This window comes from Macaca fascicularis, chromosome 3 (assembly GCF_037993035.2).
Source record: "Macaca fascicularis isolate 582-1 chromosome 3, T2T-MFA8v1.1".
Lineage (NCBI taxonomy): Eukaryota > Metazoa > Chordata > Mammalia > Primates > Cercopithecidae > Macaca > Macaca fascicularis.
Genome location: NC_088377.1, coordinates 33,608 through 105,696, shown reverse-complemented (window position 1 = coordinate 105,696; position 72,089 = coordinate 33,608). Strand labels below are relative to the sequence as shown.

At 49.2% G+C, this 72,089-nt stretch overlaps 1 long non-coding RNA gene across 2 annotated transcripts; it reads right to left on the bottom strand.

Moving 5' to 3' along the window:
• Nucleotides 1–16,313: 16,313 nt before the first annotated feature.
• On the bottom strand, nt 16,314–57,585 carry LOC135969980 (uncharacterized). Of its 2 annotated transcripts, XR_010585289.2 has the most exons (3): nt 57,204–57,585; nt 56,427–56,593; nt 16,314–16,710 (listed from the first exon to the last, which is right to left on the bottom strand). It is a non-coding gene; the product is annotated as an uncharacterized lncRNA (long non-coding RNA). The 2 variants fall into 2 exon arrangements; XR_010585288.2 differs by lacking the exon at nt 57,204–57,585 and having other exon boundaries at nt 56,427–56,656.
• Nucleotides 57,586–72,089: the final 14,504 nt, after the last annotated feature.

The window sequence follows — 72,089 nt, the reverse complement described above, 5'->3', positions numbered from 1 at the left end:
ATAACACGTGAATTTTTAAAATTCATATTTCTAATTTCATCCCATTAGAACTTTTGAACCTCCACCTCCCACCTAGAGAACGTCAGCTCAAGCCGATCACAGCGCAGTGCGATTTTCTATAAATAATGTGCACGCCTGCATCTGAGCTGAGATGTGAATGTCTGGAATGTGCCTGCCAGGCCCAGGAGGAACTGCAGCAAGTGTGGGGACACAAGCCGCTAAGGAATCTGATTTGGAGGGAACTGGAGGCAACTAAAACTAGGTCCACTGGTTTTTCTTGGTAAGGTTTGACCAGGCAAACTGTTATCACTGTTGCTAATTTATGGTAATTGGCATGGGGACTTAACAGTAAGTAATTAGAGCAATTACAGAATTTGCTACTCAATTACAATGGCACAGATTCCTGAGAATGGAAGATCTGTTGTCCAGGAATAGAGTTCAAGAGGTCCTCCCCATGCTCCGAGGAACATGGCATTTCCACGCACCCCTGCTTTGGTCCCTGGCCACCACCATCCTGATCTCGGCCATCTGATGGCATCAGTCCCCAAAGCTGGAAACACCTGACACCTCTTGTCACCCTCCCATCTGCCCTGCCTTCCTCCAGTCCGGGATATTCAGGGATGCCCACATACAGGACCAGGAAACCAGGGTTATCCCAAACCAGTGCCTGCATTCAAAGTCCTCCACGGCAGCACAATCACCAATGGCTAATACTCCCAGAACCTTCCACCTCAAAACGGGAGCACATCTGGATTCAAGCTGACAATGCTGCATTCTCTTTGCCATGTACACATGGAGGCATGTCAGGTTCCACCTAAAGGTATCAGGTTCCACGCTGCTCAGGAGCCCAAACCTAGTCACTCTGCATGATCTCAATTCACCATCCACAGAGAAGCCTGCAGTTTTCCTCTGGTGCACGGTGTGGATGGTGGATGGTGGATGCATTTCCCCTGAAGACTCGGAAACAGAAGCCTGGCCAAGGAGGCCAGTCACCCCAGCCCCTGCAAGGCCCGGACGTGACCCTCTGCTGTCTGCACACAGTACCCAAGTCTAGCAGTGCTGGCTCTGTGGTGGGATCCATCTGGGCCTGCAGAGGACCCGGGGCACAGGAACCGTGCAGCCTGGCTGCAGCCGGAGGCCTAAGGGATCCCCACGAGGCTCTCCAGCCTAGGTGCCCTCACCACAGGCAGAGCCATGCAAGAGAGTTGCCTGCTGAACTGGAAACGCCCCAATCTGCTCAGCCAACACAGAAAGACAACAGCCACCTACAGCTGCTGAGCCCCAAAACGTGGCCACTGGGCCTGAAGGGTTGAATCTGGAATTTAATCTGTGAAGTTCTTTTCAAATGTGTTTAGCTATGTAATCAAATCTTTATTCTAATTCAATTTAAAGGAGCCTCTGGCTATGGGCTCCCTTCTCGGGCTTCACAGCTCCAGGGAGTAAGAATGGGAGAGAGAGAGGCCCAGAGCCTCTCTGCATTCTCCACGTTAATTCAACAAGTCATCATAAGGAAAGGCACTCCAGCAGGAGAGGTGTACACGGGAAGAACTGGGTTGGCCCTGACAAGCATGACCCCCATGGCATCACAGCTGCCTCAGGCAACAGGCAAAAGACAATGATGCCCACCTGGACAGGCCACCGGATGTGATGATGCACCCCCAAGCCCTAGTCCCACAGCAGCCAGAGACCACCCGCTGCTCATCCCGGGTGAAACAGGCAGAGCTACCCGAGCTATCAAAAGCAGGAAGAATTAAGGAAGCGATTCCCACGACACACGTGACACTCCTTGGAGACAGACACAGGCTTCGCTGTGAAAGTGCAGAGGACGGTGGAGTCCCTAGGCAGGCTGCTTCTTCCAACGATCAGGAAGAAACCAGATCCATTTCCTTGTAGGAGAATCATTTGTACCGTGATTAGACAGAAGACAGAAGGTGGCTGATGTTATCAAATCATCAAGCACCTCACGGCTGCTTCTCCAAGGAAGGCCTGGAAACTTGCAGCCACCCGCGTAGGGGCCGCAGTGTTTACAATGGAGATACGGGTGACCGAGGTCTGGCTTCCTCAGGGAAGCTACATTTGAACTTTCACCACTGAGGAATCGGTCATTTACAGTCACTCACCCTCAATGCAGAAGAGGGCTCAAGACACTGCACCAGACTTCAACACTCAGGGTTGGGGTTAGGGTCAGGGTCAAATTCACAAGTTTTACAAGATGTATTTCCTTGGGATGCCAGAAGAGATGCAGCTTCACACCCCCGACCTCCATGGTTTGCTTAGCCCCTTCACCAGTGGATCTCACCAACAGATGACACATCCACGCCTCATCCATGGCAGCACAGAAAACCACTTGGAAGACAGCCACTCCCACCAAGCTTCCTGACTTTGGTGTTTAAAATCTGCATCTCATACGTGAGATTACACTCCTCCGAACAACGACATTGCCACTGTCATTTCACCCAAAAGGGCTTTAGGAAGTGACACGCGGTCCAGACGCCAGAGGTCGCCGGCCGCCTTACTCTAGCCTAATTCCTTTGTGCCTGTATGGAGGCTTCACAGATACAGCCCATTAATGACTGTATGAGAAGCTCAGGGCATAGACGAACTCAGTGCTGAATTTTTTCCATTTATCACCCTTTGTTTTGTCCAGAAGACAGCTGAGAAAGGCGGGGGCAGATCATCTCCTCCAGTGTAATGACTCTAGCCACTTCTCTTCACCCCAGGTCACCACTCAGTCAACACCCTTTTGAGAAACCAAAGCAATTCTGTTCCCTTCACTCTGGGTTCCAAGCACTAAATTCCTCCGTTTTATCAATTAGATTATCAAGCAGCCGTTTGTAATCTGGACTGCAATCTGATACGAAATTTAAAGCTAATTTAAGTTGCGGTAATAGCTCCTATTCACATTATAGATAAGGCATGAATGAAAACTTTAATCTGTTCATAGGACCAACTTTGTAAACAAACCAATTATTCAAGCAATGATTGTCTTCAGTTAGATGCAAATTACTTTGCTCATAAAAGATTTTCCAGTAGGAATTTTTAAATCCATGGTCTGTCTTTTCTGAGCCTGTCTCTGCACCTTCCCCTGAGTGCACAGCAGGACTTCTCAGGGCATCCCATCAGCAGACCCACTGAAGAGAATAAGCCCGCAGCCCCCAGCCCAGGAATCAAATCCGAGCCCCAGCAGCCCCTCGTCCAGCCGGGGCTTCCTCACCAGCACAGCACCCAGAGGTCTTCCAGGTTTAATGCCACGTGTGCGTGGAAAGTAGAGTGCTGGAAGGAACACAATAGACATTCAACAATGCAAATTCCCCCCTGGAACAGCCCAGCAATCCTCTACCTTCCCCAAAGTACCCATGCTAGGCAGGCGTAGAGTCCAATGGGGGTGCCTAGGAATCGGCATTTAACACTATTCTGATGAATAAAAGTTTGAGAGGTCGGTCAGCGAGAGGCTGTCGTGGCCTCCACTCATTTGCAGGCTCTGAAGAGACACAGATTCAGGTAACAGGCCAGACAGGACAGGACAAGGATGAGGAGGTGGAGGGCAAATTCCATGGACCACCATCCGCCCCGCCATCCCCACTGAGACTCCGTGATTTAAAGAGAGGCAAAGCCAGGGAGAAAAGATGCCCGCACCACACGAGCGACTGAGATTTCACCTAAAGCACGCAGCATGTGGCTGAGGGCCAAGGTTGGGCAAGCCAGGAGCACAGAACGGGGTTCACTGGCCCAGAGGTGTCTCCCACACCCACACCCCGTGCAGACCTCCCAAGCACTGCCTGTGTCTCCTGCCTGGTTTAGTTCCTCCCCGCCTTCTACTGTGTTGGTTTCTCAGCCGCCACCCACCACCACACAACCCTCTCTACAAGCTTGGTGGACTGAAAAGAGCGGGGGCGGGTAAGATCTGGGCTCTGGGGCCAACGTCCTGCCGGCGACATTAGTTCCAACCCACCTAGCTGTGATGTGAGCCCCCGAGATTTCTCAAATGTGAGATGGGAAGGTAACTGAACCCACTCACCAGGACGGCTGTGCAGACTGAGATTACATATAGCCACACCTCGGCATCCACCACACGTGGGACCCCAGTCGTGTTGCCCCTGATGGGAATCCCTCTATCTATGCCCCTTCTGCTACCAGAGCCAACTCCCAGCAGTAGCTGTGGAGGGTGCATCCTCTATTCCCACTCCACTCCCCTCCCATCGCTCCACGCCGTGACCTGCCACGCAGCGGCCACCAGCAAATCCGGCCCCACTGGATAACCGACCACCAGCCCCCCCCTCACTTTGGGGCGTCTTCCACTTGCAGTTCTGAAGCAGGCCGAGAAACCGCCCTCAAGGGCAGTCACCTGTTCCTTAGTGCATGTAATGACCTGCCACGCAGGACCACCAGCAAACCCAGCTCCACCATCCAGGCTCCTGTGGATTAACCGAACCCCCACCCCCCACCTTGGAGCGTCTTCCACTTGTGGTTCTGAAGGGGGCCGAGAAACCGCTCTCAAGGGCACTCACCTGTTTCTTATTGCATGTAATGACCTGCCAAGCAGGGCCACCGGCAAACCCAGCTTCACCGTCCAGGTTCTGGTGGGTAACTGCCCCCGTCCCCCGCTTCCTCCTGGGGTGTCTGGGAGGCTCAGAAACTGCCCTCCACGGGCACTCACCTGTTCCTTATTGCACTAATACCTCATTTACAGAAATCCACTTTGACTTTCCAGCACTGCAGTTGTGACAATTTAGCAATCCTGCTTGCAAGCTACAAGAGCTTGAGGTCACGTCCACCTCACCAGTATCCCAGAGACCCAGCACTATCCCACTGTGTTTAAAATTCCAAAATACTCCTTCAAAATGCTACTGGCATTTGCTTTGCACATAAAATGCTAACAACCTTCAAGTGAAACAAATATCTTCAACAGTTTGGTACAATGACATGTGAGTTACACATCTGCCAAGTTGTAAAGCCTCATGCATTTATAACATTTTATGTACGGTCAAATGGTTCATTAATATAAATTATGAAAATCTCTAAGAAACAGGTTTCTTCTGGCATTAGATGACCAAAGGAAAACTGGGTTCTGGCTGGCTTGCGGGCCTGTAGAGGCAGACATATCTGCTGACACAACCAAGCTCCTTCCCACTGATGTGGCCTCATCCCAGGCCCCTCACCCGGATGCCTGCAGGCCCCTGGAGGAGCAAGCCTGACCTGTCCACATTTCTCAAATGCACAGCTGTTGCTCACACTGCAGATAGAGTTCAAGGCAAGAGCAGGCCACCATGCTAAAAATACCACGCAGCGTCCACGCCAGGTGACGGTGGTTTTCACTCCATCCCAAAGCCCCAGGTATGAGTTTACAGCCATGATTACCACATGGATTTTTAGACCCTCAAGACATACTTTGTTTCCTTTTATGCAACAAAGTTAAAAGACTATCACTCAGATATAGGCTCTGAAACTGTGGAATAATTATTTGGGAACAGAGCCTCTGCCAGGTCAGGATTAGCACTTGGGACAACACCCCGTGACCTCGGTCCACACAAACCCATCCAGACCAGAAGCCTCCCGCACTGTAATTTCTGTGGATTTCTGTAAACGAGGTATTACTGCAATAAGGAATAGATGAGTGCCCTTGGAGGGCAGTTTCTGAGCCTCCCAACCACACGGCCATTTTCAGGCTGAAGCCGCACCACCTCCAGAAACACTGTCCCTCGCCGAGGTGTGCCTGGCTTCTCCCTTTTTCCAAAACTTAACAAAACCTGAAAAGGACAGGTCTGTGTAGAAAAACACAAACTACTTGCGATTCCTCTTCCCAGTTCACGCTGTAGGAAGCTCGTCTCGGCCCTCACCGTGTTCTGACTGTGGCTTGGTTCCCATAAGAAATAAAGTCAGAATTCTAGTCCCTGTCTCCTGGGCAGTGTGGCAGGCATACATACCTTCAGTTATATGAGGAAAGGCGTGGCGAGCCCCCTTCCTTCAGTAAAACTGCACAGTTCCCAGAACCCTGATGCCATCTCCCTCACACCACTGTGAACACCTGGACAGAGCACATTTCAATGCGTGCACATTTGTGGGCTAGTTTTCTATTTCTCCACTAAATCACCCCAAATTTAGCGCCCTAAACTCTGACTTATTTTCTCACATTTCTGGAAGCTGGAGTTCAAAACAGGTCCCACCATCTAACGTCGAAGTGGCGGCAGGGCTGGCTCTGGGGAAGCGACCGTCTCCTTGCCTCCCGCAGCCTCTAGAGGCTTCTGCATCCCCTGGTCCATATGGCACCCACTGTCTTCAGGACCCACAGCGGCTCTGACGGCCCCTCAACTGGAAGACGCAGAAACGTCAGGAGCCCGGGAACCTAGTGCTAAGGCCAAGCCTCCCCACCCTCCCAGCTCCTCACACACTCCCGTGTGAGCTAATATAGATTCCACTTTAACTAGTGTCACCTGTGTAAGGGGTAAGTGCCCAGCTGTGAACTGGTTAACCTCGCCCACACAAACCCCGAGAATAAACTCACAGGCCATGGACCACTCCACAAGCAATAAGCGACCACCTGCTCAGGGACCTCCATGCCCCAGCAGAGCCCTCCGGTACCTCCTTGTGAGCTCAGACTGGCAGCAGGGTTCTGCAGCGCCAGAGGGCCCTGGATAAAAAAGACAGCTCCCATATCGGGAGGCACCGCCCGCGGTTGGGTTCCCAGTACTTTAATAGCCCAGGTGGACAAGCCGGGGCGCATGCAACCCCATCACCAGAATAACGGCTGCACGTGGCGAGTGCACGGGTGGCCACCACTCAGCCCAGCTGGCCGCGCTAAGCACATCACCACCGTGACGCCCAATCAGATTGAACTGCTGGAACAGTCCCAGCATCGGCCCCCAAGAACATTCTGGATCACAATTCAGAGTAGTGATTGCGATCAGGGCCACATGTGGCTGAATGTTTTTACAGGAGGACACCACAGCTGGACTGACGCCACAGCTGGATCTGGCTGGACTGAGAGCATTTCCCACTGTACATTCTTACAACACCATTTTATTTGCGCTTTATTAAACTTCTATGGCTTTTTTCTGCTTATCTACTTTATGGGAGTGTTTCTTGTTCTTATGACTGCGGTGATACTTCAAGCTACAACTATCAATGTGTAAATTAGTTTGGAAGTCGCCTTATCATTAAACATTTCACAAGCAAGCAGTCAGAGGCACCTAACCCTGAGGCCTCTTTTCTTCTCTGAGCCAAAGCTACCTTGGACTCAAAGAAAATGGCACATGGAGGGGGGCTGGATCTCCAGCGCCCATTCCTAGGGAGCCTCCTGGGGAGCAGATATGGAGGGAGAAGCCCTGGGTTATGGCACTGTCGTACTAAAGAAAAGTCTATTTGGGTAATGTAAGCACCAGACTTAAGAGATTAAGCAAACCATGAAAAGAAACTACTAACCACAGCTTCTCCAAAACAGAGCTAAACTCCCTTTAGTTTGAATTGGAAAAGCAGAAGTGATGATCAGGATACAAAAAAAAAAAAAAAAAAAAGAAAGAAAAAAACAAAAAGAAATGACACAGTATCTGAACACAGGAGAATAATCAAGGGCCACTGTCTCTTCCTGTGTCAGTGGGAGCCTCGCATCTAAGCTGGATTTAGAAGGTTGCTACTTTGGACTGAAAGGTATCCCCAACTCTAGTTTGTAAGCAAGTGGAGCAGAATGCTTCAATTATTTCAAGGTTTAGCGGTAAAGCTCTGCAACTCTTACAACCATTTTAATTGGTGTGAATTTTAAAGTGACTCAATCTGTTGGCTGGAGTATCTAACGGCTTAACCACGGGGTCACGTTGGAAAATTTTTCCAATTGCTTTTGTTTTTCCTACTGAAGATGCATTTGAACGTTCTTGTAGTTTGCAGTTGGCTGGTTCTGATGTTTGGTCCTGAGGAAGCCCAAGTATCCGTAGAGGAAGAATCTGAAACCTCAAGCCACTCGAGTGCTGTCTGGGCAGATGGAGACCCCAACCCGAGGGCCACTGACGGGCTCAGCATGGGCGCAGGGCCGCCCGATGCAACAGGCCACGTATTTGCCGGTTACAAAACATCATAAGCACACACCCCCAGGTGTGCACACACGCTCTGTACACATCTGTCCCTATCAACACCAGCACACACCCCCAGGTGTGCACACACGCTCTGTACACGCTCACGTCTGTCCATGCCAACGACAGCATACACCCCGAGGTGTGCACACACGCTCTGTACACATCTGTCCCTGCCAATGCCAGCACACATCCCCAAGGTGTGCACACACATTCCATACGCGCTCACATCTGTCCCTGCCAACGCCGGCATACACCGCCAAGGTGTGCACACACGCTCTGTACACACTCACATCCCTCCCTGCCAATATGAGCACACATTCCCAGGGGTGCACACAGGCTCTGCACATACTCATGTCTGTCCCTGCAGCCTGAGTCAAACAGTCACAGAGAGGCAGAGGAGGAGGAAGAAGGATGCGATGGGTACTAAGGTCCTGGGCCAGTTCCCCTCCCTACCTCGGGAGAGACCCCTCATGTGATCCTGCCATCACTCACCCTTCCGCCTCCATCCTCCATCCTCCCACAGGGATCAGGAGGATGCCCACTGCACAGAGCTGTGATGAGCATGAACAGAAGATGGCAGGAGCTCACGCCAAGGTGCTGAGCACGGGGCCTACGGAGTGCTTCTTTCTGCTGTGGCTGACATCATCAAACAGAGACTGACACAGCTTCTGCAGAGAATGCCACTTGCTAAGAAACTGAAACGTGTGACCTAGGAGCCTGTGAAGGTCTAAGAACAAACCAACAAACCAAACGGTTTTGTTTGTTTTTCAAACACCATAGCCTGTTTTTTCTTTTTTTTCATGCTCTACCTTGGGTATCATTTAGTTAAATTTCAAAGTAAGTCCAATAATTACACAAAATCACAGGACTGAGCATGGAGCATTGTTTCACTTCATGTCCTCCAGCCTTTAGGACACATTAAGGAAAGACATGATTCCAGGATTCCCATTAGAAAGGCTGCCCTGAGGCACCTGCTGGGGCAGCCAAATTGCAGCTGTTGATGCTGCCCCCAAGCTGCTTGGATGAAGCAGAAGATTCCGGAGATCTCCTCTCTTCTGCCCCTTGTCCAGGAGAGAAGGTGGGGGGAGAAAGGTGAGAGAAGATAGGAAGAAGGAGAGGGGAAGGAGGGAGAGAGGAGGCGAGAGGGAGGGAGAGAGGAGGGGGGAGGGAGGGATAGGGAGAGGGAGGGAGGAGGGGCATGTTCCATCCACCAAGGCAGCTACACTGCAGAGAGAATGGAGGGTGTGTTGCCTCTCAGGACAGCAAGTTCAAGCTGTTTATAATTGTTAGCATAAACAGTGACCAGCTGAGGACAGGGCTGTCATTGGAGTTGACGTTTTATTTTCATAGTTGATATTGGGGACCTGGACCTAAAGCAGCGTGCCTTGCCCTTTTGCCAGATGGGCCTATGCTTCTCTATACTTGAGTCTATTTGACTAAATACCCGATATTGACTAGGAATTATGACGTGTAGGATACCCCTTACCACAGTAACATCAAACTCATATTCTAAATGCAATTTATTCAGGGACTGGCTTCTAACTCTGGGTGGGAATGTTAAGCTCAGTCCAGTTCAATTCAGTAAGCATTTATCAAGAAACTCCTAGACCAAGAGCTCTGTTAGACACTGGGTATGGGGGGTGATGGGGATACGAAGATGTGGAATTAGAACTCGAGAAGCTCAAATGCTTCCATTTAATTCCCTAATGCAATTACTAAGCTTCAACCTGATGGCTGTAATGTCTAAATTCACTTTTTCTTTATTCCAGTTCTACATAACAAAGCATAAATAATCACAGAGGAATGATTCTGTGTTGGACTATTCAGTGGACAGAGAAGAGCATTCTGACCAGTGTGAGACACTGTCTTCCTTCTCAGGGAGCCCGTGAGGTGGCTGCACAGAGCACACGCGTGAAGATTCAGGAACACGAGCATCAGGTGATGGGAGGGGCACGGAGGCAGCACCAGAAAGATGCCTGCCGAGAGGCCGCTGCAGCCAGGCCGGCCGGGAAGGTCACGGGAGTGGGCGCAGGCATCTCCCTCCAGCCGCACTTGGTTTTCATGAGGACGCGTGCACGGAAGGGGATGACACCGAAATGCTGTGGCGCTGAGGGGAGGAAGGGAGGGACACAGGGCCGACGGCTGGCCCCCACCCCTTCCGTCCCTGCCCCTATGAACGCTGCCAAAATCAGCCCCAACGGGGAGAAATGAGGTGGGTGAAAGAGGTGGACAGACTTGGCTTCCATGGAATTCACAGATTCCAGTCATTAAAAATCCCTTCTGAGTTTTCACCTGGAAAACTTTGCCAATGTACTTAGGGACAAGAGGCGGAAGATGAAGCCAACACAATTGGGCTCAAACTGCCACCCTTCTCCTTCTCTCTTCATCCACCACCCTCCCTGGGCCCCTGAGTGTGAGAACCAGGAGCTGCACAGCCCAAGGGTGCAGCCCCTGACCAGAGGAGGGAGCCGCACGGCGGGGCCCCCAGCACGTGGATGGCAGGATCTGTGCTATGTCAGTCCCAGGGCCCCAAGCAGAGAAGGCCTGGGGCTCCCAGCTGAAGTTTTGCTGTCTACTCTCTCACCAAAGTCGAGAAGGACTGAGTGGGACCAACGCTGCACCTGGCGGCTCCTCAGTGGCTGCCGATGTGGTCCTCACGCTGCAGGTGAGACCCTCTAGGGAAGCCCAGACAGTGGCGAGAATCACAGCCAGGAGTGCTCCAGTTGCCCCAAAACTCCAGCATAGCCTGAGGAAGGCAGCGCCCGCTCAGATCCCCGTGCAGGCTTGTATGGCACACTGGTGAGGCACACAGCACCAGAACATGGCACTTTAAGTGGCTTTGTGGGGTGTAGGAACACAAAGTGTGGTCTGGAGTGGCTCAGAAGTCACTCCCACCAGCCTGTGGGACCCGGACGGCCCCTTTGGACGTGGCTGGAGTCTCTCCAGGGCGGGCTCCAAAGTCCCAAGGATGAGGTGAGCGTCGGTCTTGCTCTGAGGAAGGCCCCTGACAAGTATCCTGAACATGCAGGTACACAGCTGGCTGACTCATCTGAAGGGACCTGCTGAGCTACGAGCTAGGGACAGCTAGAGAAAACTGCGTGAACCTTTGTGACTACTCACAGGTAGGTAGCTACTGCCTGAGACACAAAGGTAAAGAATTAACCTGAAACTGCATATTATAAAACTTATTTTTAAATGATGGCGCTTAATTGAAAAGACTCCCAAAGAATACTGCATTAGAAAGTGACAGAGTGAAACCGTGAGGCTGACCACAGGAGTCCCTGGAAATTTCACCAAATGTTGTGTCAAAACTGGGAAACAGAAGAACTGCACCTGATGAAACATTCCATTAATCACTCGAGTCCTCCCCACATACGAAGCTATGTAAAAAGTGTTCCCAGAAGGTAACGTGAGCAGGAGGGCTGTGAACACACAAAGAGAGAGCCACTTCGTCCACGGACCACAACAAAAGAAACGCTAATGAGTGCCGACGACACGCTGGAGTCCAGGGCTCTGGGCGCAGCTGGGACGGGGACACTCAGGGTCCCACTGTCCAGATGGGAAACCAGGGTGGAAACACCAGGGAGCCTGTCCCAGGGTGCAGAGCTAGTGAACAGTGGTTCATACTGCGACAATCCCAGCTGCCAGGCTCTGGGGCTCCTCGGGACAGAATCCTGTTGACTTCACTCTGGGGTGCGAGAGGCGGCAGCATCCCCCAAAGGCACCTGGAGAAGTGGTGTTACCCTCCATCCCCTGTCCCCGGCGTTACCCTCCGTCCCTCTGTCCCTGGTGTTACCCTACTTCCTCTGTCCCCAGTGTTGCTCACCATCCTCCTCACCTCCAGGCCCCTCTCCCTGTCCTCCCTCGTTTTCCTGTTCAGCCAGAGCACATCACATGTCTCTTCCCTTTTCAAGAGACTCAGCTGCACCCAGAGGCATTCCAGCCTATTCAGGATGGGGCACACACCCTGGGGAAATGCCAGCACAGGGCCGGAAGGGCCTGAGACCCTCTCACTGTCGCCCAGGAAGGATGGAACAGCCCACGGTCATGCTCATTGTCAGGCAGGATGAAAACTTCTGGGTCCGAAATGTTCTTTTCACTGGAACTGCTCGGACCATTCGTGAACGAATCAGTTAAATACCAGCAAGTGCCACTCCCACTTATTCTCTGGCTAGTTTTCCACCCACCAGCAACCACACTCCTAGGAATTATCCCTAACGCAGAATCAGCGCCTTGTGCCTTTAGGAAAACCTCTTTCTCTCCAGCTTTGTCCTCCTTCCACAAAAGGTGCCTCTGACTGCCTCACTGGCTGTACCAGGATTTCACTCGGCTATGGAGGAAAATCTGCGTGGGGCTCAGAGGTGGGTGGTCCCTGCATGGGCAGCAGGTCTGTGACATCCTCCGAGGAGCCTGGCCCAGGCCTGCCTCACACGCCAGGACTCTGCCTTCTGGCCCTCAGGCCCCCGAAGCTGCTTTCCCTCCAGGTGTCATGCCCCGGGCAAGAAGGCCGGACAAGGGCCCAGGGCTGCTGTGGGTCAGGAAAGCCTCCTGACACCTCCCACTCCAGGACCCCCCATCAGCATCCCAGCATCTGGACCTGTGTCACCAGCCGCTCCGCCGTACAAGAGAATTGGATTTTCAGCTGGGTGTGCTGCTTCCCTAAACAAAGTAGGGTGTTGTTACTCAGGAAAAAGGAGAAAATTGGCATCTTCTTGGCAACCCCGCGACATCCAGCCACCGGTTCTCACCATCCCAGAGATGTCCATCCAGGGCAGATAGTGTCTTCAACCGAGCGCCACTGACCCAGAAGTACAGTAATTAGTACACTTTCACCAGAATCACCCACTCCTTCACCTTTACACTCAAGAAAAACATGTTTGCCAGGCAAATTAGATGTCCAGGAGGTGTAAGGAAACCCCAAGCCTGCTTTAAGCCTCAGACTTTTGAGACCGTTGAGGGCTGTGCGCACAAGAGCAAGGCTGCACCCGAAAGCTCTGCTTCTGCCGGACGTCATGGACAGACCACACGGCTCAGCCACATGGACCCTTCCAGGACTTCACGAGAGGGACTTCCGTGGTACATGCAATGATGTGCACTTCGTTCAGCCTCGAACAGACCACGCCCTCGTTACAGGGTCGGTGGTCCACCTCCTGCCATCAGCCCCCCACCTCACCGAGGGTCTGTGTCTGCATCTGAAAGAACTTTGCTGTTTTACCTGGGTACCAAAATGCAGCATCGCGATGTTTAAAGGTCTTTAAATATCAACACTCCGGGTGCAGTCCTTGTCACTTTAATGCGGTCACTCGATGCAGGCCTCACTCACAACTCTGAGGTAGCTCATACCTTCCCTACCTAACCAAGGAAGAAACGAAGGCATGGAAGGTGCAGCTCCTAAGGAGCAGATTAGGATTCAAACCAGTGAACTTCGTCACATGCTGACCTACCTCTCAGGCTGAGATAACGTTGAAAATTAACCAGGTAGAACAGCGTTCCATAAATCGGCTGGAAATGGTCCTTGTGCATGGGCCTGTGGTTACTCCCTGAAGAACAAGACCATTAGCCCAAAAATCCACCTGTGTCACACTCAAATGTTTACATATACAACTATTTTTAAAATAACCCAATCAAGCATGTTCACAGCCATTTAGAGCCATATAGATTGTCTGCTTCGCTGACAATCAACCCAAGACCTCTGTCGGCAAAGGCCACGGTGCCGGGTCCAGAGAAGGCGGGACAGAGACACAAGCAGACACAAGCAGGAACCTTTCCATCCCTGGGAGCCTCGCTCTGATCGGTCCGTGAGGACACGGTACAGACCGTGGGGCACAGGCAGACGGCAGGCCAGGAGAAGGGGCTGCATTGCCGGGAGGCAGTGCTTTGAGCTCTAATGGATGGAACACTGCTAACCAGTGAAGGTGGAGAGAGGGCACACGTCTGAGAGCATGTAGAGGCAGCAAAGCACAGCCAGCCTCGGGGAACCAGAAGCCACAGGGACATCAGGTTGGGTGCTGCTGTCTGCCGGCCACTGGCTGGGGGACTGTACTGGGCCTGGAGGGACATCCCTGACACTCCCCACCAGATGCCAGGGGCACCCCCAGCCCCAGGTGAGAACCACGGATCCCATGGTGAATGAGGCCAGCCTGTGGGAAGTGGGGCTGGGACAGCTCTGTACAGCTTAATAGGAAAGTTGGGTTCTATTTTGTGGGGTTTTGGTCACGCCGATGGCTAGTCATGGCTGTCCGTCAGGAAGTGATTTGAGGATAGACTAGAGAAGGGGCTGCCAAGACCAGCGGAGCATTCGCTGTCTGGGTCCAAGGTAAAGGAAATAAAGGCTGGCGATGTGACAGTGGGGGGGAGCACAGAGCAAAGGAACTGGTGGAGACACAGGGCTGGCCCCGCACAGGGCTTTGAGCAGCTACCCGGGGGTCGTCCTATTAAGTCTCCTCATGGCCCCAAGAGGCGGCTGTGAGGATCCATCTCCTGAGGACAGAACTGCTCCAGAGCCACACAGCAAGGATCCACAGAACCAAGATCCGGGCCAGCTCCAAAGCGGGTGAACTTGACCCCTCAGCCATGGTCCTAAGACAGGGATCGGAGGCCCCTGGACACACAGACACAGGAACTGCAGGAAGGGGAAACGGATGCCCCGGACCAGTGGCGGGACCCAGGGTTTCAGCCCTCCAGGGCCACTGGGACCAGCCACTGCACAGGTGGACACATGATGCTTTAACTCGCGCTGGGGGAAGGAGCCCTCACTCTCAGGGTGGAGACCGCAGCTCGATCGGGCCGGCCTCCCTGCTGGGCACAGCCTGAGCCACACAGGATGCTGAGGTGCCCCAACGTTGGGGTGCTCAGAGCCACTCAGCTGAGATCGTGGTGCTTTCTGTAACCACCCTCGTTTCTTCACGGTATAGATCTGGACTCCATCCTTTGCAATGTGTGAGGTTCTAGGAAGAGGCTGGCCAGCTGGGGAAGTGTCCTGGGCTCTGTCCCAGTGATGACGAACTTGGCTCCCCACAAGGGCGGCCTGTTCACCACAGTGACCCCCGGGGACCACGCCTGCACCCACCTTGCTGAAGATAATTCACTTCTCATCCGTGAAAGAATAAAGCTAGACTAACTCAATTTCACACTCACTTCCAACTTTAACAACTTGTGTTAGGAAATCAAAGACAAGGACTCTGACCACGTCACAAACCCAGGAAGCAAAACCCGAGACTAACGGAATGATGCCACCTTCGCAGTTCCGAGCTTTACTAGTTGTTTTTCTTTTCTGGTCTGTTTTTCTCTTTTGGTTTAAATAATTAAAGACCCTTGTTGACAAGAAAAAAAATTCTCTATGAAACTTAAAAAAGTGGTTCTAATTAAACATTTAAACATTCTTCCATATGCTTTATAAACAGTTGAAATTACAGCTCTACTTAGTGTTAAGTACTTTAACCAAATGAAAGGTTAATTATACAGACTGGCAATTATAAAAAATAAGGCTACATATTCGTGGCATCATGAATAATTAATAAGAACCGTTTGATTTCATTCAGACCAGGGATTCTGTGCTAATAGGCTCTTAGCTGTCTTGAAATAATGGTGAAATTTTAAAATTACTTTTGTACTTAAACACGTCCCCGAAGTGAAGCACAGCGGTTAATATCCATCATGGTGCCCAGCAGAGCGACCCGCCCTACTATGGCCGACACCCTGATTCCCGAGGGCTGCATCCCGGGGCTGTACTCGTGCAGAGAACGTTCATGAAACAGACCAGGTGGCAGGAGGGGGTCTTGTCCTCAAGGAACCTCATGAGTCTTGCTAGGGGGACAAACAGCGAGAGAATGAAACCGGCAGCCACGGAATCTGGACAGCGATGCCCAGGCCCCGCCATGCATAACCCCTGGCTGGCACCTCCCTGAGACCCGTCTGGCACAGGCAGCGGCAGGGTCCGGCCCTTGGAGCGCAGGGATGGCAGAGCAGGGCCATCAAAGCGGGTGGCATGCCGACAGCGGCTTCTCCGCAAGAGCTCCTGGCTCTCAGGGAGCTGAGGGCTCCTCAATGGGAAATTCTGGCTGAGCTCCAGGGGAAAGCGGGTGGGAGGCCTGTCTCCTCTGCCCCCATCTCCTCTGCCCCAACCCTGGAAGAGGGTCAGATATCAATGCTAACTCTTGTGCTGACTCAATTAAATCAAACAATTCAGAAAACAAACTTGCTTTAAGTATTAATTTCCTAAAAAGAACTAACATGAATTCAAATAATTCACATAATTAAAATGATTTTAATTGTTAATTTAATTAAAACATCTCCGTTTTCACAGCATCATGTACCTTGGTACTTTCTCCTTATTGCATTTCCCATCTTCCAGGGCAGGTTTCCTTCCACCCAGGGCAGCAGCGACTCTGGTGTCTCGGGTATTCCCAGGCTTCCGTCAGCCCCTGGGGGGCTTACAGTTCTGCAGCGGTCTCCATCCTCATTAATCTGCATAAGAACATCCGTCCGCAGGGATGTCCTGTGGCCCCGTGGCCACATCTGACGTGCAGCTAAACGCTGGGCGTGTCGCCTGGTGACAGCAGATGACACAACTGTGGGCAAGGTAGCACCTCTGGGCGCCGACACTCTCGATGAGTTTTTTACAAGACCATTCTTTAATGGGTGAACCCTGACAGGAAACACTAAAGATTGTTTTTAACTATTTTTATATCGAGACAAATCTTTGTCAAACGTTCACTCAATGCTAAATGTCACTTCTCCAGCCAACCCCTTTAAGAATACCTAAAACTTAAGACTGGAATGACGCTTTCAAACACATACTCTACTCATGCATTCCCGGGAGCAGAGAGCAGCTTAATGTTTTCACGCTACACAGGCATGAAGTTTGGCGAAGGCATTTTAATATTTTTACCTGAATATTTTAATAAAATCAAAAGATCATTTTCACTCTAATACTCTACTTAGAATCTAATTTTCCATTAAATAAACAGGCAATGTTCAGTAACCCACATGCTGATAAACTTTTGAAAACTTTAGAAAGTATTAAGTATAATCAAAGATTACTTTTAATTTTCGAGCTGGTAAGAGCCTGTGTCAGGGAACAGAGTTGACATTGAACAGATAAAAGCACGATGATTTTCTTAAAGAAAAGCGAAATTCGTAAAAGAGACCAGGTGATTATATAAAGAAACACAGAATCCGTTTTCAGAAATGGCAAACATTGACCACAGAACACCAGTGTTGCCCGTGATGAGAGAAACAGTTAAAAGGAAGAATTCACGGTGGCCCAGCATAGATCAGGTGTGGGAGGACAGAGACGTGATGAAATGATCCTCCTTCTAACTTCCCAGAAAGGCACAAATGGCCAGCACTGTAACTGAAGACCACGCAGGCACCAGTGTGAACTCAGACTCCATGGCCAGCACTGTAACTGGAGACCACATGGGCAATGGTGTGAACTCAGACCCCACGGCCCGCACCATAACTGGAGACCACACGGACACCAGTGTGAACTTAGACCCGACGGCACGTGCCTGGGCTGCTCCAGCCACCACCAGAACCTGTTCTGCAGCTGAACTGGAAGCTGATTCTGGAAGGAACTGAGGAGCATGAGGACGAGATCCTTCTACCTCAACAGGGATCAATTTTTTAATGATTTCTTTCTTTTAGAAAACTGTTAATAAAATACTTTGTTCTAAAATGACCAGGATTTCAGCAGCCTCTACATTCCTTCATGTCAATCAAAGCTTAGGCACGTGGGTTACTTCACTGTTCGTGACACCCTTTTGAAATAAAACCCGGGGCCGCCTGTGTACCCAAGAGCCTGGGCACTGAACATTCAGACAAAACGTCCAGGGCGAGAATGTTCACGTCCCAGCGGTGCGGTAGAGTGGATGGGGGGAGTTCGAGCCACAGGTGGCCACGCCTCCCCTGCCTCCGGCCAGTGCCCACTGCTCACGCACTCCTTCCTCGGCCCATCCTGAGCCACGGGGCCCTCGCGTAACCAAGGCCGCTGCGGTACCTCCAAGAACAAACTGGTTACAGGTGGACTGCTCTCTACTCAACGTACAAAGATTGTTTTTAAAACTGCTCGTCTCTGGAACTTATCCCAGTAACAGGCTAGATTAAGAAAACTGACTAAAAACAGTAGGAAGAAAAACTCACTCTACCCGTTGAGGCAAGAGAAATGCACACAGCCTCTGAAATAACTACAGAGGAGTTTTCCTGGGTTAGGTACGAGGTGGGGTGACCCTACCCCATAGCGGGGTGATGGCACATGGTGGAAACCAAGGAACATCTCCGAGTAAATGTAGGAAAATGCACTCAACTCCCAAACAGAGAGAGAAACTGCTTTTTTCCTTAAAAGCTTCTCTCTTTTATTCTCAGAAAGACTCTCTTTGGTGTCTTGACTGCTGAAGGGACAAGCCTGTCATCCCCAGAAAGCAGCCCTGGACAGTCTCCAGATCCTATGGCCCTCAGGCCCACCTTGCCTACTGATGATCCCACATTACGAAACCTAATCATCAGAAAGAGCCTCCCAGTCCGCAGCTCACGAGTGACATTTTATTCAGGGAAATGCTAATAAAAACCTGGGGCTCTGTGTAAACGCTGTCCCCTAGGTACTGAGGCTCCACACAGATGGCACACAGGGAGACAGGCCTCACCCCTTCCTGGTGCCCCATGTCTCTCCTCACATTTTATTAGCTGAGTTTTGTGGCGGTTTGTTACTTTTAACCTGACTGTCCAAGGCAGCTGCACTAAACTAATTGTCCAGGGCAGATCCACTCATAATGACCATCAGCTCAGAGTTGGAAGTAGCACTGGAGAATGAGGTGGTATCAGGGCACTATGCTTCCCTGCCCTCTTTTCCAGGGATGCCAAGTAAGTTTCTGCCATGGCTGATGATGTCAGCACTACACTAACATTAGTTCAACGGCAGGCCACCAATTAATACTTAACGAACAATGCCCTTAAGAGCAAAACCCCATCTCTGCCAAAAATACAAAAAATTAGCTGGACGTGGTGGTGAGCGCCTATAATCTCAGCTACTGGGGGACTGAGGCAGGAGAATTGTTTGAACCCAGGAGGCAGAGTTTGCAGTGAGCCGAGATTGCACCATTGCACTCCAGCCTGGGCAACAAGAGTGAGACTCCATCTCAAAAAAAAAAAAAAAAAAAAAGAAAAGAAAAGAAAAGAAAGAAAGAAAGAAAGAAAGAAAGAAAGAAAGAAAGAAAGAAAGAAAGAAAGAAAGAAAGAAACGATTCTCATGACCCTGTCAACATCTTCAGTTTTTCCCAAGGATAGTGTAAAATTATCACACACAACGTAAACCCAATTAGATCAACGTTCTCTCCTCACCAATCCATACCTAAATCCATATTTCAAAATGGTCCCCAATTTTTCACAATTTAAGAAGACTGAGAGGAATAACCATGAACAAGCAAGGTTTACACAGACGTTAGTCTTCCCAACTCTCGCTCAGGAGCTCACCCCAAACTCCTCCTGTGGAATCAGCCCGGATAACAGTTCCTGGTGGCCGCACAAGAACAGAGGGTCCCACGAACCCACGACAGACCCCACCATTCAGCCCCAGGCAGAGGAGGGAGGTGGACGGTCACGAAAGACAGAAAAGCAGGGAACTGTGACTCTTCTGAGTTAATGCAGGTGATTGGGCCAAAAAACAAGGCACATCCACCTGTGAATGGGGTGAGCTCCCAGCTGGCTGTGCAGAGGCTGTAGATATGAAGGAACTCACTTCCCTGCACACTGAAGTGCATGAGCATCTCCACATCGACCGCACCTGGGCTCTGCTCGCCCCTCACAAACTAAGATGACAGTGGCTGCTTCTGGACAGAATGTCAAGGACAGATGGACAGACATCCTGGACAGACACTGTACAGAGACCAGGGGCTGGGAAGGGGGAAGCGGCACAGCCTTGGGGCCAGCAGGGGCGAGGCCAGGAAGCCTCGGTGAAGGCCTGCATCTCCTCATCCAACAGAAGCAGGAGGGGCCACCCAGTGAGGGCTGCAGCTGCGGTGAAGTGGCCAGTGGGACATAGCAGGAGGCCGTGGCCAGCCTTACCCCCAGCCCAGGAGGAGGGGCCCAGCTGCGGGCACTGCCCCGGGAGCCAGAATCCTGAGCCCCCAGGGAAGGTGGGAAATTGCCCCTGGGCACTGGGTGCTCAGGCTGGAGGTGGTGAGACCTCGAGGCCCTGCAGTCGGGGAGGTGAGGGCAGAGATGGCCAAACTGCAGCTCAGTGAAGGGCTTTGTCAGGAAAGGCCCTCAGAGGCTGCCTCACCAGCCAGGGGGAGGTTACTTCCAGCCCAGAGGCTCAACAGGGCCCTCGGTGGTGATGCTTAACCTTGTCCTCTGACAGAGGACCATCGAGACAGAGTCACTCAAACCTCTGCCAAGCTCTGCACCCAAATGAAGCTGTTACCACAGACGCTGAGGCAGGTAGTGCTCATCTCAACTCTGTACAAGTGGTTTATTTAGCCAGTTCTCCAAATTCTTAATGACAAACCACACTAAACGTGTGTTTTCAGTATCACCTATGCTCATAGCTATGTATAAAATAACTATCACAAGGAAAACTAGGTGGTGAACCCAGGAGGAGGAAATCCCCACGACGAGTCGAGAGAACACCAACGGACCGTTGGCTCTTCCCGGCTGAACCCAAGAGCACTTGGCTGGGCTCACTTCCGTTCTAATTTCCAGATTTATTTTTACTTTCCCACATTTTCATTATGAAAATGTTCAAACATATTTAAAAAGTGGAAGAACAGTACAACGAGTGGTCAAGTTTTCTCCACGTGGAGCTCCAACAACTGCTAACATTTCGTTAGATTTGCTTTCTCACTCTCTCTGTAGATCAGACAGAGAGACAGATTTGTTTCTTCTCTGGAGCCACTTGAAGGTGAGAGGCTCCTGCTGCCTCACCGAGTCCTCAGGCACACGTTCCCTAGGAATAAAGGCCCCTCTGCAGCCGCAGTACCATCATCGGCAGACAAAAATGATTTCAGAGCATCGTTGTCCAGGTTATGTTCAGGTAGCACAATCGTTCCGAAAACGTCTTTTCTATCCGGGGCACACACTGTGCTGAGTGACTCTCCTTCCCCGTCTTAGTCAGGGACAGCCTCGCACCCCTTTTATCTGTGATCTTCACTTTTCGAGAAGATCATTGCATTGTCCTGCAGAATATCCCCTACCCCAGAGGCATCTGTTTCTAGGGCCATCATTAAATTCCCTACTATGCACCTCCATTCCCTGTAAACAGGAAGTTTCAGTCTCGAGGCGCGATCACCTTCTGTCAAATGCTTCTCGGCAGCTTCCGGGTGAGGCTGCTGCTTCACGAGGGGCGCGAGCTCCTACTCCTGGTCACTGACGGCACGGCCGCGACCAGCACCACACCCCGAATCAGAAACGTCTGGAGGGGCCGCGGGCAGCCGAGACACCTGGAGGTGTGAACGGCACAGGCGTGGGGCAAGAACAAGGTCAAATCATAACGGAACGTCTGATTCCAGACACTTCCACCTGGGTAAGATGGTGACATCTCCCTAGCAAGTATCTGAAGCCAGAAAGCATGACAGAAAATTCACGACCTGCCTTCGTTCACCCAGGCTGCTCTAACAACACACCACAGGCTGGGCAGGGGCTGGCAAATGACACAAGTTCATTTCTCACAGCTCTCAGTCTCAGTCTCAGGCTGGGAAGTCCATAGTCAAGGCCTGACAGGTTTGCCTGGTGAGGGCTTCCTGGTTCATAGACGGCGCTTCTCACTGGGTCCGCACACCATGGAAGGAGCGAGGGAGCTCTCTGTAGTCCCTTTTTTGAGGGCACAAATCTCATTTATGAGACCCTCACGACCTCCTCACCGCCCAAAGCTCCCCCTCCTAGCACTATCTCCTCGCGGGTGAGGATTCCAACTTGTGAATCTTGGGGAGACACAAACATTACAAAAGCCCATCATTTAATTTTTTTTAAAGGCATTTTTGCTTCTGCAAAGTCTCAAGATAAAATCAAAAGAAAGAGGTCTGAGTCAATCCACACAGTTCTCCCAAAAAGGGAAGTGATCAATTGCCACCACTTTTTATCCGAGACCTGCTGGGTGCCCCGGTCTGCATGACTGATTCTAAAACGCCATCCTCTCCTCTGCCATTCAGAGGTCAGAGTCAGTCCAGAGCTTAACACCAAGGCAGAGCTGACTGAATGACACCAGCTAATCCAGTAAGACAAGCCAAGACTCCTGCCCAAGGCCTAATCCTTCCCCCAGGGAAACATGGAAGGGCCAGACACCTGGCAGCCCTTCCTTCCTGCTCTAAAGCCCCAGAGACACAGCGCCGGCCAGGTGTGTGCCTGGGGCAATGCACAGTAACGTCAGCTGGGCACCGAGTCTGAGAACATGTTATCAAGTAAAAATGAAAACAAGACTGCTGAGAAAAGTTCATGCTTAATCACCTCTGGGCTAAATTCTAAATACAATGTTATTTCAGAGCTAGGTGGAAGTAATTCCTTAAAAATATATATGAACAGTGACTAGCAACCAGGGTGATAAGTACTCAATATGTGTTTGATGAATAGATGAATTTTTAAAATTTATGAAAAGAGCACGCTCTATTTAGGAGAATTCTATTTAATTGGATGTCCTAACTAGACAGTGGTTCCTTCGTGCTGACAGCAGAGTTTGTTTCAGTTAACTCAAAAAATGGTAAGTCACTCTAACAGAAAACCAAAAGGCTTTACAGAGAGTCAAATTATGGTGCCAATTCAACCGTGCATGGCAATTTCACCTTAATATTTAAATTCTCGAAGCACCATACTCAGAAAACGAGACATAACATACATAAATGCATCGACTAAAGCACCATCATCTAGAATTTGACAAAGTTTGACTGTGAGTTTCAAGAAAAGGGCTGATGAGGCCAAGAAGTTCCTTCCCCTCTCCCCTTACCTCCCATTTTGGTGACCAACTTAATGCAGAGAAATTCCTGTTTCAGGTTTGCACACATTGGAACAATCCTGGTATCTATTCCCCCAAGACACCAACAGGCTGAAGTCTGCAGGGTGCACATATTGAAAAATCACAGGAGCACTAGAGTGGCGGAAAGAGGTGCCCGTGAAGACGTCATCCTTTCTAAGACAGGGTCTGATTCCGCCTCCGGGCCCTTTTGCAAAAAGCCATTGGTACAAATTCATAGCCACCAGGAGGAAACACGCAAAAGACCCCACTGCCCTCCTGGCTTCCCAGAAGGCCTCAGAAGGATGAGACATGCAGCCTGCGTGCAATCCTGGACCCTCTTCCCTGCATTCAGTTTGACATGTGTCACTTGTTTGACTGACGGAGGTCCCACAATGGGCACAAGGAGACCCGTCAGGTCAAGAGGGTGCTGCCCGGCTCATGGTCCACACATGCGGACCTGTCAGGTCAGGATGCCCGGCTCATGGCCCACACGTGGGGATGCGTCAGGTCGGGAGGGTGCTGCCCGGCTCACGGTCCACACATGGGCATGCGTCAGGTCAGGAGGGTGCTGCGCAGCTCTCAGTATCAGCCACATATGCACATTCTCCACTGAAGCCACTGCATGAAACCACTGCATGAAGCCACGCTGGAAGCACTTTCTGGCAGGTTTAGGAGGCTCGTGTCCAGGGTCATTAAACACATGGCAAGCTCGCCTTGGGGGCATTTTACTTTGCTTATGACAATGAAGCATTCTCATTGCACTGAATAGAGCACGCTTTCTTGTTCAGTGCCTCGTTGAAATAGGCATTTTGTACCTGTCTTACAGATTACATCAAGGCCCTAATACATTTAGACCCTTGTCTCAGGTACACACAAAGCAGCGGCATCTCTAGAACATGTTTTGGACCACGGGAGGAAACCAAATCGCAGCATTATCCATTGATGTTGCTTAAAGTGTATTTCCAAATGTGTCTCCCGAGCCCGGCCTGTGTTCACGGCTTCCGCTGACCACACGCCATCTGCTGGGCACTCTGTGCACTTTCTCTCACACCCGCCACGCCTGTGGTCCTGTGCCTATCCCGCCACACGTCCCCACGTGGCTAAATCTCCCACACTCACCACGCCTGTGGGCCTGTGCCTATCCCTCCAGGCGTCCGCACCTACCACGTGGCTAACGCACACTTCCTACAGGCGGCAAGTGCCTGAACATCCCCACGGCTGGAGGGGCTTTGGGTAGGTTCTACAGAACCCACAGACAGGCATGGCCACCCCGCCCACGGCCACCAGAGGCTTTGCTTTGTCTCTAGAGGTGCCCTTCGATGAGGCGACATGGCAGATGACCCAGTGTTAGGTAATTAAGACTCAGGAAATCACGGCCGTCTTACCTTTAGAACTCACCTCTCTCCCCAGCACTATATCGCGAAGGGTGGGTCGCCAGAGTTGGGGAAGAGATGCCCAAGGCTCCCTCCTGCCCTGACAAGCTGGGACACTGCTCCCCTCTGTTGGTTTCTCACCGCACCTCAATAAACTGAGCTCACAGCAAGAGGCAGGCATGGGCTGAGTAGAAACACACAGCAGACCCCGGGTGGGCAGGACGGAGGACGAGGGTGCTCGCGGAGACGAGGGTGTGCCCCAGGAAGAAGGTGCACGCGGGGTAGAGGGTGCGCGCGGGGAAGAGGGTGCACAGGCCCCGAGAACCTGGTGGCAGCAAGGCCGGTCAAGGCTGAACTCCAACAGAGGCAGCAGCAACGGTGTTGGGCAAGTCACAGAGAAAGCACCACCCAGAGGGGCTGCATGAACCAGCAGCGACCCCAACCCAACCTGCTCATCGGACTGGGCACACGCACACGCTGTGGACACGTGTGAATATGTTCCACTTAACGTGATGTTACATAATAATCAACAATGTTAACCCCACGACTTCATTACATGGCATCTGGCACATTGAGACTTTTTAGTCTGTCTCTCTTCCTATACAAAGAAGTGGAAAATAGGTCCAAGATCATTCACAACAAATTATTGCTAATTGAAAAAAAAAAAAATTCCTACCCTCACCTTGGAGGATCTCAAGGCAACACCTGGTTCTTTGAGGTCATGGTTGGGACCCTCTCCGGACCCCTAGATGGGTCTGAAACTGCAAGGAATCCCCAAATGGGCAGTTTTGGGGCCAGCACAGATGCCAGCCACACATCCAGGCAGGTCTTGGCAGGTTGCTCCGTGACTTCGGCTGGGTCACTAACCTTTTCTTGCACTCAGAACCTGCCAGGAACGAGGGCACTGGCCCGCACGTCTCTGCTCCCAAGGATACATCCCCTATGTTCCGCTGCACTCTGGGTTCCATGCCTTAGATCCCAGGCACCTTAAAGTTGACGTTTCCCCACCAGCCCTCATGAAGTTGATACTCAGATAACGTCCTTCCTCTCCCACCTGGTCAGTACCCGGGGAGAAAGGAACCCGGGTCTCAGTTTGATTTTCTGCCAGTCCATCGAAAAAACAACTGGCCAGCAGCACTGGTGCACAGCACTGCCAGGTTACCCGTGACGAAAACAAAGCAAAACGAGATATACTCAAGTCAGCTGCGGCAAGTGCTTCTACATCCCTACTCCAACAAGGAAAGACAGGAGGCCAGGAGTGTGGCTCACGCCTCTTGTCCTTCCTTGTTGGGTCAGGGGTACAGAAGCATTTTGGGAGACTGAGGCAGGACAAATGCTTGAATTTGAGACCACCCTGGGCAACATAGCAAGACTCGTCTCTACAAAAAAAAAAAAAAAAAAAATAGCCAGGTATGGTATCGTGCCTGTAGTCCCAGATACTCAGGGGGCTGAGGTGAGACGATCACCTGAGTCCAGGAGGCAGAGGTTGCAGGGAGCCAAGATTGCACCACTGCACTCCAGCCTGGGCATCAGGGTGAGACCCTGTATCAAAATAAAGAAAAAACAAAAAACAAAAAAAAGGATAAGAAATACAGGAGACCACTAATAATTCCAAATAGTGCCTGCTAATTTGAAATCTTTTCCAGATATGGTGAAGGAAATCATTTTTCTTCCTACGCCCATTCTAAGGAAACGTTTCTATTTTTCTGCTATACAATTTGGTAACCTGCCATTTCAGATCCTGGCCTCTTTAAGCAGGACTTGCTGGAGTGCCAACAAAGCAGCGCTCTGAAACCTCAGCATCCTCAGCATCACCCTGGAGGGCAGGTGAAGGATGCTGGGCCTCCACCTCCAAAAGTCACACTGGGGTGGGGCAGATCTGGGGTGAGGCAGGGTTTGCATTTCTAGTCTAGGGCCACACCACCCTAAACACGCCCATCTCATCTAACGCATACCAGAGGGAGAAGCCACGTAGGGCAAGTCACAGAGCAAGCGTCCAGGCACCAGGTCACCAGTTGTCTATTTAAATGCAAACCCGTCAAACAGCTTAAGTCAAACAGGTTCACCCTCCTAACACATTGGCCAACACAGCTAGTGATAAATATCACTGCTGTTAGACCTTCTGCTCACTGATGACCAGAGCAATGGCCTGAAACATCAAAGCTGAAGGGTGTGTGCCACGGTCAGGGCTCTGAACACCCCCATCCCAGGCCATCTCACACGGGTGCCTTCACTGGCACCGGGGTCTCACAGACCAGCTCCACGCTCACACTTACTGGGACGCAACCACCCTTTCAGCCCTTCATGCATCTGTACCCTATAGCAGTGTTCAAGGGAGGCTAATTTAAGTAAGAAATGTAATACGGACATCTGTGAACTCTTCCTCCATATCCACTGAGTGGCCGTCCAGAAACAGAAATATTAAAAAGAAAAAGAAGATTTAAGAGTCAAACACAGGGCCGGGTGCAGTGGCCCATGCCTGTAATCTCAGCACTTTGGGAGGCCAAGGCGGGTGGATCACATGGGGCCAACAGTTTAAGACCAGCCGACCAACATGGCAAAATCCTGTCTCTACTAAAAATACAAAAATCAGCCAGGCATGGTGGCACATGCCTGTAATCCCAGCTACTAGGGGGGCTGAGGCAAGAGAATTGCTCGAACTGAAAGGCGGAGGTTGCAGTGAGTGGAGGTTGCAGTGAGCCTAGATCATGACACTGCACTTCAATCTGGATGACAGAGCAAGACTCCGTCTCAAAAAAACAAAAACAGGCCAGGCACGGTGGCTCACGCCTGCAATCCCAGCACTTCAGGAGGCCAAGGCGGGTGGATCACAATGTCAGGAGATCGAGACCATCCTGGTTAACACTGTGAAACCTCGTCTCTACTAAAAATACAAAAAATTTAGCAGGGCGTGGTGTGGGCACCTGTAGTCCCAGCTACTCGGGAGGCTGAGGCAGGAGAATGGTGTGAACACGGGAGGTGGAGCTTTCAGTGAGCCTGGATCACGCCACTGCACTCCAGCCTGAGTGACAGAGAGAGACTCCATCTCAAAAAAAATAACAACAACAACAACAACAACAAAAACACAGAAACTCGTGGAACAAGCCCTTGCCCCACTCCATGTCAGCTGTGCTGTGCCACCCAGGAGCATGCCAAGCTCAAAGAGTCATCCACCTGCCTTGCGTAAACGATGTCACTACTCGAATCACAGAGACTCAGATTCCCTAGCCCTCGCCATGTGCATGTCACTCACAAGCAGGCATGAGGACCCCCGCAATTCACAGGGAATCCCTCTGGCCATCTGATGACCATCCATTCATAAATAAAAAGCATTAATTCCAGCGGGGTTGCAGAGGTGTATACATCAATACTTGTTACTGTTCACAAATGTTCCACTTGCGGATGGAGTGACGTTACAGAATTGGGAAGAACTTCACAGACATACGAGGGGTGCATTTAAGGAAAAAGTGTAAGGAAAAGGTGAGAAAATGGAATATGCTAACCTCTGTCTTTTCATCACCCTCTAAATCTTATGATTCCAGTTCTGTTCATTCTGCAGTGAAAAATAACAAGTGATTCACACTCAGACACAAGGTGGCTTAGGAAACTATGACTGTTTTACAAAGATGAAACAATTTCGAAGATCAGGATTCCATGAACGTACTTACTTAAAGAGAGAAGAGACTGGGAGTTACACATCAACTTACCAAGGCTGTCCCGAAGTCCAGGAGCCCCTTAGGAGAACAGAGAATGTGCAGTCTCCACAGACCAATGCAGGTGGCTGGGCCCAAGAGTGGGGACGGGTAGGCTGCAGGAGGCTTGCAGAGGGAGCTGTACCACCAGCCTCTCGCAGAAATTCCTAATTAAACCCTGACAGCAACTCTGTTTAGTGAATTGTCTCCTGGTAACTAAGAAGAGTGAAGCTGTTGAAAGCCTACAGCCAACCCTCTGGATAACTGTTGAGATGTATTTTAGAGAAGGAAATGATCCTGTCACAATCCCAGTCCTGCCCACAGCTGCAAGCACTTCCTGGGAGTGCGGCTTCTTGCTCTGTCAGCACCAGAGCCCACTGTAGTGCCACACGGGTTCTGCCCGAAGTTCCCACTTCAAGGAGTCTGGGCAGGTGCAGCTGAAACACCCAGGGGGCAACCCCCACACTCACTTCTCAAAAGTACATGCAGAGGCAGACAGAATGAAACACGGCCCCCAAACCTCAGACGTACGGTTCAGCGGCACGGCCCACCATAGAGCCACATGGGATTTGCCCGACGCCCCCAATTCACAGAGTCTGGGCAGGCCCAGCTGAAACAGCACCTGGGGGGCAACCTCCAACCCCACTTCTCAAAAGTACATGCAGAGGCAGACAGAATAAAACACGGCCCTCGAGCCCCAGACATAAAGTTTGGCACGGGCATCTGTGAAACAAGAACAAAAGTCGCATGGGAAAGTGAGCACAAAAAGGAAAAAAATAACAGAATTACAGTGAAGATGGATGAGATGGGGAGGATTGCGAGGAAGTTGAGAAAGGGACTGAGGACCTGAAGGGGGACATAAGGGCTGGACATTCCCGACAAGGTAACAAACACACCTCTGGATGAGGTGGGACATCATCTTCATTATGGAAATAAAGGGGAAAAGCCTGAAAACATCAGTTTCCTACCAAGAAGCAAAAATCAAACTGGCTTCAGATTTCTCCTCTACAACACTGGGTTCCAAAAGATGAGGATGTGGCATCCGTGGGGTCTTGAGGGAGAGCTGGCACAAACGTCCCAGAGCTGCCGTCTCCAGAAGCAGCTGAAACAGCCTCAGATCCAGCAAACTCTTGTCTTGAAAAATCTATCAGACTACACCCCCTTATCAAAGGGACGCGTGGCTGCAGGGGTTGTGGTGTAAGGCAATTTAGAAATCTTACTCCGTGCAGACCCTAAACTTGGGAGGCTGCTGGTCACACCCTGGGAGGACCTCAGCCAGCGGGAAGCCCTGTGCCTCCTCTCTGCTCCATCTCTAATGCCAAGAAACATTTTATGCATAATATTACGTTATTTCCAATTTGTTAAATTGTATCTATTAAGTCCATAAAGAGACCAAGAAAATGTATAAAAACATTGATGACTTCACGGTGGTATTATAATTAATTTTTAAACAAAACATGTTGTCTAAATTTTCCAGACTGAAAAAATACTCTTTTTAGCAAGAAAGGTGCTTTTAAAGTCACCATAAACAATTATATATCCATCCTACGAACGTGGTCTTAAAACAAAAAGTGAAGAGCAAAAACAGCAGAAGGAAGTGCATGAATATGTTGATAACGTTTATCTCTGAATGGGGGCGCTCTTTTGCCTTCCATTTCCCTATGCTTGAAGTGTCACCTCTGTAATGTAATAATAGAGCAAACACCATAGTTGAGGAAACACTGCTGCCCACTAGGACATAAACCAAGTCTCCTCCAAAATGCTGCGACCCCAACCTCTGATTTTATCTTTTAAATCAGCTAGGTTTTCTCCCCAAAAAAGAAGCATATTGTATCATTACTCTTTAAAGTTAGGTGACTTAACAGGCATACAGACTTAAACACCTTCTGGAAAGGTGATGTGTCAAGTTTAACTAAGATTTGTTTTGTTCTGAAAAGAGCAGGGGCACGTTCCCAGGTGAGGGGACTCCAGGAAACACTGGCTGTGTCCGATGGGCCCTCACCTGGAGAAACAAGCGCTCGACGCCTCCACCCTCCACCCGGACTCAGCAGGAAAGGGATGCAGAGCTGAAGACAGACTCATCTATAAAAACCCCAACGGCTGTTTCCAGGAGCTACTCACTGTCCCGTGCCGCTGCACCCTGCCCCCCTGTGCAGGTACCGGAGCTGCTGTCCAGGCTTCCCCAGGCTCTCCACGCCTCCTTCCACCCCACGCCAACCTGCACCACCCAACTCCCCACCGTCTCTTACTGACCACCGGCCTCAATTCCCGCATAGCCTGGAAACTGCAAAGCTGCCTGGCAGCAAGAGGGGACGGGCAGCGAACGCACCAGCCAGGTGGCACCTGCTTCCACCAGACTGCAGGGTCACAGCCCCTGCCTCATGGAGCCGTTGTTATGCACAACTACACTGGGAAATCAATGCAGCTTTAGCTTTACTTTGGTGCTAAATTAACTTTATAACACTTGGTTATAACATACATTAATTTTTACAGCAATTACTAAAATAACAACTCATAATGCATTCATTTACCATATTCAGAAAAGCAACTGAAAAACCAAACACACAGCAGAATTTTATAGGACTGTAGTAGTTTTTGTTAGGTTGTCAAATTATTTTAAGCTCAAAATTAAAGTAATTAAATCTGTGACTCTCAACTGGGGGAGGTGGGCACACACAGAGAGGGGAAGTTAAAATCCTTTTTTTCTTCCAAACCTCACACAGACCCACTCGGCTGGTCATTCCCATTGCTGGAATTATGTCCTGTTCCTTAGGTTAAAAACAACTGCCTTCATGCCTATTAAAAATAATGTTTCTTCCTTTCCTGAGTGATTGTGAAATGAGCCATGGTGGCAAGGTAGGCACGAACCGAGGGAAACTGAGTCCATGCCCACATTTGATGGTGGGCAAGAACAGAAGGAAATTGGGTCCATACCCACATTTGATGGTGGGTGAGAACAGAAGGTAACTAGGTCCACATCTATATTTGATGGTGGGCAAGAACAGAGGGAAACTGAATCCGTGTCCACATTTGATGGTGGGCAAGAACAGAGGGAAAGTGTGTCCAAGTCCACATTTGATGGTTAGCAAGAACAGGGGGAAGCTGGGTCCACGTCCACATTTGATGGTGGGAAAGAACGGGGGAAACTGGGTCCACGTCCACGTTTGATGATGGGCGAGAACACGGGGAAACTGGGTCAAAGTCCACATTTGATGATGGGCGAGACCAGGGGGAAACTGAGTCCACATCCACATTTGATGGTGGGAGAGAACAGGGGAAAACTCGGTCCACGTCCACATTTGATGGTGGCTTTTAATGCACTGCAGCCTGTGTCCCCTTGACCTTCACGAATTTTCAGGTAGTAAGAAAGCAATTTTTCTTACTGGAAAGGAGAAAACTAAGTGGCTGCAAAGTAATATAATTTCCTTAAAGCAAAACAACAGAGAACCAACTTTGACTTTTTCCACATTACCCAGTAATTCTAAGACTAAGGGTTTTGTCATGTTACAGCAAATGCCGTTCATTAGGGGGAAATTGGAAGTCAGAACAGTGTGTGCTATTCAAATTCTCAATGAATAATTAACTCAAATGGGTTCAGAGTGCTACAAAATGAAATTAATTTGTTTTTAGTTTAACCCCAAATCCCCAATCCCTTGCCAAATGATCCGCTATGTATCCTACATAAAGGACAGGGTCTTTCTGGCAGAAAACCATTAAAAGTTTTTATTTGCAGTAAGAGAAGCATGCCTTCTTATCAAACAGGTGCATGGCCCCCTTGCGGGGGGGTCACCCATCACCTGCATCCCCGTGTGTCACGGTGTTGCCGCACACCATTAACGCATCAAAATGGAAAAGGAAATGTAAGCAGTGTTTGCTGTCCAAAGTTCACGTCAACAACTCCTTATTATGAAGGCACTTCTGAGCCTTTCCTCCTGCATCTGGGAGCTGCCAGCAACCCAGTTCCAGGAGAGAAAATAGCTCGACACCTCCTGCAGCCCATGGAGTCCTCTTGTTGGGACAAGGTCCCCCCAGGAGAGAGGAGCCCCCAGCAGGGTCAACACTGGAGGTCCTGGGGGTGGGTGGTGCTGGGGAGGCCATGCGGGGAGGGCTGTTCCCTGTTCCCTTCCCCTCAGGAGACAGCTGGCCCAAGGTGACACAGGACCGGATGGGATTTCGGGGTCAGGGACCACGGAGCCCGGGGCTGTGGACCACACCAGCCCAAAGCCACTGCATGCCCCAGACCGGGGCTGTGGACCACACCAGCCCACGGCCACTGTATGCCCCAGACCAACACGAGAAGAGTGCAGACCAACAACATCTTCGTCTACGGTAGGTGTCACGGTTATCGTTCCTAAGAGAGTCCACGGCCACTTCTACCAGGTGCCCTCCACTCTTCCCCTGCCCCAGCTGGTCCCCCTGTGACAGCCGTGTCTTTGAGAACGGGGTGTGGAGCCAGGGGGAAAACACAAAATAAACCACCTGCTACTAGAAACAGCCTCGCTGTCCTCAGGGAGCCGGTCCCGGGGCCAGCCTCGCTGTCCTCAAGGAGTCGATCCCGGGGCCAGCCTCGCTGGACTCAGGGAGTCGGTTCCAGGACCCCATGGACACCAAATCCAGGCACATTCAAGCCCCACAGGTGGACCTGCCGAACCTGCGTGTACAAAGAGTCGGCCCTCCGACACGCGTTTCACATGGCAGGAACACTGTATTTTCTGCGTGTACAAAAAATCAGCCCTCCGACATGCGTTTCACGTGGCAGAACACTGTATTTTCTCCCTGAGTTTGGTTGAAAAAATCCACCTATAAGTTGACCCGCAAAGCTCAAGCTTGTGTTGGACAAGAGTCAACTGTACGCAATTGACACTGATTCCTACCAACAATATCCAAATCTTACCATGACCAGCACGATAAAGAGAATGAGCAAAATTTAAAAACTAAAGCAGAGTTTTTTCCTGCTAGTTGGGGCACTGCGTATCCCCTGTGGGAAAGACAACACTGGCTGCTGACCAAACTCCATCGGCCTCTTCCTCCGTCCTGAGGGCATCTTCCTCCATCCTGACAGCAGCCTGGGCTTACCTCAGTCCCAGGGCGGGGGAGGAGGACACACTGTGCACCCTCCCAGCTCTCCTCCGCCCCTTCCCTCAGGCTGGCCCAAGAGCAGCCTGGACAGTCAGGTGCTGGGGACACCGAGCTGCCCCTCCTCGGCCCACAACCTCAGGCCACTTGTCTCATTTGTGACTGAGAAACAGAGCTGCAGCTGCAGGCGGGAGGCGGGACACGCTGGGATCTACCCATGGCCAGGCCGAGCTGCTCTGATCACTCAAGCTTCACTTTCATCACTTGCTCTACCAAATAAACTAGAATAAAATATGCCACTTCCTCCTTTGCACACACTCCCAAGCCTCCCATCCCACTTCCCGGCGCTGACCCCATAAGAACACTTTCTGTGCCTTTCCAGGTATTTTCTATCCTCCTCAAGCACAGAACCACATTCAGAGTGAATTTTTTTTTTTTTTTTTTTTTTACAGAAATGGCACCAGGGCAGATGATGTTTTTTTGTACCATTTCTTTGGTTTCTTGGGCATTTTCCGCACCAGGACAGATGGGCTCTGCTCTCCTTCCTCCCCACCGAAGGCTGCCTCACAGCAGCCACACACAGAGCCGTAAGCCCTCGCAAGACTGTGGGTGTCTCGGGGTGCCCCATGTCCCCAAAGACCAAGGGGTCACAGATCCACACTGTCCAACAACACTTCAGACATGGCCTCGAGCCTGGGAACCCTGCTGGCCAGCCCAGGCCAGCAACAGAATAGAGGTGTGAGAGGTAACATTTGCACTTCTTAAAAAAAAAAGAAAAAGGCAGATATTCAGTGCCACATTTAAAATGATCATGGTGGCCAGGCACAGTGGCTCATGTGTGTAATGTAAGCACTTTGGGAGGCCAAGGTTGGCAGATCCCTTGAGGTCAGGAGTTCAAGACCAGCCTGGCCAACACGGTGAGACCCCTGTCTCTACTAAAAATACAAAAATTAGCTGGGCATGGTGGCAGGCACATGTAATCCCAGCTACTTGGGAGGCTGAGACACAAGATTCTCTTGAACCCTGGAAGCAGAGGTTACAGTGAGCTGAGATTATGCCACTGCAATCCAGCCTGGGTGACAGAGCAAGACTCTGTCTCAAAAATAAAAACAATAAATAATAACAAAAGAAAAAATATATATGCATTCCTAGTCCCTTGGAGCTGCAGCAACAAAGCTGGTGATATATTTTGGGTGTTTCTAATCAATGTTTTCCATGAGCTACACTGCAAGTCTCAACCTTGACCCTGCTACAGTAATCATCTATTACAAATTAAAACAAGAGCCATAACTCTGTCTCCTACTAAAATATTCTAACTGAGACATGTTAACAGAATACATTTCTTTGGGTGAGAAAGTATCCACCAGGGTGGGGAACAGACGGCCCACCGATTGTGCTGTGGCCCTAACCACCAAAGACTCATGAATCATCCACAGCAAGGCTGGTGACTCAAAAAGAACACTAAATTGCTCTTTGACATCAATTCTTAAACCTTGAGAAACCAAAGTTCTCTTTGTAACAGACTTGAAAAAGGATGAAGTCAGAAGTAGCTCAGCAGAGATGCACCAACTCTTACCTGGGAGAGACACTCCTTGTTAATCACGTCTGGATTAACGGATGTGCTAAAAGCATCTCTTCCAACAGAGACACAGACTGCAACCAGGAATGCCATGAACACCTTCCCCAGATAACCCAGTCCTCACCCATCCACCCCTCAGGAGGTCCCCAGACAAGTCCAATAAGGAAATGACCCCACAGCAGATTCAGGTGCAGGCAGTGAGGGTAGTGGCGTCAGGGAATTCTGCCGTAAACCTTGGCAGCACGCAGGGAGGTGTACCCAGCTGGACAGGTGAAGTCAGAAGTGCAGGATGATCTGGCCATTCCAAATGAGCAGGGCATAACAATTTTGTTAAAATGAAACCCAGCCTTTGAAAAGGCCTGGACTTCCCACAATGTGTGGTATTTATAGTGTGGACGGCACTGTAGAGAAGTTATCAGAGGGTTCACGACGGCAAGATCCAAGGAGGCTCTGCTATGTGCCAGGCATGAGACAACAATTCACACAAAACACCTCATTTCACCCTACCCAGAGTCCACAGACTGCTCCACAGTCTCCCAGGTAAGAGTTGGTGCATCTCTGCTGAGCTACTTCTGACTTCATCCTTTCTCAACTGCTTCATGTTTCACCCTACACAGAGTCCACAGACTGCCCCACATTTCACCCTACACAGAGTACAGAGACTGCTTCACAGAATACTACCAAAGGGGACCATCAAATGATCCCCAAGAAGTAATGAGCGCCTTAAAAGTAAGAAAGCCAACCTCCTCCCCCTCTATTAACTTCCTCTCCTCATTTCCGCAGAACCAAAGAAATATGAAGGGCCAGTGACGCCCCACTGAAGAACGCTCTCCTGGTGGTTACACTCTGTACATAGGGAGCACAACCCTGCTCCGTGCTGCCTGAGGCTACTATTCTATACTACACTAGTACGATCTGTTTGTTCTATTCTATACTATTCCATTCTCTATGATAGAATACTACAGCTTCACTCCATACTATAAAATGCTGTACTATCTGTTCTATTCTATTCTATTTTCTTCTATACAGAAAGGAGTTAGCCAGCTTGCTTTAGGCAGACAGTAAGGGAAGGGTCCCAGAGAGCCTCCAGCCCGTGTTTTGTGCAGATAGGGGGACTTGCACGGGGGGGCCCTCCTAAACATGCTCACAGCAGACTAAAGGTCCCCATGCACACGAGGGAATGGGGTGGAACCACCAGATATTTGCTCCTTAGACAGCGAGACCAGCCCCATCAGCTTCTATATAAAAGCCCTTGTAGTCAACTGGGAAGGGGGCGACCAGCAATCTGCTCTCAGGACCCCTCTTTTCGCTGAGAGCTTAACTTTTAGCTTAACGAGTTCCACTGCACTCACTCTTCGATGTCCCCGTGCCTGTTTCTTCCTGGTCATGAGACAAGAACCTGGACCCAGCTGAGCTAAAGAGCAAAACTCCTGCATCAGTGCTACAGAACACTATCCTCTCTGTTCTGTGCCATGCGACTCTACTATTCCACACCACACTACGTAATATTAATACTATGCTGTGTGTTCTAATCTAGATTGTATTATGCTATGCAATACTACGTCATTAGTTCAACTGAATACTCTACAATACTATCCCACTTGTTCTATTCTAGACCATGTAATACGATTTTTCCTATTGTATACTACACTACATAATGTTACACTGTTTCTTCTATTCTATGCTACCCTATATAACATTATGCTATTTGTTCTATTCTGCGCTACTCTATATAATTATATTCTGTTTGTTCCATTCTATACAATACCTTGCATCATTTTACCATGTTCTACGATACAAGAGTAGAGTCAGTTATACTTTCATAATCTTTTCCAAGCTCTTACCCAGTAAGAAATGTGATGTTTTACTATGCCTCACATAAATGCACATTTCATGATAATCAATGCCACTTCCTATGGTTGTAGAATTCTGTCTCTATGATTCTACTGATACGGCTTCTTTGGGCTTTTCTTTAAGTCCTTTGCAGTGTCTGGTTTCCTAGTGAAAAGATGACTAAGGTCCCGATAAGATCCTACAAAACCAGCATTCACACAGGCTCACCTGTGTGCACACTGCTGGACTCCATGTTGAAGGAGTGACAGGAAGACAGACGGCTGTCGGTGGATGGAAGGCAACAAGCACAGAGTAGATTCCAGAACTGAGACATGTACCAAGGCTCTGGCACAGCTGAGGGTCGATCCCAATTCTAGCCTCTCACAGAAAGGCAGAGGGGACTTAGCACAAAGAGCACGGAACTTTGCTTTAATAAAGCAAATGCTTACCATCCACTGTGAGGAGCTCAAGGAGAAATGGCAGTAGGCTCTACTAATGATACTGCTTTAAAAAATGGAAGGGAGAGGGTACATTTTCACATGGGCCATGTGGAAAGTTGGCTGGACCTGCCGCTGGACCTGACACTGGACCTGCTGCTGGACCTGCCCCTGGACCTGTCGCTGGACCTGCTGCTGGACCTGTTCCTGGACCTGATGCTGGACCTGCCGCTGGACCTGATGCTGGACCTGACGCTGGACCTGCCCCTGGACCTGCCACTCGGTCTGCTACTGGACTGCTAACAAATGCTGCAGATTTTTATGTAGAAAAAAGTACAATGCGTCTGAGAGCAGCTGTCCCAGCTCTGGATGAAGCCGGCAGAAAAAGGAAGCAGCAGAGACGCTGGTATCATTCAGTGGGCAGAGTCAATGACCCTCCTCTAAGTCCAGCAAAGCTCAACCTGCATGTCTGCAACTAGAAATACCAATCATAAGCCAGACCTCCTGGCAAATACCATTGACCTGCTGTAATTCTGTGTGGTGTATTATGTCCCATGTACAGGAAATCTTTCACAAAGCCTTTAACCAGGAAGTACTAACATGACTTTTAATGCAATATAACAGCTTTGCACCCATTTAACATATATTTAACCCCAGTGGTATATTTAAATATATGTTTTATAGAACATCAGGCATGTTTACCTAATGGCTCGAACTTTCACAATGTCTCTCTCCCTGAGAGGACAGCGGAGGATCCCATGCACTGTCTCCAGGAACATGCCCCTCCCAGAGAGGATTCACAAATCAAATGTGCACATGCATGCATGCACAGACACATATCACACACACACACACACACGGACACGCACACCTATATGCAATACATACATTCACACATGCACACACGTTCACATAATCACATAATACCACCACATAACAGATGCGTACACATACACACAACACTCAAACACACGCACACAAACATACAACACTCAAACACACACGCACAAGCATACACACAACACTCAAACACACATGCATATACATACACATTCTGACACACATACATACGTAAGTGCGTAGACATAACATGCACAAATATACATGTATAACTATATACACATGAGCATCCATGCATGCCTACTTGCACATATGTGCAGTCGTGCCTAAACATGTAACACATGCACACACATACATGCAACACAAATACACATGCACACATATACACATGCATGCACATGTACATTACACACAAAGGCACACATACATGCACAACACATATACATGCAATACACACTTTCATACACATAAATGCAAACACACATACATATATACATCCCTCAAAGACCCCATTATTCAATTCTAAACAAAGTGGTTTATCCCCCAAATGTACCTTCCCGTAATTAATAAGCTCTACTGCACATTTCTTGTTTCAAATAATGAGGTCTCACACACAGCACACACACATTTATACTCCAATACGTGTGGACATATAAATAGAAATAGGCACACGTGCACGAAGACCCTCTTCTGTAAAGGTATTCTCAAACTTGAACTGAACGAATTCTGCTAATTATAGTCAGAGTCAGCAAAGATATATATTTGACCTCGGAATGAATATACTCGTTCTTTTCGTTACCCCTGGCAACAGCAAGAATGTAAAACAGAGTTGTGCGATATCATGTCACTTATTCAATCCCACTTCCTGGGATCTGACCCATTTGGAATAGCGTTATGGCCGAGAGCTCCTATAACCTGATTTCTAGGAATCTAATTTTAAACATCCTTACAGCTAGCACATCACAAAAATACAGAGCTCCAAATGCTGTAACACAAGTGCTAACAACACCTAGCCAAAAATATACGAGGCATTTCAGGCAAAAATCCCAGAATCAGAAGAACACAAGTTTTCTAAGTTCTTCAAAAGCCGGCGCTGGTTGAGGCTCTTCTGCAGACTTCAACAAAAGACACGCTAGAATTAGCCATTGACGGTAACCCTGAGTCAACACGCACAGTGTTCGGAAAAGCACAAGGCCTGCTCCGGCTTGAGACCCTGGGAACTTTCTCTGGACCGCACCGAGTGGACGACTTTGAGAACTCAAAATAACCAACAACCAGTCCATGAACAGGGAAAGAAGACTGCAGCCTCCCTGGGGACCTGGCTCCATGCCTGCCCCCTTTCTTCCAGATACCTTTGCCCTTCCTGGCTCCCTCCTCCACCTGGAGATGCTCCGGGTTCAGGCCCCTCTCCAGTTGTGTCTCGGTCCACAGCTGGCTACCTGTGTGAAGCACCAGGCCTTGAAGGACCATCTCCACCTGCTTCCTGCACTTCCCACCCACTTCCACCATGACACCCAGGCTCTGGCTGCTCTCAGGGATCAGGGCCGCCAGGCTCCCCTCACAGGCTCCAACTGGAGTCCTGCCCCCTGGTTTTCAGCAACACTTGGGACTTTCTCCTGGAAACTCTCGGCTCTGGGCTTTAGTGAACTGTGCCATCCAGCTCTTCTCTGCACTCTAAGCAGGGCCTTCTCTGGGTCTTCCAACCCTTCCTCCATTTCCAAATGTGGGCTTTCCTTTGGCCTCCTCTCTCCAGACATGCACGCCTCACACTCTGGCTACTTGACCTGCACTTCTACCTAAGAGGCTCCCAAATGCTCCCTGCTCCAGATTTTCCCCAAGCCTCCTCCTGTATTTCCAAACTTGCAGCTTGCAGTGGTGTCTCTAAGTATCTCTGAGTCAGGTCCACACTTGCTTCTCCTGATTTCCGGCAAAGCGCAACGGCGACCTCGGGGTGCAGACTCGCAGCTTCATCCGCCTTCCTGTACTCCCTCTTCCCCTCCTGACCCAGGCACCGAATTGCTCAGCTCACTGGCTGCCTTCTCTCCTCCTCCGGCCACGGCGAGTGCCCTGCATGAGCCTGCCCTGTCACCCCCCGGCTCCACGGCATGCCGCACATCAGAGACACGATTCTCTCCGAAACCCTCAGTGGTTCCCTAGTATCCCACAGGTAAGGACTTCCACATTCTGGCCCCAATCTAACTTTCTGGCCTCAGATATGCACATGCATATTTTATCTATGCAAAGAGAGTACAGGCCTCACACCCGCTCTCATTCCTGGGCTCCTAGTTCCTCTTAAAGGTGCTGTATGAGGTACCTATGCACTTTCCAAACACTAACTGAATATGCGCTTGGAGAACACTTACTTGATAATTTTGTGGCATTGCCGGATAACGTGGACAAAGTGAGAACTACGCAGGTGTGTGGATGCTGCCTTGCCCAGACCTCACTTACCCAGACACTCCCAGATGCTCAAGGTGACCAGCCCTATTGGCGCACAGGCAGGCGCAGGCTGCACCCCCACAGCCGGGCCCCGCGAGCTGAACTATAATTACGAAGCAGTTGTTTGCTCCTAAATCTGTTTATGCTGGTGCATTTGTTACACATTACTGAAACCAATAAAGTATGACTCCAAAGAGAGAATAATTGTATGAAAACTAAGTTGGATGCCTTTCAAAGACTTAATATAGGGGAATTTTTTTTTTCATTTTAATCTTTTTAAAATTGCTATCAAATTAGGTATGGGCAAAAAATATATACAATGTTTGAGGAAATAATTTTTAACGGTTTCATATCTAACATACCTTGCTTCTCTTGTGTTGCCTATTCTCTTCTAGAAGAATAAAAACTGTGGCAGGCCTGCGATGGCTGTGGTTGAGGAAAGAGGCCACAGCCACAGCCAGCAGAACCATGCTCAGCAGCAGCCTAGCCCTGCGTGGAAGAGGCGTGAACACTCTCGGGAGAGGTGGATGTGCACTAACCGTTCCCAGCTCTGACCTCTTTATCTGAATGTGGTGATTGGTTTTATCTGAATGTCAGACAAAAGGGTGTCTACGTCCAGGAAAGACTCTAAACACTCTGGACGCTGCTGCGGCAGATGGTGACCGTGACCCACTGATACCACTCTCCAGTGGGCAGCCAACCCAGTCTCCTAATCGTAAAGGACATTCATAGCAACACTACGAAAAAGAAACACTACTGTTCTGACCCAGAAAAGTGAAATGTAAAACATAAAATACACAGGTTCTAACTAAGAGGCAGACAGACCGGGCACGGTGGCTCACGCCTGTAATCCCAACCCCTTGGAAGGCCAAGGCGGGTGGATCACTTGAGGTCACGAGTTTGAGACCAGCCTGGTCAACATGGTGAAACCCCATCTCTACTAAAAATGCAAAAATTACCCGGATGTGGTGGCGGGCACCTGTAATCCCAGCTACTTAGGAGGCTGAAGCAGGAGAATTGCTTGAACCTGGGAGGTGGAGGTTGCAGTGAGCCGAGATCACGCCACTGCACTCTAGCCTGGGCAACTCCTTCTCAAATAAAATAAAATAAAATAAAATAAAATAAAATAAAATAAAAGGCAGACAAACAAAGGAGATTTCCTCTGATCTTAAAAACAGAAGTATTTGTTTCACAGCGTGGATAATTGAAGATCTGCATAGAAATCACCTAGGGTCCCGCCCTCCCTCACAACAGACTGGGATAGAGGGAAGGAGGGCAGGAGGTGGGCCCCTTGTCCACGAGAGCCTCCTCCCACCCCATCCCCTTCCTCAGGAGGGCGGCCTGCCCAGTGCAGGCTCCTTTCTCCCCAGGTAAGACCCTGGCGTCTCTACAGGAACACCCACCTCCCTTCCCTGCAATCCACTCCAGCTGCTCACGGCCAGTCAAGGGGGGCGCTCTTCAGAGAGGAGCAAACGGTTTGGAGGACAGCCTGAACTCCAACGTCCCAGGTGTGGCTTTCCAGGAAGCACAGAGGAAGGATGCAGGTCCCGAGAAGGACACTTGAACCCAGGCCTCATTTCACAACTGTTTCCTACTTTCGATTTGCTTAGTTTACCTCATGAGGTACCTCGAGGAGAGAAAGCAGAGCTGGGATCTGCCCCGAGACTGCTTCGGGAAGAGCTGGGTGGGTACCAAGACCCTCAGACCGAGGGCTGAGCTGCGTGGCTATGACCCCAACACTGCAGCTCCCCAAGCGTGTGTCCCTGTGTATCACGCAAACCCCTGCCACACAGGTGACACACGCCACACGCCTGACACAGGCTCAGCACACAGGGAGCGATCAGTAAGTGGTGACTAGAGAGAAGTGACGGCCTTCAGCGTGGATGGAGAAAACAGGCCACAGACTCACAGAGGAAACGCCACAGATCCACAGACGGAGAAAACACCACAGACGCACGGACGGAGGAAACACCACAGACGCATGGAGGGAAGAAGTGCCACAGACGCACGGAGGGAGGAAAAGTGCCACAGACGCAGGGACGAAAGAAACGCCACTGACGCACGGATGGAAGAAACGCCACAGACGCATGGACGGAGAAAACGTGCCACAGAGGCACACACGGAGAAAACAGTCCACAGATGCACGAACAGAGGAAACGCCACAGACGCACGGACGGAGGAAACAGGGCAGAGACGCCCATACACCAGTGTGGAACGTCGGACAGGAACGTCCCGGCCATGCACTGTCCACTCCCCCTAGAGACTTCCCACCCCAGAGCACTCAGGATGGCTGTGGAGCTCCTGCCACGCACCCCAGAGGCGAAGCTGGGGAGCCAGAGATGAGCAGGTTCACGTCCATCAAATGCAGCTGCAATCCCTGTAATAACTGGAGGTCACTATTAAACAGAAGGGCACTTCACTTGGAATAAAAGCACTCTGCATAAAAGAACTAAAGATTGGCTGGAGACAGCTTAGAAACCGTCACCATTATTCTTGTTAGTGACAGCGAAGCTTCAAGAGTGGTCACTTTTCCTGTAGAAATCCCACAGAGGTGATTCCTGGAACTCATTTGGAATATTTCTTTCCCAGAAACCACACAACCAAGAACTTAATAGTGCCGTCTCTTGACCAGAAAGATTCAGATTTCTGATGAAACTAAACCCTGTCCAGCCTCCTGATTCTAGAAGATGCTGTACAGAAAAGCTAACTCAAAGGGGTCTCATTTCTTTTGTCATCCACGACACATAAAAAAATTTTTTAAATATACAAAAAATGTAGGAATTGTACAGTGAATACCCATGTGTCTACCCCCTGGATCACAGACTAGATTTAAATGTAAAGTTCTAAAGGTTCCCAGCTAAGGAAATGTGCAGTGTAAGCCTCTACCTGGTTAGAACCAAGGGGAATGGAATGAGCTTTCCCCAGCCTTGCTGCTCAGCTGGGAGGGGCTGCCACAGCTCAGCCACCCCACCCCAGAGCACCCAGGATGGCTGTGGAGTTCCTGCCACCCACCCCAGAGGTGAGGCTGGATCCCCATTCGCGGTGTTAAGAATGAGCCAGCCTTTAGAGGCCATGTGGTCTATACTTGAATAGAAAATGTTCCAGGAAACTAAAGATTCCAATGCGTGCACTGAATCCTAACCATTTGAAACCCAGGCTCCTCATCTATACACGAAGAACAACGCTCTCTCCTGGGAAAGCATTTCAGAAGGACGAAAAAGGATCCACATGAGAGCAGCTGAAAACTACAAGGCATCATGCAATTATAAGCCTTTTTCTATATCTTTGTTTCAAGGAATGTCAGCATTCTAAATATTGCAGTTCATTCCACATCACCTTTCAGGAGCAAATCATAACGATCAAAACTATCAGCAGAATCACTACCAGCTCAGTCGCCATGTGCTTCTTCTTCCTGCATGACAATTCCTGCAGAACGATGGGACCATCCAAGAATGGCTCCCTGCCATCATGTGCCCATTCTCCTTCCCCAGGGGGCTATTCCTGTACTCACGGGGCATGGGAAACCTGTATAACGCCACCAGAAAGTCCTTGTTTGACTTACACACTTCCCAGAAGGGCTGATTTTATCCAGAATCCTAACTGTGTCAAACACTAAACCTAAGAAATCATCAAGAAACCAAGGAAATGTAAGGCCATGTCCTGCCCCGGGTGCATGGCTACTAGGGGAGAAATAGAAAATGAGACATGAAAGGAAACTTTTAAGATATTCAGACCATCACTGGATGATTCCAGGAACCCATTACAGATCATTGCTGTTCCTAATAACAGGAAAGAAATTCTAAAATCCCAACAGGCATGGTGAGTCCCTCACTTGCATGAAGTCAAAATAATAATCCATCACTCTCTTCAAAAGGACAAAAGAAAAACTCTACTTCCTCTTCATATTAATTTGTGTACAAGCGACTTAAGTGAGAAAATCTTAATGTCTGGACTGTGATATCAATAGCAAAATAATCCCAAGATTCCCAATTAAAAGATAGAGACGGCCTGAATGAATTTAAAACAAGAAAAACCGACTATATGCTGCCTACAAAAAACTCAGTTCAGCTGCAAAGACACACATAGACTAAATGTGAAGGGATGGAAAAACACATTCCACATTAATGGAAATCAAAAGTAAGCAAGAGTAGCCATATTTATTTCAGATCAATCACAATTTAAGTCAAAAACTGTAAAAAGGAGACAAAAAGGTAATTATATAATAAAGAGATCAAAATAGCAAAAGGATATAACAATTACGAGTATATGTGCACCCAACAACAAAGCACTCAGATATATAAAGCAAATATTAGTAGATCTAAATAGAGAGAGAGGTCGGGCGCGGTGCCTCACGCCCATAATCCCAGCATTTTGGGAGGGATGTGGAGGCAGGTGGATCACCTGAGGTCAGGAGTTTAAGACCAGCCTGGCCAATATGGTGAAACCCTGTCTCTACTAATACAAAAAATTAGCCCAGCATGGTGGCACATGCCTGTAATCCCAGCTACTTGGGAGGCTGAGGCAGGAGAATCACTTGAACTCAGGAGGTGGAGGTTGCAATGAGTTGAGATTGCACCTCTGCCCTCCAGCCTAGGCAACAAGAGCAAAACTCTGTCTCAAATAAATTTATATATACATATATATGTATAGAGAGAGACAGGGAGACACCAACACAACAATAGTAGGAGCTTCAAAATCCCACTGTCAGTACTGGAGGTCATCTAGACAAAAAATAACAACAAAACATCAAATTTAAAGTCCAGTGTAGACCAAATGGACCTAACAGACATTTACAGAACATTTCATCCAACAGATACAAAACGCACATTCTTCTCAGCACATGGAACATTCTCTAGAATCCACCACATGCTAGGCTACAAAAGAATTCTCAATACATTTTTTTCTAAAATTGAAATAACATCTAGGATATTCTCAGACTCTAACAGAATAAAGCTATAAATCAACAACAAGGAACAGACACTGCTCAAAAGAAGACATTTATGCAGCCAATAGAGACATGAAAAAATGCTCATAATATAGAATGAGACCACCACTTCTCCTGTTGTCTTTCCCAGCTTTTCCCCGTCTCCCCTTTTCCCTAGTTTATAAGACAGGAGAAGGGGGAGAAAACAAAAAGTTAGAAAGAAACAGAAGTAAGATAAATAGCTAGACGACCTTGGCACCACCACCTGGCCCTGGTGGTTAAAATAATAATAATAATATTAACCCCTGACCAAAACTACTAGTGTTATCTGTAAATTCCAGACATTGTTTGAGAAAGCAGTGTAAAACGTTTTGTTCTGTTAGCTGATACATGTAGCCTCCCATCATGTTTTGTCTGAGGCTAGTCCTGCTACAATAATCACTCGCCATCAGAGAAATGCAAATCAAAACCACAATGAGATACCATCTCACACCAGTTAGAATGGTGATCATTAAAAAGTCAGGAAACAACAGGTGCTGGAGAGGATGTGGAGAAATAGGAACACTTTTACACTGTTGGTGGGACGGTAAACTAGTTCAACCATTGTGGAAGACAGTGTGGTCATTCCTCAAGGATCTAGTACTAGAAATACCATTTGACCCAGCCATCCCAATACTGGGTATATACCCAAAGGATTATAAATCATGCTGCTATAAAGACACATGCACACGTATGTTTATTGCGGCACTATTCACAACAGCAAAGACTTGGAACTAACCCAAATGTCCATCAATGACAGACTGGATTAAGAAAATGTGGCACATATACACCATGGTATACTATGCAGCCATAAAAAAGGATGAGTTCATGTCCTTTGTAGGGACATGGATGGAGCTGGAAACCATCATTCTCAGCAAACTATCGCAAGGACAGAAAACTAAACACCGCATGTTCTCACTCATAGGTGGGAAATGAACAGTGAGATCACTTGGACACAGGAAAGGAAACATCACACACTGGGGCCTGTTGTGGGGAGGGGGGAGGAGGGAGGGGGGAGGGATAGCATTAGGAGATATACCTAATGTAAATGATGAGTTAATGGGTGCAGCATACCAACTTGGCACGTGAATACATATGTAATAAACCCGCACATTGTGAACATGTACCCTAGAACACAAAGTTTAATTTAAAAAAAAATCAACAACAAGGAGAACTTTCAAAACTGTATAAATACATAGAAATTAAACAATATGCCCTTGAATAGCCGATGGGTCAATGAAGAAATGAAGAAGGAAATTTAAAAATTTCTTGAAATAAATGAAAACAGAAACACAACATATCAAAGTTTATGGTATACAGCAAAAGCAGTATTAAGAGGAAAGTTTATAACAATAAACTCCTATATTTAAAAAACAGATTTAAAATAAACAACCTAACAACGAACTGCAATGAGCTAGAAGAGCAAGAACAAATCAAATCCAAAAGTGGTAGAAGAAAAGAAATAACAAAGATCAAAGAGGAACTAAATAAACTTGAAACTAACAAATATAAAAATGAAGAAAAAAATGTTGGTTTTTTGAAAAGATAAATAAAATAGACAAACCATTAGCTACACTAAGCAAACAAAAAGAAATCCGAGAGAAATAAAATTAGAAACAGAAAAGGAGAATGACAGTTGATACCACAGAAATACAAGGGATCATTACAGACTATTTTGAACAGCTATATGTCAACAGATTGGAAAACCTAGAAGAAATGGATAAATTCCCGGACACGTACAACCTACCAAGATGGAACCAAGAAGAAACGGAAATCCTAAAACAGACCAATAATGAGTAACATGTATGACTAAGTAATAATAAAAAGTCTCCCAACAAAGAAAAGCCCAGAACTAGGTGACTTCGCAGCTGAATTCTACACATTTTTGTTTCAATTCTTCTCAAACTATTCCAAAAGTATTGAAGAGGAGGGAATCCTGCCAAGTTCATTCTTCAAGACCAGCATTACCCTGATACCAAAATAAGACAAGGACACAATAAAAAGAGAAAACTATAGGTCAATATCCCTGATGAACACAGATGCAAAAATCCTCAACAAAATACTAACAAACTGAATCCAACAGCAAGTCAAAAAGATTATACACCATGATCAAGTGGGATTTATCCCAGGATGCAAGGATTGCTGAACAAACACAAATCAATAATCATGCTACATCACATCAACAGAATTAAGGACAAAAACCATAATATCATTTCGATAGATACAGAAAAAGCATTTGATAAAATTCAACGCTGCTTCATGATAGAAAGTCTCAACAAAAGAGGCACTGAAGGAAAAATACCTCAACACAATAAAGGCCATATGTGACAAACCCACAGCTAACATAATGGGGAATGGGGAAACACTAAGAGCTTTTTCTCTGAGATCTGTAACAAGACAAGGACGCCCACTTGTGCCACTCCTATTCAACACAGCACTGAACGTCCTAGTCAAGAGCAGTCAGGCAAGAGAAAGAAATCAAGGGCACCCAAAGTGGAAAGGAGGCACTCTAATTGTCTGTTTTCAGACAATGTGCTCTTATATATTTAAAAAAAAAAAAAGACTCCAGCAAAAATCTCTTTGAACTGATAAACAAATTCAGTAAAGTTACAGAATACAAAATCAACATATAAAAATCAGTAGCATTTCTATAGACCAACAATGAGCCAGTGAAAAAAGAAATCAAGAAAGCAATCCCATTTAACTACAAAAATATAAAATAAAAATAAAAATACCTCAGAAGAAATCTAACCAAGAAGGTTAAAGATCTCTATGAGGAAAACGATATTCTACCCTCGGAAGGTAGAACAGTGGCTTCTAGAGACAGGAAAGGGCGGCGGGAAGGCAGAAAGGGAGAGGTTATCTAATGGATACAAAATTACATCTAGATAGTAAAAATAAGGGTTAGTGTGCTATAGCCTTGTAGGGTGACTATAGTTTACAATTTATTGTATATTTTCAAGCAGCTAGAAGAGAGGATTTTAAATATTCCCAGCATTAAGAAATGACAAATGTTTGAGATGATGGACATGCTAATTACCCTGAGTTGCTAATTACACACGAAAAACATGTATTGAAATATCATACTGTATCCCATGGATATGTACTATAATGTGTCCATTAAAAATAATAATTGTTAAAAACCCAAGGGTCATTTCTCATGTGTCCTATGTCAGTGTTGTGGTCCATTGGTGGAGACCCAGCCATTTGCAAGTAAGACTATAGTCACTTGAGCTGAAAGCAAATGAATCGTCACAAAAATTACCACTGGCACCGAGTCTTCTTTCCAGAATTTCCTGCCCACAGCACTGCCACAGTCACTGTGGGCAGGAAAGACACACTAGCACCCAAGTTTCAACCCCAGTACAGTTGATGCTTTTATTTCTCTGGTTTGGAATAGGTGTGTGTGCATAATTTACGTTTACTCCAACTGTCCCCTTGCTTAAATAGCTTCTTAAGGATAACTTCCTCTTACTAAATCCCAACAGCTTCTGAGCATCCGTTATATTCTCCAAAGTAAATAAAAAGAGAAAACGTGTTGAAAGCCTGATAATGTTCACTTAAGAATCCAGCATGATGTACAGCTTGAAATGGCTACTCCACCTTGTTCCTTTACATGACTTTTAAAGTAGCCCCAGTTATTATACATAATTGAGGTCATAATTTCTGCAATACCATTAGGTCCACGAACGGTAGGGCCAGAGGACTTCAAAGTCTGTCTCCGATTTTTTTTTTTAAAAAAGGGAAAGCTCATGAGAGTAGGTAATGAAAATAAATATTCACACAACTCGGAACAGGGGATGGTGAAACATAAAACTCCAGCCTGGCACAGGTGTCCAGCCAGTGAGGGTGGGGACACAGACTCATAGGGTCCCCACAATCCCTCAAAAATGCCACAGAAAGGTGGGTGGCCTGAGACAGAGCCAGGCTCCGAATTCCGGGAGCTGTCTGGCTCATGTGCACCTCATGTGGTCCACACTGCACGAGGATGCCCAACGTCACCAGTCCCGGTGCAGAACACAAGAATGTCCCATGGCATGAGCCCCCGCTGCACAGCATAGCCCGAAGGTGCCAGCTCAGACTCCTACACACGCTGGTCACCAAGGCACTGCCCTCCAGGAAGGAGGACCCCAGAGGTCGTGGCAGGGTGAGGTTCTGCTCTTCATCATCCGCGAGCAGAGGGGAAAGTCCCAGCAGACATTTGGGGAGCCTCTACACGTGGTTCTGGGACTCTGAGTGGAGGTTCAAAGATGTCCCCAGGTACGCCAGACTCAAACCTAAAAAAGACCCATTCTTCCAGATATGCCCAGACTGGAACCTATATAGGCCATCCTTCCTAGCTTTTCTCTGGAAAAGCAGGCTTAAAAGAGTATCGACTAAAAGGGGCCACCAGGAAGACAGAAGTCCTATCTTTAAAAAAAGATTTTTTTTTTTTTTTTTTTTTTTTTAAAAAGAGGCACTGAGGCTCTGACCCATCTGAGCACAGAGTACATGCTCGGCAGCCTCTGTCAGAGCAGAGCAAGTACACACATGCTCTCCATGCCCTGTGCTCCCAGCACCCGTGCTCCCCGCACCTATGCTTCACACGCCCGTGCTCCCCGCACCCGTCCTCTCCACGCCCATGCTCCCTACACCTATCTGTGCTCCCCATGCCTATGCTCCCTGCAGCCGTGCTCCCCGCACTGTGCTCCCTTCGCCCATGTCTGCTCCTCGAGCTCTCTTCCACTGGTTTCCTCTGTACATCCCTCTTGATAGTCACTGTCACTGTCACCTCGAATCACCTGGCTAAATGGAGGTAAAGAAAAAGTCTAGAGTAGCACATTGGAGGACAGAGTGGAAGTGGCTATTTACCAAGCAGGGCTATGAGATGAGCGCATCTGATCCCCATTAATCCTGACGGTCAGTTGATTAGCCCTGTTCAACAGCTGGGGACACTGAGGTGTGGAAGGACGGGCTTGCTTACCCCAGACGATGCTGACAGTGTGGGCCCAGCCCAGTCCCACAGCCACCAGGAGGAGGCTCCTCACTGGGCAGGCGCGGATGTGCAGCCCAGAGAACGCTTGGGACCCTGGCACAGACTCCTCAGGAAGGAAACAGAGAAAGGCCCACAGAGACTCAAGCAGCACAGAAGAAGGTCACCCACAAGTTAAAAATAGATGTTTGTGCTTTACCGTCCCAGAGTGCTAAAAATCCAACCCACTCACACGCACAGCCTGACGTGAGCCTGGCCTCCTGCAGCACTGGGCTAAGCGAGAGACGTACCTGCCTCTCTCCCGACAATAGCAAACTTGGCAGCTATTCTTCAATGTACTTGACACGCTTCTGTGAGGATTAAGCGACACTCTGTCGACACTGGCTAAGGTTAATCCTGACACAGCCAACCATCTAGATCTGCAGTGAACAAACAACTTACTTTGGATGATTCTGCCACTAACAAAGACCCTGAATCTCCCACCAAAGCTTAGTGACACGACTTACCTTTCTGTTTTCATTTCAGGTACACTGGCCCACATGATCTAATTTACCTGCTGATAATGCCTTGGAAAGACCACCAGGGGGCCCCACACCATTTTCAGCTTTAGAGGGATGTGAATTTCCCTTTGATGAGAAAGGTGATGGGGAAATAAAACAAGGATCCAAAACAGATGCCTGTGTGTTTCCTGGGAGTGATAAAGTCAGGAACTGCCTCTGTGTGTCAGGCGAGGGAATAACAGAGACAATGGCACCAACTCCTGAGACAGAAGACCTGATGCATGGTGCAGCCACCGCCTGTGGCCAAGGAAATTCCAGGGAATGTAGACCCCAGTTGTATGGTACAGCCACCATGTGCGACCACAGAAATTCCAGGAATGCAGACCCTCAGTCACATGGTACAGCCACTATCTGCAGCCACAGAAATTCCAGAGAACGCAGACCCTCAGACACATGGTACAGCCACTATCTATGGCCATGGAAATTCCAAGGAATGCAGACCCTCAGTCACATGGTACAGCCACCATATATGGCCACGGAAATTCCGAGGAATGCATACCCCAGTCGCATGGTGCAGCCACAGCCTGCAGCCACAGAAATTCTGGAGAACGCAGACCCCAGTCGCATGGTACAGCCACTACCTATGGCCATGGAAATTCCAGAGAACAGAGACCCTCATTCCCATGGTACAGCCACCACCTATGGCCACGGAAATTCAGGGGAACGCAGACCCTCAGTTACATGGTACAGCTACCACCTGTGGTCACAGAAATCCTGGGGAACACAGACTCCAGTCGCATGGTGCAGCTACCACCTGTGGTCACAGAAATCCTGGGGAACACAGACTCCAGTCGCATGGTGCAGCCACCACCTGCAGTCACGGAAATTCCAGGGAATGCAGACCCCAGTCACATGGTACAGCCACCATCTATGGCCACGGAAATTCCAGGGAACATAGACACCAGTCGCATGGTGCGGCCACCACCTGTGGCCATGGAAATTCTGGGGAATGCAGGCCCCAGTCTCTAAAGTATGAACTTCACTGCAGTGAATGTGGAAGAGTTTCTCTCTGTGCAGAGCTCAGTATCCAGAAGGGGAGATGGCCCCAGGAATGCCTTCCTCCTCTTCAGAGCTCAGGGCCTAGGGCTGACACCCTTGGGAGGGGTCCTTGTTCAGCAATTGTGCCTGTGGAGGGTCCCCCAACACTCACCGTGCACCTCCTAGGAGCGGAGGCTACAAAAGGGAGCCAGAGACCAAGCTCTGCTCAGACAACAGTGAGCTGATGGCCTTCCACTCTAAGTTCAACAGGGACCCAGGGACCAAGCTCTGCTCAGACAACAGTGAGTTGATGGCCTTCCACTCTAAGTTCAACAGGGACCCAGGGACCAAGCTCTGCTCAGACAATAGTGAGCAGATGGCCTTCCACTCTAAGTTCAACAGGGACCCAGGGACAAAGTTCTGCTGAGACAACAGTGAACTGATGGCCTTCCACTCTAAGTTCCAACTGCATGGAATGTGTATTCCATGAATGCTTGTTAAATGAATGATTCATATAAGGTCATCTGTGCTGACCTTTGCTGGTCTGCTGAATGTGAGCTTCAGAGCATAGGCCTCATTCCTGGAGCAGCCAGCTCTTCCCAGAGCGACGGCCGCTGCAGGGCAAAGCCCAGAGCTTGTCCTGCAGCAACACACTCAGGACCCTGCGCTGGGCACGCTGGGGGCCTCTCCAGCAGAAGATCCCCAGCCCGGACCGTGCAATACCAGTGAACCCCAGGGGAGTCCCAAGTGCTCAAAATCATGTAAATGTCCATTGTGATTTAACATATCAATTTTAGAAGAAAGGGCATATTGCCACCTCTCTCCTCAAACTAGGGACTATAAATCGATCCATCACCCTAACTGAGACTCTGCCTTAAATTCTGCTAAAACTACCATCCAAACACTCAAATTTACATTAGCGTTAAGGGAAAAAAAAAACTAAACCAAACACCTGTAAGAAACGGTCAAGTAACCTGTGATACATCAACCCAAAGATTAAACATGAAAACAATGAAGTAGCAAGATATTAAAAGAATATAAACTCTATGTACATCATGGTCCAAGGTTCTAAAATTACACAGAAACAAAGACTGGAATGGAAGGGGGATACGTTTACAGACACATTTTTTATTTTTTAATTTTTAATATTGCTTCTCTAATGTATGATTTGACTAACCAGATAATTCAGCAAAAAATAAAAAAATAAATTGTGCCTATAGATAAATATGTAAAGAATCCTTTTCTTTGATGCCAATGGAATTAGTTTGGGTCTGACCCACAGTCTTCAATCTTTTAATTAAGACACAAAAATCATCTTTCAAGCTGTTAGGAAAAAAAGAAGAAAAAGATTGAAAACCAGGAGCCCAGAAAAAAAGGACTCGCTATGTATCACAGCGTCTCTCCACGCCTCTCCACCAAGGACAGTGCTCCCTCTTTCCCCATTTTCATACCTACTGCACAAAACACTTAGTAAAGAACTATCTCAATTCATGAGTCACACAGCACAAAGGGCCAGTGTCTCTGCCAAACATACCCTGCAGCCCCAAAACGAAGAGGCAACTGGTTCCTTCCTTCCTCAGTGAAGGAAGAATGAGAGGCTGCTGGTTGTCATTTTAAATCTCACACCTCAATGTCTTAGCACTTTCCTGCTTTGTTGGTTTCCAGGGCTTATTAAAATTAACCACCCCCCCCCCCCCCGCGGATATTGAAGAAAGAAAGCAGGAAGGTTGTGCAGGCTTCCAAGAGGCAGAGCCCTGCTTCCGCAGCCACCTCTGTCTTTCTACCCACAGCCGCCGGGTTTACCAATTAGTCTCCCTTAAAGAGCAGTTTATGCTCATCGCGAACAAATGGATGCAATTGCTTCTTTTGAGATGCAGCAAGTTTTGGGCCCTCAGCAAAAAGAAAAGAAAGAAAGAAAGAAAGAAAGAAAGAAAGAAAGAAAGAAAGAAAAGAAAGAAAGAAAGAAAGAAAGAAAGAAAGAAAGAAAGAAAGAAAGAAAGAAAGAAAGAAAGAAAGAAAGAAAGGGCCGGGCGCGGTGGCTCAAGCCTGTAATCCCAGCACTTTGGGAGGCCGAGATGGGCGGATCACGAGGTCAGGAGATCGAGACCATCCTGGCTAACACGGTGAAACCCCGTCTCTACTAAAAAATACAAAAAATTAGCCGGGCGAGGTGGCGGGCGCCTGTAGTCCCAGCTACTCTGGAGGCTGAGGCCGGAGAATGGCGTGAACCCGGGAGGCGGAGCTTGCAGTGAGCTGAGATCCGGCCACTGCACTCCAGCCTGGGCTACAGAGCGAGACTCCGTCTCAAAAAAAAAAGAAAGAAAGAAAGAAAGAAAGAAAGAAAGAAAGAAAGAAAGAGAGAAAGAGAGAGAAAGAAAGAGAGGGAAATAAAGAAAGAAAGAAAAAAGAAAAGAAAAGAAAAGAAAGAAAGAAAGAAAGAAAGAGAGAAAGAGAGAGAAAGAAAGAGAGAGAAAGAAAGAAAGAAAGAAAAAAGAAAAGAAAAGAAAAAAGAAAGAAAGAAAGAAAGAGAGAAAGAGAGAGAAAGAGAGAGAAAGAAAGAAAGAAAAAAGAAAAGAAAAGAAAGAAAGAAAGAAAGAAAGAAAGAAAGAAAGAAAGAAAGAAAGAAAGAAAGAAAGAAAGAAAGAAAGAAAAAACAGGGCACTGGCACAACAGTCATAACCTCTGCGTGGCACACACACAGAAGGAAAGTTAAAGCCCTGGAGGCGGAGGCGTTCGGAAAGGGAAGGTGGAAGTAGGAAGGACGCCCACGGGATAGAGTGGTCAGAAACAGACCACCTCACCAAAGGGCGCCTTAGACGTTCCAGAGGACAAAATGCTCCTCTTTCCAGGGTAAACACCCATTTGCCAAACTCAGCCAGTGACGGTAAGCAGGAGTTTGCTTTTTTTTTAAGGCGTCTGAGTAACGATGACAAGAGCAAGAAATGAGCTTAATAATGGGACTGACAGGGCCCTGGGCTGGTGACTCTGCTGATGTGCACAGCATCAAAACCCAGGTTCCTCAATGCGCTCCCTCTGCAGTTCAGGACAGCACTACAACTCACCCCATCAATCACTGCTTAAAAAATCAGTTCTAAAAAAAGACGACCCATTTGAAAGCAGCCGGAGGAGGAAGACAGAGAGTGTCTCACAGAATCCAACCGCTTGTAGCCTCGGAACCATAACAAGAATATGAAACTAGCGGGTCCAGTGTGAGGCAGAACAGAGACGCCGTCACGGCTCTCAGGAGGCTGAGCAGGAAGCTGAGCAGGAAGCGCATGGCTCAGGCCCTGCAACGCCCTAAGGGCGCCTGGAGCAGCCCACAGGCCTGTGTCCTTCGTGTGGGTTCACCTTCCTAGTTTCCTGGGTAAATTCAATGTACAGCATTTATTCGCCAAGAAAAGAACATTCAAATCAAACTACTGTCATAACTCTGAAGGGCTCTTAACACTCCAGTCCACACGTTCAAAAGCCCACAAATATCAGTGCTGCCACTGTGCAGGTAACAATGTTTTGGATGCATCATGCACGTAACCAGTAACGACGTTTTCATGTTTTCCGTAGCCATCTCATTCAGGATACTAAAATGATCTGTGACGACTTGATACTTAGTTATCTGTGATTTTCAGATAGATTTAACAAGGCTACCTGGCCAAGAAGGCCTCACCCTCCTGAACCTGGGCACCGGTGCCCCTACGTGCACCTGGGGCCTGGGGAGCGCAGTCTCCACCACCTCTCGCTCTTCAATGTTAAATGTCCTCCCGGAGCGCCTGCGTCGTGGGCCCAGGCTCGGCCCCTCCTGGAGAGCCCTTTCCACATTACAGGACAGGGGAAGCCCAGAGCCCGCGCTGCAGCGCCACTGACGTCCCGGAGTCCCCGATTCCTGCTCCTTCCCGTCCGCGGAGGCTGGCGGGGAGGGCCTGGGACCCATTTTAGTTTTCGGTTTTGTCACGAGCCGGAAGGCGACAGCACACGCGAGCGCAGGAAACCCTTTTTTAAAATCTTCCAACGGAAACGCGAGGGGCTGCCTGACTGCCTCGGAGACGCTAGGCGGGAACCCAGAGCACCCCTGCCGTTTCCGGCATTGCAGCAGCCGGGACCCCGCCCACGCCGCGGGGGGCCCGAGGCGACAGGAGGCCCGCCGGGATCCGGCCCTTTCTTCCTCGACAAGCTGGGGGGTGGCGTGGGGCGGAGTTGGGGGGCGGGGGCAACTTAAGAAGTGATCGCGCTGTACCCAGGATTCGGAGGGGAAGCCCGGCCCCATCCTACAGCTCAGAGGCAGAACGACCCCGGAAGGTGCTCCAGGCGACCCCCTCTACCAGGCTCAATTTAAAACATAAACCGGAGAGGGTGGAAAGCTCACTATTTTCCGAATGGAGGTTCCTATCGCCATGTTCCTTCCTCCTCCGCCCCACCCGGCATGGACCCCGGGGCTGCCTTGCCGGCTCCCGCCGCCCCGCAGGTACCCCTGCCGCTCCCGGGCACGGGCTTCTCCCCAGTTCTTCCCATCGCTTCCCCGCTCTTCTCCCCAGTTCTTCCCATCGCTTCCCCACCTTTCCCCGGGTCCTCCCATCGCTTCCCCCTCTTCTGCCCGGTTCCCCCATCCCCTTCGCCCTGTTCTCCCCTTCTCCCTCTTCTCCCCTTCTCCGTCCGTCCCTCCCTCGCCGCCCGGAGGGGGGCGCGCACCTTGAGCATGTCCCCCGCTGGTCAGCACGCCGATGGCCTTGCCGGCCCCGGAGAGCTGCTCCAGGAACTTCCGCAAGGAGCCCTTGGGGGCCCGGGAGTCGTCCGCGTCCAAGGCGAGGAGGCCGAGGGCAGCCGCTAGTCCGGGTGCGCAGCAGGCAATGGAGACCCTGCCGGCGCGCGCCCGACTCGGAAACGCTGCCCCGCCCGCGCCCCCGCCCGGCCCTAGCGTCAAAGGGCCTTGACGGGCGGGGCCCAAGCGCACAGGAGGGGCTGCGGGGGTGGGGGCGCGGCTAGGGGCAGGGGCAGGGGCAGGGAAAGGGGCAGAGAAAGGGGCAGGGGCTGGCCGGGGGCGGGTGTGGGCAGGAGGACCTACGCGGGGGTCGTCGTAGGTGGCTGCCGCGCTAGAGGTGGGTGAGGTCGCGGAGGCGGGGGTAGCACCACAAGTGGGCGGAGTCCCTGGGGGTGGGGCCGCGTTGCCGGTGCGCTAGCCTCGCGGGTGGGTTGGAGGACTCTGGTTGGGGCCTTTAGAGATGCCCGGAGCGCCACAGGTGGGGGCAGGGGCAGCGACCGGGGGAGGGGAGACCGCAAGGGGGCGGGGTCACATCGTTCGCTGGGCGGGCCAAGGCAGGGCGGAATAGAACGCCGGGAGCATCTCCCGGGGGCGGGGGGGGCAAGGGAGACCGTGAGTGGGCGCGAACGCCGGGGCCGGTGGAAACCCCGCACTTGCGGGGAGCGCCGATGGCGGGGCGGGGTGGAATTGGGGCGCGGAGACCCCACCTGGACGCGGAGGCTCGCGGCAGGCCCGGTAGATCCGGCTGTTGTCAGCGCCGAGCCCGGCCGCGCGCACAGCTTCTTGGTGGCGGCAGGATTCCTCCTGGGGCTGCGCTAGGAGCCTCTGCGCGCGGCTTCCTCGATCCCCGCCCCCACGTTTTCTCTGCAGCCTGAGGTCGGGAAGGACGCGCGGAGAGTGGATCCTCCAGGTGGTGGGAAAAGCTGAGCGCGGCGAGCTTAGCTATGACGAAGCAGCGATTTCCCGGGTCCACGGGGTCTGTGGCGCTCCCGGGCCCCCAGCTCGTCCCGTGGGGAGAAGAATCTTTGGGGTGGGGAAGAGTATCGGGGCGCTACACTCAGAGACGCATGGGCGCGCGAAAGTCAGAGTGGGATAGGAGGAGGCGCAACGGGACTGACCTGGCGGGGAGGCGGGACGACACTTCCTCCCTACGGACAGGCGCGCTGCTGTACGCTGTGCCGACCTCGGCTGACTTCACCGGCCAACTCCACGTGCTGAAATACGCACATTCAAAGCGCTGTGCCAGTTGCCCATCCACAGCTTAACAGCCTGGTGCCAGTTACCTGCGATGGGACAGGGAGCAGCCCCTACAAAAGCACGGGCTTATGGGATCCCGGTTCCTTCAGTGCTCACCCCACGAAGAAGGGCTCCCAAACGGCCCCACTCGAGGGCTTTCCGGAGGATGGTCCTGCGCAGTGGGTGTTTGTTGAACAGATAGGAAACAACAAAAGAGACTAAGAAGAGGTTTGTTCTATGAACCCGGGAAAGTGAAGCAATCGCAAAGGAGAGTCTCACCAAAGGGCAATCCTGGGGAAAAGATGGAGAGGCATGGATTTTTCTTGGATGTGTGCCTCATCCTGGGGCTCATCCCGCTGAGCATCAAATATTCATTGCAAAAGAGGAAAAAAAATATATGCTGCAGACAATGCTGGATGGTCTAATCTCTCCCTTGGCCAGAATTAACGGCGAAATTCCTAACCCCTCGTGGTCCTCAGAATCACCTGTCCTATGCACACCCCCATTAAACCACTGAAGTCCAGTTTCTGGGAGCTCAGCCAGGAAATGTGTAGTTTTAAACAAACCACCTAGGTTATCCTGATGAATGCAAAGTCAGAGAGCGCTGCTCTCATGCAGTGAACCTGAGCATTATTCTATTAATTAAAAGGGAGAGGCGAATCCTGGCTGTCTTAAGGTGGCAGTTGAGTGGCCTTTGCCTTCTGGCGGGCAGAAGAGCAGACCGAGGCTCTAAGCACCTGCACCCACAGTTGGGCTCAGGATCTGTGCTGGAGAATAGAAGGGCTAATTTAATTATTCATGCCTTTTTAGAGCACGTTACATGTGGAGAAGGTGGGCCACACTGAATTTTATTTTAGCCAAATACCCGTTATCTCCTTATACAATTGATATTTTTCTATTGAACATTAGGGGATTGGTCATTTGTCATCAAATTGTCTGTAATACAGAAAATGATAGATACAACCTAACAGTTCAAACATGATGAGTTAAATAAATGATGGTAAAAATATGCGCTGCAATAATATTTAGTTGCTGTTACCGCTACAAAGATATGTGTCTACTGACATGGAAATATGTTCAGGACATACAAATAAGTGAAAAGGCAGGCCTAGACGCAGTGCGAGCCTGTGTGTGAGTGCGTGCGTGCGTGTGTGTGTGTGTGTGTGTGTGTGTGTGAGTCTGCATACATCTGTAAATGTTTCTGAGCATTTTATTTCCTTTCTTTTGCTTAGTATAGGCAATGCCATTTTTCTCTGCGATGAACAGGTATTGTTTAGGGAATAGAAATAGCTAATGAAAAACAATAAAATTTAGAGTGTCAAGACCCCCAAGGTTACGGATTATGTTCAAAAGTTTGTCTGTGTATAAGGGCTGGGGTCAGGGTGGTCACTGACGGTCCTCACACATCTGTTCTTATGAGTTTGGCCCCTTGCTCAGTCAGTCAGGGAATTAACATATATTAATATATACCTGTAGCAAAGATGGAAAAGAATAGCTATGGCTTTTTTTTTTTTTTTTTGAAAGTCATGTATTTCAATGTTGCTACAACTAGAGGTTTTTTTTTTTTTTTTTTTAACTTTGGCCTTAGCAATGAATCTTCTAATTCAAGAGGAAGATATTACATGCCGTGCTGACCGTACAGCTTCCACCCAGTAGGACCTGAGGTGTGTGCTTGTTCTTTATTGTCCCTTGACAGATTACTCCAAAGGCCCACACCAGCACACACTTATACCCCAGGAATGATTACTCCTTGGGCCAGGAGTTCAGGCAGGCTTCACTGGGCCCTCTGCCCCAGGGGCTCTCCAGGGCTGCAGCAGGTGTCTGCCTAGGGCTGCTGTGTCTTCTGAAGGCTCAGGCTCATCAGGGGAGGAGCTGCTTCCATGCTCACTTCTGTGTTGCTGGCAGGATTCTGTTGCTTGCAGGCTGTTGGACTGAAGGCCCCAGTCTCTCTGTGGCATCAGCTTCAGGTTGCCCTCTGCCCTGGGCGGGTGACTGGCTTTGCCAGAACTAGCACCTACCAAGAGCCAGGGGGAGAGTTCCAGTGGACAGAACCTCAGCTCCTCCCAATCCAATCTCAGGAGAGACCACCATCTCTTTTGCCTGGTTCTATTCATCAGAAGTGAGCCGCTGAGTCCAGCCCTCTTCTAGGGTCTGGCTGTGAACACTAGAGACAGCGGCCAAGGGGAGCCACTTGGGAGGGTGGTGCTGCCTGGGACCTGCCTAGGACAAGGTGAAGGAGAACATGCATAGGGACAGCTGCCCTTCCCACTTCCCCTCAGTGGTGAGCGCAGGAGTTGCCGATGTGCCCTAAAGGAGTTCTGGCATCCCAGGAGGGAAGCAGCTCCCAGCCATGAGGACACCATGACCCAGTGCCCCAGCATGTGGGGCTGCACATCCCAGGGCTACCTGAGCTGCAGCCTCTTCCCCTTCTCTGCTGTCTCGGCCTGTGCATGGAGTGGGCATCTCAAATCTGCAGGGGCCAAACTGAGCTCAGGCCTCTGCACCCCCCACACAACCCCCCATCGCTCAGTCTTCCTTACCTCAGCTCCTGGTGACTCCATCCTCCCAGGGGCTCAGGCTGAAGCCTTGCAGTGCTCTTCCACCCTGGCATCTAAGTCCCTCAGGAAAGTCCCCATTGGCTCTTCATTGCATCTGGAGCCACTAGGGCCAGGCCACCACCTTTGACCTGGACCGGAACAGGCTCCCTCCTCATCCCCTGCTCTGCCCCAACCTCCACCCCACCTCCATGCCTCGGGTGTCCTCAGCTTCAAAGTCAGGGTGCACCTATCAGGATGTAATTCAGGCATCTTCTCTGCTGACTCGGAGTCACAGACCCCACACAAGCCACACTGGCCTGTCCTCTGGTCCCTTCAGATCCTGGTGCTGCCCAGAGGCCCATGCAGGCACCCGACAACCTCAGGCCTAGCCTGCTCTTTCCTCAACCCAGGCCCTCCTCTCCCTACCGACTCTGCCCACTTTCCACAGGTCTGTCCTGCAAGGTCTCCTGCACGGTGAGGCCTCCCCAGATCACCCTCTTAGAAATTTTGGGCTCCATGCACACTCCTGTTCCCTCCCTGCTGCTCTTAAAACATCCTCGTCAGTGTCACACATGGGGCATTTCACCTATCTGCTGGGCTTCTCGAAAGGTCCCCTGGCTGAACTCTGAATGCCGTGGATTCAGAGATCTTTGACTCTTCCCTGCTGCAGTCCCAGGGCAACAGCAGAGCCCAGGACAGAGTGAACCTGTCATGGGTGCTGCTGAATGAATGAATGAAGGAGGGAGGGAGGGAGTGAGTGAGTGAGTGAGTGAAGGAGTAAATGAGTGAGTAAATGAGTGAATGGGTGAGTGAGTGTCAGTCAGTGAATGAGTGAGTGAGTGGATGAGGGAAGGAGAAATGAGTGAGTGAGTGGGTAAATGACTGAATGAGTGACCGTGAGTGAGTGAATGAATTGCCAAGGGAGTCAATGAGTGAATGAGTGAGTGAGTGAATGGGTGAGTGAATAAGTGAGTAAGTGAATGAATGAGCGTCTTAGTGAATGAGTGAGTGAATAAGCAAGTGAATAAGTGAGTGAATGAGTGAGTGACCGAGGGAATAAATGAGTGATGAGTGAGTGAGTGAGTGAATGAATGAGTGACTTAGTGAATGGGTGAGTGGGTGAATGAGTGAGTGAACAGATGAGTGGGTGAGTGAGTGAATGGGTGAGGGAAAGAGTGAGTGAATGAGTCAGTGAGCGAACAAGTGAATGAGGGAGTGAAGAATTGAGTGAGTGAATGAACGAGTGAGTGAATGAGTCAATAAATGAGTGAGTGTGTGAGTAAAGGATGAGTGAATGAGTGAGTGAAGAGGTGAATGAGTGAGTGAATGAGTGAATGATTTGAGTGAGTGAATGATTGAGTGAATGAATGAGGAAATGAGTGAGTGAGTGAATGAGTGAGTGAATGAGTGAATGGGTGAGTGAGTGAATGGGTGAGTGAGTGAAAGGGTGAGTTAGGGAATGACTGAGTGAGTGAATGGGTGAGTGAATGAGTGAGTGCGTGAGTGAATGGGTCAGTGAATGAGTGAGTGAATGAGTAAATGAATGAGCAAGTGAGTAAAAGGGTGAGTGAATGAGTGAGTGAGCGAGTGAAGGAGTGAATGAGTGAATGAGTGAGTGAGTGAATGAGTTAACGAGTGAATGAATGAGTGAGTGAATGAGTGAGTGGGTCGCTCAGAGGAGATGAGGACAGGAGTTGCCCTCTGACTGCTACAGTAGACAGGAGCTGAAGGAGTCTGAAGGGTGGGATGTGCTCACTCGGTACATACACCCTGCTCCACACATCCCCAGAGAAACCTAGTCTCACCAGAGTGGTCGCTTGAGAATTATTAGTAACAACCTTTTTCCCAATATTTCATATATGCAGGATGATTTCTTACTTTCCTTGAAAATGCCAATCGTTTTTTGGACTTGGAATTCTCCACTGCTGGTCCACGCCACTGTATTCTCCCATAGGGGTATCCCCCGAGTTGGAGAAAGAGTCATTCCCAGGAATGGATAAAAGCCAGAAGGGCATCATCAGGTGGGGCACCTTCTCCTATCATCCTCCCCTTCCTGTCTGGGTTACCCTGAGTGACTTGGTTTGGAGGTCTACAAAATGAGGACATATCAAATTTAGATAAAAGCCTAAGCAGTTTAAGAGGTTGCAGTGCTAGCAGGAAGGTCTTTGGCTCCCGGCACCCTCCTCCTGTCCAGTCTCTGCTGGACCCAGGACTCTGACTCCACCTTCGGCCTTGGGGGTTTCCTCCCTTCCTTCCCAGCCACTGAGCCGGCTTGGGCTAATCTGCAACCGCAGAGGTGCAGCCCTCCTCCTTTCCTCCTGCCTCTTCCTCTCTTCTCACTTTCCTTCTGCTTCTTTCAGGACTTTGGAAAGTCCAAGAATAAGCAAAACTGTAGACCAGAAAACGCTGCCTTGAGCCCATTCCCCTCCCAGCAGCTTCCCTTCAGACTCCTTGATCTTGAAAACTTATTTTGCTTCGTATCTAGATGCTAAACTTTATATAGAAAACAGGTGGGGTTGGTTTCTTGGCCGGGTACAGTGACTCACACCTATAACCCCAGTGCTTTAGAGGCCAAGGGGGAACGATTGCTTGAGGTCACATGTTTGAGACTAGCCTGGGCAACACAGGGAGACCTCGTCTCTACAAAAATTCAAAAAAAAAAAAAAATTACCTGGAGCGATGGCACATCTGTAGTCCCAGGTACTTGGGAGGTCGAGGCAGGAGGATCACTTGAACTCAGGAGTTTGAGATAACAGTGAGCTATGATTATATCACTGCACTCCAGCTTGAGTAAGAGAGTGAGACACTATCTCCTAAAAAAATAAAAATAAAAAGTGCTGGAGTCCAAGCCCACAGCCAATTGCGACATGTAGATCTTTCATTTTTACAATCCGCCTCTCTTGTCTAAGTGCCAAATGACACTTTCATTGTGTGCAACTACTTCCACTTTTGACTGGCTTCTCTTTCCTTATGTATTAAGAATCAGGTTGCATAGAGTTCTGAGAAAATAAACTAATAAATCAGCTGCGTGCCATGGCTCATGTCTATAATCTCAGCACTTTAGGAGGCTGACACAAGGATTGCTTGAGACCAGGAGTTTGAGACCCGCTTTGGCCACATAACGAGATCCTGTCTCTACAAAAAATAAAAATAAAACGTTAGCAGGACATGGTGGCACACCTGTAGTCCCAGCTACTCAGGTGGCGGAGGCCTGAGGATTGGCTCGAGCCTGGGAGGTTGAGACTGCAGTGAGCCGTGATCATACTACTACACTTTGGCCTGAGTGACACAGTGAGACTCTATTTCTAAATAAATAAATAGTATAATATAATATAATATAATATAATATAGTATAGTTTAAAAACAGATGGAAGCTTCCCAAGACTTTGATGCAGAAACAGGTTGCCCTGAACCAATTAAAATTAATGTCCAAAAACCGGAAAGAAATGAAAAAAGAAGTTGGATTATTTCTGTAAAGTATGAGGCCACTACAAGTTTTACTTTCTCTAGGACGTTTTCTCAGTGGTGTCAACTGAAGTCCACTTCACAGAATGACTTCATCTCCTGAGCACATTGGAGAACGATGATTAAAGAGACTTCCTGGCACTCCCGATATTTTTAGTGTCACATGGAAGCAGCAAGAGTCATATGTGTGAAATAGGTGGTATTAAAAGCGGAAGACATTGGTTTGTTCTTTCATGAACATCATCGGAACATTTCTCTAACGACTAGCGTTATGTCAGAAAATGGGGAGAGAGAGATGGTTGTTTATTGGCAAATAAGTTACATAAATTTCCCAGTTAGAAAAACAATCATGATTTTAGCCTTGTCAGATGAAGTCAGATATGCCCTATGCTTCAGTTATGGAATGCTACCTCTGAATATTGATTGACAAGTATCTTCCACAGACCTGTGATCTGTCGCTGTGTATAAGCTTGAATTCATAACTACCAGTCCTTGAAGCTCCCTTGCTTCCTGCGCTGAACTGAAGTGGCTCCCAACTGAGGCATTCAAGGGAAAACTCACTGAAATATTTGAAACCACCGCCATGAACAAGAATGCTCTTCCTGTATGCTAGGATGTACATCCAGAGGGTTATCTCGTTAGTTGTATATGCCAGCATCCCGCAGGATCTTTTACCTTTTCTGGGTGTGAACTTCGAGATTCTGATGTAAGCTGCAGACCTCTTCCTCTTCCAGGCGGGTTGGAGGAGAAGGCTGTACTGGAGGGGAAGGCTGGGCTGGAGGAAAAGAGTGGGCAGGAGGGAAGGGTGGGCTGGAGGGAAAGGGTGGGCTGGAGGAAAATGGTGGGCAGGAGGGGAGAGAGGGAACCTGTGGTCTTCCTCAGGTTGCAAGAGAAAGAGAGCAGATGGGGAAGGATCAGTTACGTCTTCATCTCACATGCGGTAAATCAGTCCTCTACATAAGCCTTTATATAAGATAAGGTGAACATAGACCAGCTTCCTGTGGAGATGTAGCTATCTGCAGCTATCTGCTTAGGAACAAAAGGAAATGCAGTTTCTTGCATGATTCAGCTTCCAACTTAATGATTTTTTTCCGTTTTGGCTGTGAGTTGGGGTCCCGAGGCTTTATTTTTCCCTGTGCACTATATTGTATGTGAAAATTGTTGTTTGGGACCTAAAGTTGTTTACTTACTCCACCTGCATCCGTTAGCTCCATTTCCATTTGGAGTGGCTTCTGGAAGGCTGGAATTGAAATCCACCAGTGCCCATTTCAAGGTGTTCCCAACATTGCCTGGGAACAAGGAGCCCAGATACGCTTCCCTGTGGATGCAGGTCAGTCATCATAACGCACAGAGATAGCGTTGACCTCAGCCTGGAGCCATTGTCCTGAAAGGGGATTCTTCTCAGCTCGGGCCCGAGACTGATCCCTGAGAAGCGGCTGCTCCATCCCTGAACCCTTCCTGCTTATGTCTCCTTACTTCCTAGTGATCACGGCATTCAGGCTCAGAATGCCGCAGGCCTATCCCACTGGAAGCTGCCAAGGTGCCTCCTGCCACTCAGGACGCCCGGCACAGCAGCAGGATCAAGGGACCAGCAGGGAAGAGGCTGCAGTGATTTGGGGGAACAGCCCAAAAATCACCTGGAGCCTGGTGGCAGGTGGTCCCACCTCCTCCCCAATGTTAGGTCCCAGAGAAAATGACAATATGAGCAGCTCATGTCACCATTATTAGCAGAGTCTTTTTATTCTTTCCTTAATTTTTTGCCATTAAATGGAGCTCTATAGGCCCATTTTCTTTTTTCTTTTTTTTTTTTTTTTTAGACAGAGTCTTGTTCTGTTGCGCAGGCTGGAGTGCAGTGAAGCGATATTGGCTCACTACAAGCTCGGCCTCCCGGGTTCACGCCATTCTCCTGCCTCAGCCTCCCGAGTAGCTGGGACTACAGGGCCCCATCACCATGCATGGCTAATTTTTTGTATTTTTAGTAGAGATGGTGTTTCACTGTGTTAGCCAGGATGGTCTCGATCTCCTGACCTCGTGATCCACCTGCCTCAGCCTCCCAAAGTGCTGGGATTACAGGCATGAGCCACCCCGCCAGGCCTATAGGCCCATTTTCTGCTTTTAATGCCACCAGTACATGAAATTCCAGAGCTGCTTCTGTGAAACATACTTTCATTTTCATTATTTTATTATTCATTACATTAATTCTAGTATTTTATTCTCTTTGTTTTTTTAAGAAGAACTTCAGCGAGAGAGGGGCTATCCCTGCTGCCTTGTGGCTGCAGAAGGAGAGAGAAGGAGCCTCTCCTAAAAAGGGTTTCATGAAAGCCCTGAGGCGAGATACTCACTTCAGAGGGTTCAGGACAAGGACACTCACTTTGTTCTGTGCGGTGTGGAGACACGGGTGAGCGTTCCTCAGTGACACCAACTGGTTCCCTCTTGTCCTCAGCTGCCAGTGCCCTGGGACATGTCATTTGGACAAAACCATTTTCCATGTCCTGCCATCCATTCCACGGAGGCAGGAGAAAAGGGTCTGGAGGCAGGAACATAAGACCGATTCACCTTGACTTCCGAGAACGAAATCAAATGGAAACTCTTGCGGTATGACAAGAAATATCCTCTCCATTTACACAGGGCTTACACCGAGTACATGACTTTGTAATTTTACTTCATCCTCTTCATTTACGTAGGGTACACACCAAGTAACCAATGGAAACCTCGAGAGGGGATTTAAGCCCTAGAAACTTCAGTAACGGGCCCCCTGTGCTCAGGCGCTCTCACCCTGTGGAGCGTGCTTTCATTTTCCGTAAATGTCTGCTTTGCTGCTTCATTCTTTCCTTGCTCCATTTTTGCATTGCGTCCAATTCTTGGTTCAAGGCACCAACAACCTGGACACTTTCAACCAGTAACATTATCTTAATATCTTGTTTTAAAACTGAATTCTGTTTTTCATCTGTTCACCTAGTTTTTAGAAAATAACAGTGAAATACCAATTGGAGCTTACCACAGCTTAATAGGAGGGTCACTATGAGCTATACAACAGGTTTGATGTTTAAAAGTTTGCAACATTTTTTATTGCTCTTTCATTTACAAACTACAGTAAACATTTAGTTTTTTATGTTTAATTATGAAATATATGACACCTAAGAGTCTATAAAATTTGGCTGGGCATGGTGGCTCATGTCTGTAAGCCCAGCACTTTCGGAGGCTGAGGCAGGTGGATCATTTGAAGTCAGGTGTTCAAGACCAGCCTGGCCAATGTGGTGAAACCCGTCTCTACTAAAAAAATACAAAAAGTTAGCTGAGCATCATGGCAGGCACCTGTGATCCCAGCTACTCGGGAGGCTGAGGTGGGAGAGTTGTTTGAACCCAGGAGATAGAAGTTGCAGCAAGCCGAGATCGTGCCATTAAACTCTAGCCTGGGCTACATGAGCAAAACTCCGCCTCAAAAGCAAACAAACAAACAAAACTGAATGCATAATCTGATAGATTAATAATTGCGCTGATGTCATCATGCATCAGCATCGAGTGTCTTGAAAGGCTACAATACGCCCTTCTTTGATCACCTGGGTCTCCCTTCTTCACCCAGACATAGGACTAATGTGTTAATGTTTGTCTTGCTTTTCATAAGTTATATCATTTCTCTGTATATTATTCAGCCATGTCATATGTTATAGTTTGTGAACTGTATGTGGAATAGCAGTGTATTTTTCAGTAATTTCCTTTGTTCACTGTAATTTTTCATTGCTGATGCTTCTAACGGCAGTTCATTTTCACAGCTGTATCATATTCCACAATGTGACTATGCCAGCTTTTTTCCTTGATAGAGATGTATTTGGGTGGCTTTCAAGTGTTTTCTATGTCTACAATCACTGCCTAAATATTCTTGCCCCGTATGTGTCTCTTGGAGAAGGCAGTGCAAAGGCATTTCTGGGGCAGACATGCCTGAGAAGGCAAGTGTGAGGCCACAGAGGGGCGTGTCTAGCTTTTTATGAAATACAGTCTCTTAACGGGAGCAACAGCAGTGGATACTTTGCCAGCAGTTGATCTTTTCCACATTTTGGATTTTTGTGGCTCTGCTCAATTTGTTTCTTGAATTATTGGATGTATCCACAGTACTTTGTTTACTTATGTTTTGTAACTTTTTGCACGGGGACTTATCTTTCTTGGAATTTTAAGTGGGGAGATATTTTGAGGACAGGGTTGCATTGTTTCAGCAAAGATGTTCACTCACATGGGGTAGAGGTGAAGTTAGCAGCCGCCTGGTGCCACGTCGATTTGACCCATGCTCTCGAGGTCTTCCAGCATGAACTCCTGGAGGACTGTTTCTCATCGGTTCTCAGGGTCAGTGGTTTTCCCTCCACCCAGCACCAATGCAGGGACAGCTGCTCTCCTTGCTGCTCCTGCTCTGAGGTGGGCTTTTATTTTAAGTCTAAGATGTCAGATTTCTGACCTCATTTTGGAGAGACATCCGGTTTTGTTTCTGATGCCCCATCCTCTGTGCAACTGTCTAAACAGAAAAATAAATTCCACTTTGGTTCCCGCCAATTCCTTATTGACTGCTGTGGATTCCATCCTTCAATGCCAGCCCAGTAATGCACTTACAAAGATGCATTTTTGTAGGTTTTACCCAACATCTCAGTTGTTTTCGTTGGGAAAGCTATTTAGTGTCCCTTATGTTGAAAGTTGGAAGCGCCTGGCAGCACTATAGGTGAGAGAGCTGCTCTTCCCCCTTTTCATCATCTTCACGCTGGGTCCAGGCCTTCTTCACTCTGTGATTAAGATGCCACAATGGGCCGGGCATGGTGGCTCATGCCTGTAATCTTAGCACTTTAGGAGGCCAAGGTGGGTGAATCACCCGAGGCCAGGGGTTCAAGACCAACCTTGCCAACATGGTGAAACTCCGTCTCTACTAAGAGTACCAAAAATTAGCCCGGCATGGTGGTGGGTGCCTGTAATCCCAGCTACTCTGGAAGCTGAGGCAGGAGAATCGCTGGAACCCAGGAAGTGGAGGTTGCAGTGAGCTGAGATCACGCCATTGCACTTCAGCCTGGGCAACAGAGTGAGACTCCATCTCAAAATAAATAAATAAACAAAAAAATAAATAGCTGCTATGGCCTCTGAGCTGCTTGCTCTGCCTCTGGCATCCATTCTCATGCCCCACATTAGCAGAGATGCACTCACACCCAGTGGGAAGGCAGGGCGACTGAAGGACTGTTATTATTAACAAGAAAGATAAAATAATTCTGAGGATAATGTATAATTCTGTTTCCTAGAAATATAAAAATGCTCCGATAAATTATTAGAATTAACAAAATTCAGTTTAGCACTCATGTTCCAAATGATCACCAACTTTAATATGCCAACAGTAGCAAGACTAAATAATAAGAGGGAGTGAGGGGGTTCACTCACAAGGGCCAGGCCTCTGCAGAGAGGGCAAGAAGGTCGACTCACTCTGCAGCTTCCTGGCCCATCATCGTTTTCCATGGTGAGAGGCTTATGGGGCCTGGCCCTCCCTCTCCTGCCTGGGGCCTCCAGCTTATTCTCAGGGCTGGGCAAGGAATAAGCCCCATTTAGCTCATTTCCTCACTTGACCTTCTTCTGGACTGAAATGCATTTGCTTTCCGAGTGCTCATCAGGGAGCCGCACATAGAAGCCCTTGTTTTCTCCCCACTGCTGACTGATTCTGGGTTCGAAGATGCCCCCATTCCCCTGACTCCTTGGACACTGCATCTTTGGCTTTCACTCCAAGATTTTGATCTCAGTTAAGGATTCAGAAACTCTCTTTTTAAACTTTATTCTCAGATTGGTTTTCTAAAAGTCAGGCCAAAAAAAAAAAAAAAAAAAAAAAAGACACGTAAAGTGGGTGAGTCAAGTGTGAGTGTAAAGTTCCGAGGATGAAGCCGAGCATACACGAACCTCTGTGAGGGCGGCGTCTGTGCTCAGGAGTCATGTTCATCCCAGAGCTTCCCAGGACACAGACCTAAACAAAAGAAAAAAAAGGAGGATAACAGAAGTAAATGCTAAGATTCTCCATAAAATCCCATTTTTTTGGTGAATGGGGTTTTCCCTTAATTTCTAGGCATTTGGCATCATGGAAATAGAACAGCAGCATCTTATACCTGCATGGCCGAGCTTTTTCAGGTGGGCAGAATAAACCAGGACAGTATACAGATCAGAGGGCAGGTTGGCAGGTGTGGATGACCACAGAGGATGTGGGATGATCCTAAGGGGCCTTTCTACCATGATGTGTATGGGATGCAGGGAGGGGACAGAGAAGCAGGCAGGGAGACAGGGGGCGGGGGAGAGTGGGAGAGAGAGAGAGAGAGAGAAAGGGGGAGATAGAGAGGGAGAAAGGGAGGGAGGGAGAGACAGAGAGAGGGAGAGAGAGAGAAAGGCATGGATAGAGGGATGGAGGGAAGGACATAGAGAGGGAGAAAGAGAGAGGGAGAGAGAGAGGGAGAGAGGACCAATTCACCACTTTTGTCCAAAAAACCAGGCCAAAGGTCTGGAGCCCGAGCGTACCTTCTCTAAAGGGTTTTGGAGCATATTGTTTTTAATTCCCTTATTCCTGCAGCTCTTCTAGAATATGACCATCTTCTGACTGTTCTATTCTTTTCTTTCTTTTTTTCTTTTATTAAATACACTCCTACAATTTGAGCTTGTTTTCCTATCTCATAAGCTATATCCTGGCAACATTCCAGGAATGAGTCTAATTTTATTGTTTTATTTATTTATTTAAACATTTTGCTTTTTCTTTAAGAAAGATTCTAGAAGTGGAATTTCTGGCCCATGGATGCAATTGTGAGGACATTTGTGAAGCTCTTGTCCAATGCCAGTCCAGAAGGCTGGTCCCGAGAAGGCTCCTTGAGAAAGAGGGGGTCTGCTGCACAGCTCCCGGTAGGCACCTGTGCCATTGATCTGGGTTGGCAGGATCCATGCTCCACAGGTGGCCTCACAGCCTGGGACCTGGGTGTCCTAGAACAGCCCTGTGGTCCTACTTTGCCCCTCCTGCCACTGTTCCTTCTTCCCTGATGTCATTCTGCTTCTAGGAGGACTTCCTTTTGGTTCCTGTGACCTGGCCTTCTGTTTGATTCGTTACTGAGCAGTCTTAGTTCATTCAGGCTGCTAAGACAAAGTGACATAGACTGGGAGGTTTATTTTATTTATTTATTATTTATTTATTTATTTATTTATTTATTTATTTATTTATTTTGAAACGGAGCCTTGCTCTGTTGCCCAGGCAGGAGAGCAGTGCTGTGATCTCAGTTCACTGCAAGTTCCAACTCCCGAGTTCCAGTGATTTTCCTGCCTCAGCCTCCCGAGTAGCTGGGACTACAGGTGCCCACAATAATACCTGGCATTTTCTATCTTTTTTTGTATTTTTAGTAGACATTTGGTTTCGTCATGTTGGCCAGGGTGGTCTCGATCTCTTGACCTCTTGATTCACTTGGCTTAGCCTTCCAAAGTGCTGTGATTACAGGCGTCAGCCACCGCACCTGGCCTAGACTGAGTGATTTTTGAAAAACGGATACTGATTTCTCACAGTCTGGAGGCTGCAAGTCCAAGGTCAATGGAATAGCAAACTTAGCATCTAGCGAGGGCTGCTTTCTGCTTCATCGAAGGAACCATCTCACAACACCCTCCCAAGGTTAAGGAGCAGGCCAGCTTACCGGGGTCTCTTTTACAAATCTCATTCTGGCTCCCAGAAGCCAGGGGGGCAGGCCGAGGGTGGCGGCTGGGAGCCCGATCGCGGGGGGTGCCTGACCCCCGGCGATGGGGATCCCAGAAGCCAGGGGGGCGGACCGGGGGTGGCGGCTGGGAGCCCGATCACGGGGGGTGCCTGCACCCCCGGAGATGGGGCTCCCAGAAGCCAGGGGGGCGGGCCGGGGTTGGCGGCTGGGAGCCCGATCGGGGGGCGTGCCTGACCCCCCGGCGATGGGGCTCCCAGAACCCAGGTGGGCGGGGGCGGGGTGGCGGCTGGGAGCCCGATCGGGGGGCGTGCCTGACCACCCGGCGAGGGGGCTCCCAGAAGCCAGGGGGGCGGGGTCGGGGTGGCGGCTGGGAGCCCGATCAAAGACACTGGACAACCCCTTGTGATACTCTTCCAAATATCCAGATCAGGTTGCGAGGAGCCAACCCCGGACGGCCCCCCTGGCTTCTGGGAGCACCATCGCGGGGGGGACAGGCACCCCCCGCGATCGGGCAACCAGCCGCCACCCCCGGCCCGCCCCCCTGGCTTCTGGGAGCCCCATCGCCGGCGGTGCAGGCACCCCCCGCGATCGGGCTCCCAGCCGCCAGCCCCGGCCCGCCCCCATGGCTTCTGGGAGCCCCATCGCCGGGGGTGCAGGCACCCCACGC